This window comes from Polyodon spathula, chromosome 8 (genome assembly GCF_017654505.1).
Source record: "Polyodon spathula isolate WHYD16114869_AA chromosome 8, ASM1765450v1, whole genome shotgun sequence".
Lineage (NCBI taxonomy): Eukaryota > Metazoa > Chordata > Actinopteri > Acipenseriformes > Polyodontidae > Polyodon > Polyodon spathula.
The window spans coordinates 11,821,175-11,887,241 of record NC_054541.1 but is presented as its reverse complement, the minus strand read 5'-3'; the positions used below and the strand labels follow the sequence as shown (position 1 = coordinate 11,887,241).

General features: G+C 42.9%; 4 protein-coding genes and 1 pseudogene across 4 annotated transcripts in view; 3 read left to right on the top strand and 2 right to left on the bottom strand.

The window, feature by feature from the left end:
• Positions 1–17,463: 17,463 nt before the first annotated feature.
• Positions 17,464–29,942, bottom strand: LOC121319401 (annotated as a pseudogene).
• A 4,300-nt stretch (positions 29,943–34,242) lies between these two features.
• On the top strand, positions 34,243–36,479 carry LOC121320194 (androgen-dependent TFPI-regulating protein-like; the record flags this gene model as incomplete). Its single annotated transcript, XM_041258445.1, has 4 exons — positions 34,243–34,321; positions 34,457–34,563; positions 34,782–34,876; positions 36,458–36,479. Coding segments are annotated over 4 exons (303 nt in total), but the record flags the coding sequence as incomplete, so codon positions are not given.
• A 700-nt stretch (positions 36,480–37,179) lies between these two features.
• On the top strand, positions 37,180–40,936 carry LOC121319400 (cleavage stimulation factor subunit 1-like). Its single transcript, XM_041256807.1, has 6 exons — positions 37,180–37,247; positions 38,225–38,417; positions 38,717–38,994; positions 39,384–39,581; positions 39,868–40,258; positions 40,362–40,936. The coding sequence occupies exons 2-6, from the start codon at positions 38,249–38,251 to the stop codon at positions 40,619–40,621; spliced, it is 1,296 nt and encodes a 431-aa protein (XP_041112741.1). The 5' UTR covers positions 37,180–37,247; positions 38,225–38,248; the 3' UTR covers positions 40,622–40,936.
• Positions 40,937–52,111: 11,175 nt separating this feature from the next.
• On the top strand, positions 52,112–63,207 carry LOC121319399 (cas scaffolding protein family member 4-like). Its single transcript, XM_041256806.1, has 6 exons — positions 52,112–53,546; positions 57,234–57,671; positions 59,799–59,891; positions 60,366–60,491; positions 60,798–62,162; positions 62,819–63,207. The coding sequence occupies exons 1-6, from the start codon at positions 53,433–53,435 to the stop codon at positions 63,203–63,205; spliced, it is 2,523 nt and encodes an 840-aa protein (XP_041112740.1). The 5' UTR covers positions 52,112–53,432; the 3' UTR covers positions 63,206–63,207.
• Positions 63,208–64,970: 1,763 nt separating this feature from the next.
• The window catches only part of LOC121320193 (bone morphogenetic protein 7-like), a 23,334-nt gene continuing 22,237 nt past the window's right edge, over positions 64,971–66,067 (bottom strand). Inside the window, exon 5 of the mRNA XM_041258444.1 lies at positions 64,971–65,173. Coding sequence (XP_041114378.1) covers positions 64,971–65,173 — 203 coding nt within the window. The remainder of the gene's footprint in view (positions 65,174–66,067) is intronic.

Below are 66,067 nucleotides of genomic sequence, written 5' to 3'. Positions count from 1 at the left end.
CAGATGGACCCAATTACTGTCATTGTCATCGTGTCAAAATGATACCCTGCGTTTGTATTGTAGGATCTGTGGAACTGTGGGCTGTACAATACCATCAACCACCGTGCGCCTGAGCTTGGAAACCACATGAGTGTTTGAACAATGACCAGCGGCTAGAAGGGGATTCTGGGATTGAAAGGACTTCCCTCAGAACCTCGTCAGATCTTTCTCAAGCTATATATTGACATCTTTGCTTTTCTTCTTCCTGTCCTCATTCTATTCACGAAGACCTTTCTCCATAGCTCACAGACAGAGGGACGTAAAGAGCTCATTTTATTTTATTAACTTTACTGGGTTCTTCTGAATACACGGCTTCAAACCATGTGACAATTTGACCTTTTCAACTCTGTCAGACCCACATGCTTTCTGTCTATAAATCTGAAGCTTGTTACACTTTAAGTACACATCATAATAAGTGTCACAATGGAACACATTAAAAGTGATAAAAACCCTGTTTCTGGGGTGTTATTTTTATAAATCTTTTTATTTCCAACAATGCACTTTTCAACTTTTGGTCCACAAGAAGTCAGGTCACGTTTCTCAGCCATTACAGAAACTAATTTGAATACGTATCTATTTCCTGCCTAGGTCACCCCCATAACTCTGACTTCCAGTCCATGTCAGTGGGTAATGTACAGCCCTGTCCCCCCCCTAACGCCCGTACTAACATCAGAACATTTTATCACTGATGTCCATCTCAGCAGACATTGACGCAGGTGCCAGCAGAATAATAACATTGTAATGGGCAGTGTTGTGTGATACACTGCCGCTATGGATTCTGTCCTGTCATGAGATGAGAGGAGATTAAAAGCTTGCTAGCACTTGCGGTTTGCAGGGTCGCCGCTTCGCTCCCAGCCTCTGTCCTGTTACACAGTGCTAATAAAACACTTATTCTGATGTGGTGGTCTATTATATAACAATCCTTTCTTTGGTTCATGTCAATAAAACGCATCAGGAAAACATCTGTTATAAAATTCCATTAAAAAAAAAAACCTTCATAATGCCGAAGAGCCCTTGAATTAAATTGTTACTGACCTCAACTTTTGTAACTTTTAATGACTGTTTTTCTTGGTTCAAAGCTTCGTGTTCCCCTATGTTTTCAACGAGGACCGTGCCAAGAAGCAACCATTAGGTTCAATGAAAGTCTCTGCTCTCACTCTTGTTATCACTCAAAAAGTGTTTGTGTGTGTGTGTGTGCATGTGTGCATGCCTCTGTGTGTGTGTCAGTGTGTGTGTGTCAGTGTGTGTGTGTGTGTGTGTGTGTGTGTGTGTGTGTGTGCATGTGCCTCTGTGTGTGTGTGTGTGTGTGTGTGTGTATCCAGAAAGTAAACCTGATTATCTTTCAGATCTCAGACCAGTCACAGGCAACCAGACTGTGATAAATGAAGACTTTCTGTTCCACTGACATGCAGAACACTGCAGTGGTTAACCATAAAGGAATTGTAACACTCTGAACTTCAATCCCCTGTGCTTGCTGTAGAACAAGCCTGAGGTTAGCTTGGATCAACAGGGCTTTTCACATCACAACTCAGCATCTACAGAATGGTTTTCCTCATGTTAGCAAGACAAATTTGAAAAGAATCTTGCGTTGTAGCACACTGGCCATGTAATAGTTTACACTAGTAGCATTCTCTTTTATGATCCGCTCAGAGTTAGCAATCATTAACCCTTTCAGTCCTATTTGAACCTCAAGATCCCAGCATACCTTAGCGCTGTATGTTAACGCATGCCATCGGAAATCACGTTAAAAACCTCAGGCGACTCCTAGGTCCCAGACTGAGTTAATGTATAAAGTAATGTAAGGGTTCATAAATACTGATGAAAAAATACAGCTTACTAAATTTTTTCATCTACTGTATTATACTAAAGTAAACTGTTCTGCCCTTTTTTTTTAATTATTACTTTGGTCCAGTTGTTGGTTCTAATTTCAATCGACAAGATGAAGATACTCGAGATCTACTTTCCCCGAGACGTCACCATCTTTACTGTCTTGAACTGAGCGAGAACCTTGGCCCCTGTTCTTGTTCTATTCAGTGACCCTGAGCGCTTCCTTGATGTGCGTATTTGCTCAGCCATCCAGACTAACCGCAGATGAACTGAGGCAAGCCCAAGCTCTCTCTGAGAAGGGAGGTCTCTCTTTACCCAGAAAGAGCATGACCAGTCCCTGTGCCAATTTCCTGACACTGCTATCCAAAGCATGACATGAAATCCACTCCTGCAAGAGTTTCATTAGCTGAACATCACATAGCTGCAGATCTTTTAGAAGCTTGTGCCAAGGGAGTATCACAGGTCTTATGAAGAAAATGACCCGGGACTCTTTGTAATGTAATACTTCCTATTAAACCGAACCAAAGCAATAATATAAGCCCTATAACACTGAACGGTATTAAGCAAGGAACTGTTTGATCCAAATCATGAGCAAGCATCGTTTTCCACTATAGATGCAGCTGCACAACCCTCCCAGCCTCTCCTTGTATTGCAAGCACAGTTCCAGGACAAGTGTACTTTAAAATCCAGAATGGAGCCAGTGCTAGCTAATGCTGATAACCTGGAATGCAACCACTATTAAAGGCAATTATCATTTAATTATCCATTAAACTATACTAACATTGACATGTCCCCACCCCTCCTATGCACCCTGCACACTGTGACGTTTACTGAATCAATGCTTAGAGAAGCCACACTGCCTGTGATTTCCACTTCTCTGTGCAATTATTGGTGACTGGTGAATCCTTCTGAAATTGCTATTGTAAATGTTACCTCTCCTTAGCCACCACTGCTAATCTGAAAGGAAGCACTGTTAGTGGTATGTCTTTGCACACATTGTGCCAGTTTTATACAAGCCAAGTGGTTTTGGAAAGCAGCTCGGCTCCTGGAAACAGGAGGTGGTGGATTAAAAAATGCATTCCTCTCTTAATCTTGCACAGACATAAATCCTGAACCAGCAGCCTCCTCAAAGCAGGTTCAGTAAATCCTACCTACTAAAATAATAAGAAAAGAAACCAAACATCATAATATACAGTAATAAGGCCAAAGAATCCTTTAGGTTGTACAGCGCAAAAGAAAAAACATGCAAGAACTACAGCAGTGTTGGCCTTGGTGTGTTATAGTTTCATCAAGAGCTGAACACGAGGAAGAGGAGTCAGCTATTTACTCTCCCAGAGAGGGGTTCAGTACTGACAGCACTGAAACGCAGTATTAAATGTGCGTAGACTCCACAAAGTCTCCATTTCTAAACCTCCTGGGATACTGCAGAGGTAGGCACTGATGACACAGCACTGTATTTTAAATCCCTTTTGTATAGAAATGACTTTGAGTTGGAGTGCTATGCTGTATAATGTTATTCATTTAGCTTCTGATTTGATTTAATGTCAGTTTAGAGGTATCTTACTGGCTGAGCCTTGCAGCTGTGTGGAGGGAGGGGGTTGGCTAAACATCTTGCTTCATTGCTGGCTTTGGATGGCAATAAGACCTGAGCACATGTCCAGGGATTGTGAGCAACACCTAAACAATTGCAATAATCCATTAATTACGTGTCAGCAGCATTTAACAACTTATTTATTTATTCAGTCACAGTCAGTAAGACGAAATGCAATAACCAGCAAATACACACTGAATGCAGTCAGAGGAGATTAAAAAATTATTCATTTTAAGCTCAGCTCTACAAATATTAACACATAACTAGACGGTTTTGTAAAAAAAAAAAAAAAAAAAAAAACTCCCTCTGGCAGTACTGTATAGTCTTTTTTTTTTTAACAGAGTTTAGTACCTACGATATAGTTTGCGATAGCTCAACTAATCAGTTGTCAGTACCATAAAAGAATAATGGAGTCGCCTTCCACTCACACTAACATCGAGTGCAGCTGAAATGAGTGTGAGAATGCACTATGAGTGCAGCATGTGGGTAATGATACAGGCAGCGAGCTTCCAGTGAAGACAAGCAATCGCAGCTTCATAGCACTCAACACCGGTGATGTCACAGCTCTATCAAACTGTGCAACAATGAAGATGTGCTTAGGCAGATTAAACACACAGTGTCTGAGCAAAGCAAATCTGCAGCCCCCTGATAATCAAGTGGAGTCAATAGCTCAGATGCAAATACAGGAATACCAATTCAATTCACGCATGCAAACTAGTCTGCTGACAATTTGTGATGTGTTTATGTTAAGGTAATCCACATTTACTAAAACAAATGCATTCTCCTTGATAATTAAATAGGGCTGTAGCTCAGTGTTTTTATTAACCCAGAGCAATTCAGTGACTGGTTCTTATTATTATTAGACGTTTTACTTGCATTCTCTCCTCGTCCAAAATCTGTAAATTATGCTTGCAAAACAGACAGTTACTCATGCATTATAATGGAAAGAAATGACTGCTTTTGTTCCTGGATCATTTCGTTTTTTATGTTATAAGCCAAGAAAATACCAAATGTAATATCAGCAGTAGCTTTAACCCTTGCCCATGGATGTGGTGTTGGAGAGAGACAGTGGAGCCAATTGAAAGCAGTCTGGCTGAGTTCCTGTGGTTGTGCGCTTGGAGACAATGGGACTCAGCAGTAATTAATACAAGCTGTGTGGTCTTGTGGTTAGAGGTGAGGGACTGGGAGGCAGTGTGGTCTAGTGGTCAAAGCTGAGGGATTGGGAGGCAGTGTAGTCTAGTGGTCAGAGGTGTGTGGGGTTTACACTGCTCATAGTCAGAGATTGTGTGGCTTCCTGGAGGCTGGCGTTCATTAAAGGTATCATTTATAAGGGGTAGATCTTTGTGTAGGCATCCAGAAAAGGCCCCATATCTTAATAATATCTCAGGCTGTGTATCAGGAAAGTACAGAAAACAGACAGAATTCCAAAGTTTAACCTTACTGTGGAGCACCCCTGGGGAAAACATAGCAAATTTAAGCAGACAAACATTTCAGCTTAACGCTGTTGATGAAGTGATTAAAGTTTCTGAATGAAAGAGCTTATGGGGAAAATGGGGTGACACTGGCAAACTGAGGAAGCTCAGCAGTGCTCTTCAGCATCACCCAGGAGAAAGAGGGTCTTGAGGGTACGGTGTTTGAAGTGTGTGGTTCTGCAGCTTGGTCTGAGGTTTGAGGGGAGGGTGTTTGAAGTGTGTGGTTCTGCAGCTTGGTCTGAGGTTTGAGGGGAGGGTGTTTGAAGTGTGTGGTTCTGCAGCTTGGTCTGAGGTTTGAGGGGAGGGGGTTTGAAGTGTGTGGTTCTGCAGCTTGGTCTGAGGTTTGAGGGGAGGGTGTTTGAAGTGTGTGGTTCTGCAGCTTGGTCTGAGGTTTGAGGGGAGGGGGTTTGAAGTGTGTGGTTCTGCAGCTTGGTCTGAGGTTTGAGGGGAGGGTGTTTGAAGTGTGTGGTTCTGCAGCTTGGTCTGAGGTTTGAGGGGAGGGTGTTTGGAGTGTGTGGTTCTGCAGCTTGGTCTGAGGTTTGAGGGGAGGGTGTTTGGAGTGTGTGGTTCTGCAGCTTGGTCTGAGGTTTGAGGGGAGGGTGTTTGGAGTGTGTGCAGCTTGGTCTGAGGTTTGAGGGGAGGGTGTTTGGAGTGTGTGGTTCTGCAGCTTGGTCTGAGGTTTGAGGGGAGGGTGTTTGGAGTGTGTGGTTCTGTAGCTTAATCTGAGGTTTGAGGGGAGGGGGTTTGGAGTGTGTGGTTCTGTAGATCTGAGGTTTGAGGGGAGGTGGTTTGGAGTGTGTGTTTCTGTAGCTTGATCTGAGATTTGAGGGGAGGGTGTTTGGAGTGTGTGGTTCTGCCAGCTTGGCTCTGAGGTTTGAGGGGAGGGGGTTTGAAGTGTGTGGTTCTCAGCTTGGTCTGAGGTTTGAGGGGAGGGTGTTTGGAGTGTGTGGTTCTGTAGCTTGATCTGAGATTTGAGGGGAGGGTGTTTGGCGAGGCAACAGACGGTCAACCGAAACACCAACGGTTGACGCTTTGGAAGATTACTTACCCGGTCTGCGAAGCCTTCTAATGAACAACTGGGCAGGTTTAATTGACCGATGATTGTGATACAAAATATTAACTGGAACAGAAGTCCTTTAGGGGGAATATATGATATTACATCAGGAAGATACCTGCGGGGAAAACAGTGGTTTCTCTCCCCATTAACATTTGGAACCAAGATGCGTGGTGGAACAAACCATTGTTTTAGCACCACATCGTTTGTAGGTCTATTCATTTAAGTACTTATAGGACATATATCACTAGAAATAATATATATATATATATATATGCTATATATATATATATATATATATATATATATATATATATATATATATAATATATATATATATATATATATATATATATATATGTCTATTGATACTTTCGGTAAGAAAATATGAAAAGCCATGGGATTTACCCCCTCCATAGATGGTCCCTGAACATTTTATCTGAGTAAACAGTACAATTTATAAGGTTTTACAATCCCAGTTAGGTACTGAATCTATTTTTTATGGAGGGAAATCTGCTTAATAAGGTTGAGGAGGAGTGGTATTTATCTGGAGTCAAAAGCCAGCCTGGAAACAAACTCATAAGCATCCAAGAAAACGTGTAAAACAATAAGTGAGCTTTGATGCAGCTCGAGTAGATCAAAGTCATCTTCAACATTAGGACACATTAATCTTCACTTAATAGTCTCCCAGAGTGGACCAGAAAGGCATCATTCAATACACAATCCCGTAAAAAAACAAAAAAAATAAAATGACATTTTTGCTCACGACTTGACTGTAAAAATAATTGGATAGGGTTTGTTTAAGAGCAAGAATAAGGATACAGGTTTGCTTTTATAGTGGGGGTGAGGGAGAGAGAGGGGGTTAGGGTGAGGGAGAGGGTGACGGAGAGGGTGAGGGTGAGGGAGAGGGAGAGGGTGAGGGTGAGGGAGAGGGTTAAGTTGAGGGAAATGCAGAGGGTGAGGGAGAGGGTGAGGGTGAGGGTGAGGGTTAGGGAGAGGGTTAGGGAGAGTGTTAGGGTGAGGGTGATGTTGAGTGTGTGAGGGAGAGGAAGAGGGAGATCTTGAGGGTGAGGGTGGGGGACAAGGTTAGGGTGAGGGTGAGGGTGAGGGTGAGGGTGAGGGTGAGGGTGAGGGAGAGGGTTAGGGTTGTGGTGAGGGTGAGGGAGAGGGTAAGGGAGAGGGAGAGGGTGACGGAGAGGGTGAGGGTGAGGGTGAGGGAGAGGGTTAAGTTGAGGGAAATGCAGAGGGTGAGGTGAGGGTGAGGGTGAGTGTGAGGGTGAGGGTGAGGATGAGGGTTAGGGTGAGGGTGAGGAAGAGGGTGATGGTGAGGGTGAGGGAGATGGTTAGGTTGAGGATGAGAGTGAGGGTGAGGTTGAGGGTGATAGTGAGGGAGAGGGTTAGGTTGAGGATGAAGGAGAGGGTGAGTGAGCGGGACAGGGAGAGGGATAGGTTGAGGGAAAGGGTGAGGTTGAGGGTGAGCAACTGGGTGAAGGTGAGGGTGATGGTGAGGGTGAAGGAGAGGGTTAGGGTTGTGGTGAGGGTGAGGGTATTTCCTTCCTCTTATGTTTATTATACTTTCTCAATACAGAAGAAAAGTTTCCTTCACATATTAGTAGCATTTTATCAGACAATTACTAATAACTGTACATGAGATACATAACTGAATCCTTCTGTACCACTGATTGAATCTTTGCACTGTTAACTTCATTGAGCCCTTTGCTAGGGATTTATTTTCTGTGAAGCTCAGAGTCTGTTTGGAAATCCTTTCAGCTCAGCGGTTCAGTTAAAGATGGGAAGGGTTCGCTATAATCAGGCCTGTCAATTCTAATCCTGCAGGTCCTGCTTTCAATTTCCACAACAAAAACTACCAGAAATAGCTGGAGGAATTATTCCAGTATCAGCCTGTAATTTGCTCTGAAGCATCTGTTAAATAAGGGTTACATTGAACTATAGCAATTTACAACACAGAGGGATTTAAAGAGATGGTGATAGCCAGAGATGACGTAGATTAAGAGCTGTCATTCTGGTCAATCCAGATATGAAGGGTATTATTATAACAGTGATGATATCTATCATGCATTTTTTTAAATGCTTGTTTTCATTTTAATGCACTTAGGTTGTGAGTTTGTTTTTTCATTAACCCTTGTATGCATGATATATTATTTTCAGATACATGAAAAAAATTGTTCTGGACACAATATTAAGATTTATTGGCATTTTTTTCCCCCATTGCTTTATGTGAGGGGAAATTGCATTCTCATATGAGGCTATCATGCATTTGCGTCTTCCTTAGGGACTAGAAGAGAGTTTTTTTTTTAATTTGAAAAGCCAGTCAATGATATCTGGGGTTGCCTATGAACCATTTGTACCTCCTGGAAAGCGTGTATAGTGATCAGTAATGTGGGGCTGGATTTACTTCACCGCAGTCACAATCAGGGACAGTATTTGGTCAGTCCTGAATTCTAGGATAAGAGCGCAGCATAATATCTGTAATGTATGGGCCTGCTTGAGATTAGTGTACTGGTGTTCTGTTTTGAAAGGAGTTCTCTTTCCTGGGCCTGGTCACTGATCTGCAGTGTTGAAAGTGTTAACCAGACACACCTGACAGCAGTTAGACACTTCAAGCATTTATTTTGGAAGACACAAGGGACTGCTCAAACTGCAGTGTAACTGTTTACTTCCCCAGGAAATAGAAGCTCATCGCATTCCGTGCAGCAGCCTCTATCTGAAACCTGCACTTCTAGACTTTAATTGATATGCCCTGTTGCGAAATCAAAGCTGTAACCTTGTAAATGGCCATATAATAAATTTGAAATAGCTACTGGCTCTGGCAAGCACTCTAACCTGTCAGCAGAGAAGACCAATGAAAGAGGGGGATCTCGTGTAGCCCACTCAACAGAACTGCTGAGGAGTTGGATGTCAGACCGTCACTCCCACAGGTCTGTGTTGATGAGGATGCTGCTTTGTCAGGTGCACGGGAACACCTGTAATAACAAGGCTCTCTCTCCCCAGGGCTCATCTCTTTCTGAGGCTGCACTTTTAATTAAGTCAAGATGCAATGTGTTTGGAAATGCCCCTGCATCCTTGCCTTTCATTGTTCCAGCATGGACTCACTTGCAGATCCTGGCAGCAAACACAGATTCTAAAACACAGAAGGAATCCTGCTTTCTCATTTTCACCTTTGCAAAACCTATCCAGTCATTGGCCTTCAATGTGTTTCCTTGTAGAGGGTCATAGGTCAAATCAACCAATATCTGTTCCAGTAGACCGTAGCGGCTGCTATTTTGGTATGATGGATAGTGCTTGGCTTGGGTTACCACCCTGCTTTCATTTCAAGGGATGCTTCACATTTTCACATGTCCTTTCGGCTTGTGTATAGTATTAATCCTGTTATCAATCTCATGCTAAATCCATCTGGTTTAAATCCAAACAAACAGAAATAAATTCTACAGATTTTTATTTTTTTTGTTTTGACTGTTAAGGAGATTATTTAAAAAAACAATATGATGTAATGTAAAAACAAAAAAGGTCCTAGACAAATTGCAAGAACTGGAGAAAGAAAATGTTTTAAATAAAAGGCCTGCTTTCAGTTTAAGATTTGCTAATATAGATGGAGGACTTGAATGATTTGTTTTCCTTCCTAAAGCTCGATTGTATTATTTCCTGTCCAGCAAGGTCCACTCTCATCTTATCATTATATGTTTCATTTCCATTCCTGTGCTTATTTTTGTATTTATAAGGTAACCATTTACATTAGTGAATACATGTGTACTTAATTACAATGTTATTATGCATAGTTACAGTGAACTTAATGTGTAAATCTTTTTGCACGATATAACCGTAACCCTATCTCTTTTCTGCTACAATTGTGTGCTTGCATATATTGTGCAAAAAGATTTACACATTAAGTTCACTGTAACTATGCATAATAACATTGTAATTATGTGTAAGTGCACTTGTCTTTACTAAGTAGCTACTATGTGAATGCACAGTAATTAGAGACACTTAATTTAAGTGTTACCATTTTGTGCCTGTAAAATGATCACTACATTATTCCCAATGCTGGCTGATGTCTCTTCTGTAGTATTCACAGCGTCTGGACTGTCAAAGAGATCTGCTGTCTTGCCTATTGTGACTAAAATTTGCAACAGGGAGATGCAGTTCTGTTAAAGAATCCAGGGATCTTTGCTTACCAATGGAATCAGTCATGCAAAGGACTACCCATTTGCACAAAAAAATGCAGTCAGCATCCTATTTTTTTGTATATCACACAACTACATTTGATAATAAACATAGAGTTCTTTGCGTTTTTGTTATTGGCCTAGATAGTGTGGGCTAAAATCTGTATTCCCCCCACATCTTGTAGTGTTTGTGCTATGAGGAATGTACTGTGATGCATGTTGAATCTCACCAAGCTACTTAGTCTCCACAAATAAACAAATGCGGGAGAGAGCAAACCCTGCTGAATGTGCAATATTTATTACTGTGGATACACCCTAACCCTAACCATGCAGCATCCAAGCAGCACCCCTTTCTGATGTTAAAGACCTACCCAAGCATTGCTACGAGAAGGGCTCCTATCCACGATGGACATAAGGCTTTTGATAAAACAAATCAAATGTATTTGTCAGTTTAGAAAAGTTTCAGGCAAGCCAAACTTAATGCATTTGATCACAACAGATTATTTAAATGATTAATTACAGCTTTGTTAATAGGGTTCACAGTTTTTTGGGGGTGCGTATGTATAGCCAATATGGTTTTGCACAGATCACAGATCAAGGCGGGTGAAACCATCTTAAAAACCATGTGTTGATAATATGATAGATTTATGGCCTTGAAAACTCTTATTAGCCATATTTATTTTTTTAGCCAGATGGTTTTCCTTCCAACATGCAGAATCTTAAATAAATTATCTTAAATGCATTTTGAAATCCATGCTAACATATTTTACATTTCCACAGCTGCAGAAACTTTGCGTCTAATGGTAACCACGTTTTGGCTTTTTAAAATTGAACCTTAGCATGCTCTGTATGTCTACTGAGGCTGAACCTATCTTGCCCTTGTCTGTGGATAGTTAGAATGCACTTAACGTGCAAATATTTTTGCATGCTATATGAAAGTGCACAATTGTATCAAAAAGGGTTGGGTTTAGAGTTAGGGTTAGAGTTAGGATTAGTAACTGCTAGGTAAATGCAGAGTAATTAGAGAGCGTAATGTAAAGTGTTACCAGAATCTCAAACCTTGGATAAGTGGTAATTTGAAACATCTGTAACAGATCATCCTGTCGATGACCCTTACCCGTCTCAAGAGACTCAGAGTACCATAACACCTGCTTAGTATGATCCAGCTGAGGCGTACTCACGTTCCTCTAAATAAATACTAAAAGTAACTAATCCCCCCCTTTCCTATTTAGCATTAGTATTGGTTATCCAAGACAGCAAATTTTTGCTGTTAATTATGGTCACACAAGCAACTGTTGTGAAGACAGTGTCTTCCAGCATTTCATCCAAACTGGCAACAGTGTGTCGTCCTGATAAATGGTCACGTGGAGGAATAATTTAGGACTCCCAGCCAGCCAATCAGAAATCAAGCCCAGGACAATGCTGCTGCTGCAATGCGCTCCGTTATATTTGTGGAAAGCTGGCTCACCAGCCATGTGGTTTTCTTTACAGATTTGCTAAAATTTTTTTTTTTTTGTAGGAGCTGTAGCTGCATGTATTAAAAGGTTGCAACTGTTGTCTAACATTTTATGCTTGTCCTTGAGCTTCTGGTTAGCACATTATGTATGGTGTGATACTAACCCAGCAGGAGTTGAGGCGCTTGTAATGCAGAGTATCTGCAACAACTTCACACAGTGAGAAGTCAATGGTTTGTACTCCTCGCTCCTTGTGGGTCAGAAAGAGTCCAAGGAGCTGCCTCGTTTTACAGGAGAGAGGCCAGAAAGGGCTGAGGAGGGAATAAGCTTGTGTGCCTGTACTAGTTGAAGGTGAAAGCAAGCAAACTTTAAAGCCAGCAAGATTTTCAATGCCGGAGCGTACACCGAATAGTAAACTATTAAAAAAAAAGCATACATTTCTTATAACCAAAGCTTTTTAGATTTATGTTTAAGGTTTTTTTTATTATTTTTTTTATTTAAACTGCAGTAAACAACATGTGCTCGTAATTGTTCTGTGGTTCTGGTTTAAAAATAAGAAAATGCCATTTTACTAATAAGAGGAGCCACCATGCTCATCTGGTGAAATCAGTCTCCTGCAGTTCTGTGCAGTGAAAAAGTGGCACAGTAGCTGTGAACTCCAATGTAATACACCTTCACTAAAGTTTAAGCGCAGTTGTGAAAACAGAGAGTTGGTTGATGGGAAGAGGCAGGTAGGGTTGGCTCTGTATAGTCAGTGTCTTGAGTGCTTTAGTGATCTGAAGGGCCTCCTGTGGATTAGGCAATGATAGACAGGTTGTTTCCTTCATTGTGAAATGGACAAACATCCAGAGATATGCAGGCTTGGCAGCTTCGACTGTGCGCTTTATGTATTTCAGAGAATAAACCCTGGAGCGTCTTGGTAGAGACATGTGAACTTGTCAACCTCCCAAGGCAGAAATAGGATTGTGGTTTGGGTTTTGAAGAGGGCTATAAAGAATGAGAATAATTAGTAGCGACATGAGGGGGACTTAAAATATTTGTGGTATCAAAAATTGCACCCCACATAAACAAATACCATGAGAATTTTTAGCAGTGGCCAGAATGCTGTATATAGGTGCTGTATAGAATAATAGAATGTATTAGAGGGAATGCTAGTGCTTTGCTCCCGACAATATTTGTTTTATATAGTGAAAGCTATGACTGACAAGAGCATATATGAGATATTGAACACCCTTCTCCCTGAAAGAAAACTTAATAGAGTGAAAACAACCTTTTAAACATTTTAATACCTGCAATGGATCAGAGTCACTTTCACCTTTCTACTCCAAATGCTGCTAACAAAGCACAGATGTTGTGAGTGTGGATTCGGCTGGCAGTTTTTTTCATTTGTTTCAAAGTCAATTTTCTTGACCAAAGTAAATCAGGAGTTGAGACATACAGTCTTGTCTCATCACACAGCTAGAATAATCAAGCCCGTTTTTTGGGGGGGAGGCAGGCTGTCTTTGTCAAGGTAACCCTTGCTCGTTGCATGTGTAATTATACAATAATAATTTTCTATCTATGCTATACTTTACAATGTATGTGTTTTATCTCATAAATGAATGAATCATATGCAGGGGTTATAACTTGAGAAATGAGAACATCTGGCTGCCTGGAAAATACAATGTTAATCATATACAGGGCTCATATTCCATCATATACAGGGCTTTCAGCACCCCCACTTCAAAAATCTTTCCAGTGCCACTGCTGCAGGCGCCCAGCCAGTCTACGTAACTCACAGGGATCGCTGGTGCAAGGTGGGCTGAGAACAGCCTAGCCAACCTCTCAATGAATATGCTGATTGCAGAGTATTTTTAAATTTCCTGCCTGGTAGAATTTGCTGTGCTTAGAAACAGATAGTACTACATATCTGCAGAGGAGTTCAATGTCTTTGTTGAGGATTATCAGAAGTCTGCATGCTGATGTTTTTAATATTGACTCTTCCAGCTTTTTAATGCACTTGTGATGGTCCTAACTTCTTTGTTGTTCATAATGTACCCTTGCCCTTGGCTCAGTGCTTTCCTGCTTCTTCAGTCGATTATCTTCCTGGCTATGACCGCTGCATTGGGCAAAGCTAATAACAGAAGCTAGACGTGAGGATTTATATTGTCATTGGACAAATTAAAACAATATGGATGTATCAAAAATCTAAAATTGTGACCGAAGGGGATATAAAAACATGAACAAGTTTGAAGCATTAAATATGGAAGCACTAGAATAAGGAATGTAGAATAAGGGATTGTGTCCTGTCCTAGCAGTGAGATGAGAGGAGGCGAAACGCTCTAGAACCACGGATGCAGCCGAGCCCAGCTCTTTTGTATTGTGGTTAAGACGCTTGATTGCGGTGCGCGGGGTCGTCAGTTCACGCTCAGCCTCTGCCCTGTTACATCAACGGAAATCATTGCCTTCATTTAAAGGTCACGGTGTAGTGTAAAAACTGCAATAACAATTCGAAATGAGTAAGAAACTCATTAAGAGTCCTGTTTATTTCTGGTTTGGTAATGTAAAGCGCTTTGAGAATCTATGTGATTTAGATTCACAGCATTGAAACCCCTTTTAAATCACTCAATAGCTGCTGGTAGTGAGTAAGATAACAGTAACAAACCCAAACGCCTTATAGACCCTCTTTGTACATTTTTTGAGCTGCTGGTTCTGAAGAGGCAGATGTGCTTTCAATTTGTCTTTTCACTTTTTGCTTTGCTTGCAAACGTAGGAGGCCTGAAGTAAATATTTTTCTTGGCTTTCGACAGAAAGCATACACTTTGATTGTGTTAGAAATACAACAACACAGCACAAAGCACATCAGTTCATCAAAGGTGCATAACAAACAACATGTTATTTTTCCTTGATTCTATAAGCCTCTAGTCTACAATGTTAAAGGAAATAGCAAGGAAGGGACTTCAGTTGACCTCCATCTACTATTCTCATGCCAAGAAATTCCAAGCGTGCTTTTTGAATATAAACATATAGAGTTGTCTTAACCATTCATGCTGTTGTGACACACACCTTGAGGGAGGATATACCAAAGTCAATTACGTGATTTATTAGATTACATTGCCGCTGTCTTTATTGTTGTGCAGAACGGGCTGAATGCTATCTCACAGTACTGCTGAGGAGATGAATGACTGCAAAATAATGTCCTCAAGGAAGAGATAAGGGAGATAGGGGAGATAAGAGAGGTAGGGGAGGGTGGAGATGTTTGGGCAAGTGTGAAGATGGTGTTTTTTTTGGCCATCTTTGAAGACACTGACAAATGATGGGAGCAGACAGAAAAATAAATAAAAGGAAAATACTAAATCTGAGAGATCAGATCATAACTTAATGCAAGGGATCAGATGGATACAGAGGTTAAACACCACAGAGACTTAAAAAAAAAAAGAATCTCCAGGCTAAGACTGCTGTTGAAGAGTTATGAGTTACATGAAAATAATATTTAAAAAAGAAGGGAGTCTTTTCCAGGTCAGGTCACATATGCTTCACAGGGTAGGCAGTGCTGGTATGCATGTGCACATGCTTCAGCCTTTGACATTGCATTTAATACATGCTTCTTTCCATCTGATCGGCAAAATCAGTCAAACCTTGATCCAGTTTCAATGTGTTCCCTGGAGTGGACTGCAATTGATCTAAGTGTGTATCATTGCTGTAGAGACAAGGTTAGAGAAACCAACATCTATAACAGTGAAGTCTTAAGAGTATTTCTCTCTTAAAATAATATGTAAAAAAAAAACATACAAAGAAAATGGGTAGGGACCTGTTTTAATGATTTAAAAAGACAGTTCAGAGGTAAAGTATTTTGACCCTTGTAAGTGTTTGCCACAGTAAAAGCACGGAAAAGTGTAAAAAAGAACAGTGGATGCACAGTAAAGCATGGATAGGCATTTTAAAGAATTGCGAGGTATGGTAAAGCATATTAATAAATGTGGCAAACCAGGTTAAACTGTACTATATAGAGTATAAGCATGGGGAAAAAACATGACAGAACTGCAAAAATACTGGGTGAGCTTTTCTAAGGGGAGGTCCTTCACCAACTGCTAGATATCGTTTCTGTGTTGAACTTTCTATAGCAAAAAGATCAGCTGTATGTGCATTCATGTGGACATTGGATGCACCACCATCATCTATATAAGGGGTGTGTGTGCAACTATTCAGCAACGGTCATGGCAAAGCAGAAAGATCTCAGTAACTGCACAGTGTGCATGGTAGCGGGTGCAACCATCTCGTCCACCAAGGCAGTGTCTACATTGAACAATGTGTCCACTGAGACGAGTGTCTCTCGGGTATTTGAACAATGTGTCCACCGAGACGAGTGTCTCTCGGGTATTTGAACAATGTGTCCACCGAGACGAGTGTCTCTCGGGTATTTGAACAATGTGTCCACCGAGACGAGTGTCTCTCGGGTATTTGAACAATGTGTCCACCGAGACGAGTGTCTCTCGGTATTTGCTGGTATGGTAATGTCTGCAGAAAACCATGACCAAGAGTCAATGGCAAGCAACAGACATGCTACAGTGGTCCAAACCACTTAAAACTTTCCCACTGAAGATGCATCTAATTCCATTCAAACAAGGTCCTGCACCTATGGGGTCCTATAAGGCAAATCTCTATTTTTTGTAATATGAATAGAACCTGTTTATTTATCACTGTATCACAGGGAAGAAACAGCAAGAGAGAAAGATGCTATGTGCCATGTTATTATTGACAACAGAAAAAAAAACAGAATATCATAACATACTTTATTAAACAGCTGAAGAAAACAGCTTGCACGACCAATGGCAAATACAATGGTCACTAATCCACCCTGATTAACAGAAATAAAATCTGACATTACAAATATAATCTGAAGTAACACTGTCTGTTGTCAGTTCTAGCATTAGTTCATGCCTCCTCTCAGTCCACTGTGGACCCTGTTTCCAAAGTTAACTTATTTAGTAAAGAGACATCAGTCTAGAGAGAGCCACACATATCTAATACTAACTCCCTCACAAGCCTTTAAAAAAATCTTAAAGATATGCCCACTTCAGAGTTCAATGACAAGCTTTCCTTCGTCGTCACTGCTGCTTGTGTCCACCTCCTCTAGGTTAGCCTGGGCAGCTCTGTGAAGAGCCTGCAAGGTCTTCGGAAGACCTGACCCAGCATTGCTCACCTCCTCCTTGTTCAAGCAGGAATCTGCAGGAATCCAATTCAAACATTCCTCTCCATCTCCATTCACACTGGAATCCCCGAACAACGGATTCCCACTCAAACTGAAGCCGGCTGGGTTCAGATCTCCTTTTGAAGACCACTGTGTAATGTTTTTATCCCCCACTCCAAAGACTTGGACCGGCAGGAGAGTGTCAACCTTTGCCTTGTTATCTATGTTCTGTGATGGACCCTCTCTGTACCCTACATTACTGGTGGGTCGTTCTTCCTGCAGCGAGAGGCCTTGTGTTGTTTTCAAAGACCCTGAGTTTCTCTGTAGTTCAGCCTCCTCCTGACCCATAGCAGCACACTCGCTGTCCAATAAGAGGGCACCCCTGGAGAGTGGGCGGGCTTTGTGAGGCACAGAAAGGAATCTGACTATAGAGGGAGAAAGATAGGATCCTTCCCTCGGCCCTGGAGGATGGGAGAAACCAGAGGCCAGACTCAAAGTCACGTGGCCCCCCATGTGGGAGAAGGTACTGGGCAGGGAGTTGGTATGAGCTGGTAGCTGGGAGAGATGAAGAGGTGGAGGGTGAGGACTCTCCTCGCTCGCATTTGGTTTCTGGGATGCGTCCAGCTCCTGTGAGGAAACAAAATAATAGATTATAGTAAGCCTCACAGACCCCAGTCTTTACTTGGTACTTCTTCTTCCTCTAGAGGAATTCAGACTGTATAAAATAATTAGATGGTCTATGCTTGCACGCCAGTGAGGTGCGGTTAAAAGCTATATAACTGCTATTGCGTGGTTGGGATGCTTGCTTGCTTGCGTTGTGGATGATCACAAGTCCTCTCCGCAGATGGATAGCTGGTAGACAGAAAGGATCGTTACCATTTATTTTGATACCCATCTTAAGTTCATTTGCACAGTGGTTTTAAAATATGAGCTGGCTGCATGTTTTTTGATATCTGCTCAGGAACGTGCTAAAAGGCTCCACTCCCTGCTGCCAGACTATGAACAGACATACCAGTGTAACGCACTTCACAGCAAAGAAGTGCTCTTGGCATCCCCTCAGTCAAGAATGTATCCCTCTGGTGTCTGAATAAAGGGTTTAGTGAAGTACCTGGATTGAAACAGGCACTGTAGAACAAGAATGACGACAGCCCAGTGGGGAAACTGGGAACTTTGAGGATCTATCAGAAGAAATGGCTAGCTAGAAGGGCTCTGCTTTCCACTGCATGCTAATTACACTATAAGCAGAAAGCGAGATCAATACGGCCCAATCTAGCAACTGAATGTCACTAGCGTTTAGAGTACCATTCATTTAATGGTGGTATTGATATTGCCCCCTATTAACACTGAAAGCACAGTAAATTCATGAATGGGTGTATTTCACACCAATCAATGTAATTTAAAACACACCAAGCATTATTGCTGAGTGGCATATATGGCTCAAGGTTTTCCACCAGATGGTTTTCGTGCATGGATATTATGCTGAGTTAGGACTGTGGAGTCTGCTACCCCGTGTTTAGCACCAGTGACTGTCCTGTGGTATTGCTCTGAATCCTCTTTGGATTGAGGAGTCACTCACGTCTGGTTCTGTGGTTATTACCGCCTGCACAGCAGCTGCTGTCTGCAGTTCAGAGTCAGAGCACCTCTCTGCTGCCTTCCCTGGGACCCTTCTGCAGATGCTCCCTGCTGCCCCCTCTGGCTGGAATCCGGAAGTACCATCAGAAGACCGCTGCTTCTCTTTGCTACCTGTAGGGCAGAAACCCGGCCCCCCCAAAATCTTGTGTTATTACCCTGTTAATCTTGCTCACAAGAGACTGTCGTTGACTGCTGCCTCCTGCTCTGTGTCAAAACACAGGCTTAAGGTCTAATTCAATTAGCTTTTTAAAGCTGGCAAAATGGATTTGGGGAAATTGGGTAATTCAATAAACTTGGCAGTATTTCCACTGTTCGAATTGAATTTACATAGCGTAAGTGGGGAGGTAGTAGGTTAGAGTATATAAACTGAATAAAAGTCAGTATTGCTCCACATTCTGTTAACTTTGAATTTCCTAGAGCACTTTCTCACAGCTAAAAAGGTCCCGAGGGATGTCCTCCTGTTTGCTTACACAGTATTCATGGATTCCTGGAACAGCTTACTGTACCGGAGCATCAGAAACTTAGCTCATATATCTTTGTACATGATAAATGTTTCGTGCCACGCTACTGCTGTACATGTTGGTTCTAATTATATGCCATCATTCTAAAGATATGTTGTTTAAATATATTTTAATGAAACTGCGTAAGCTGCTGTATTGATAACAGGCCAATGCTGAAAACGGCATGCTTCATCTCAACCCTCTATGGAAGAGGCGACCGTGCCTCACATCTGATACATGATACCTGTAGAATTACAGCAACGCTTCATTTGATCAACAGTAATGGTCAGGCTTGTGCCTCATGTAAATGTGTATTTCTGTGTTAATGTGAAGTTTGGCCCCTGGGTCTGACAGCTTTCAAACATCTCTACCAGACACTTGTACTGTAATTCAAGGCTCAAAATGATACATCAATGTTAAAAAATAAATAAATAAAAGAGCAAAAAAGACCAAGCTATCACCCCAGAGATAAAGCAAATACCCAATTGGAGTTCAATCACTTTGTTTATGAAAAGAGGTCATCTCAATAACACCCTGCCTGGTAAACAAAAGTCACAGAACCTTGCTATGGAACCCTGAAGACCTGCATTCTGTCACAGAATCTCTTGCTATGGAACCCTGATGACCTGCATTCTGTCACGGAATCTCTTGCTATGGAACCCTGATGACCCGTATTCTGTCACGGAATCTCTTGCTATGGAACCCTGATGACCTGCATTCTGTCACGGAATCTCTTGCTATGGAACCCTGATGACCTGCATTCTGTCACGGAATCTCTTGCTATGGAACCCTGATGACCTGCATTCTGTCACAGAATCTCTTGCCGCGGAACCTTGCTAATGCTCTGTTTTGACTGACTCTGCAGCTTGGATTAGACCTGCCGTCTGATGGCCTGCCGTCGAGGACTCTGGAGCCTCCTTGTTTACAGGGAGAATAAACAGTCATTACCTCCAGCTTGCTTTGACTCTGGATCCCCTCCAGGAGGCCGTCCCTGCAGCTCCAATGTGAGAATCTCTTTAAATGTGTGCAAAAAAAGAGGATTTGCCGCCGCCCATAAAATTGGAGATGCTGTATCTGTTAATAAATCATTACTGGTAGGAGGATGCCCAAGTTTCAGGCTCTGTCAGGTCCTAGGGCAGTGGCATATAGTTTCAGCATGATACAAGTAAAGAAGGATGCCTTTTTCTTTCAATAAATGACCCGTCACAGTTGTAACTATCATGTGCAATACGGCTGTGTGTTATTTCATCTGTTTGTATTATAATGCAGGGTTAAGGAGTTGCTTTTCATGTGTTCTACTTGCATACCAGTATTTATGCAACAGCAGTCCCAGGGGATGAAGCATGCCAGAAGTTATATTTCTTTGCTCTGGAAATATTCCTTTGCTTTGGAAGGGGGATTCAGGTGATACAACAAGAGTTAGGTAAAGAAAGAAAATTCAGCAAAACACCGCTTTCAGCATAAAACGAAAAACATTCAGAACCTGTTACCTGTTTATCTTGTGGGATTTTTTGTACATGTTAAGGCATGGAATGGTACAGGCTATCAGAACTTGGCAGATACAGACACCAACACCTTGTCAAAATACTGAAATATTTTCTGCTGCGGGCAAAGCAGCCTTTCCCAGTGTTCTCTGTTTATCCTGTTTGTGCAGCAGCTTTCTTAATAAACGTTTTGCATTTAGTGAATGAATAAATCTGTGTCATATTATTAAACATACCCTTTGGAGATTACTAACTGAAGATAAGACCCACAGGTTGCCAGCACCCTTATCATGTAACCATGGTGATATGCCACCAAACCAGCACATACAATGTCACGTTACTATGGGCCCTGTTCAGAGAACCGATTTAAGAAATGTATTTTTGAGGAGTGCTTTTATACATTTTCATTGAATAATGAGAATAAACTAATAAACCCTCACTATGAAGATGTTAGCTCGTAAGCCATCAAGCAGTACAGATGGTGGCCAGTCCTCGCACAGGAACATGGAGAGATGTGGCAAGCTGCATCTAATGTGTTTCAGTTTGAGATCGTCTTGTTTGTTTATCTCTCAGCTATGGCTGAAATTCCTCCTGGATTTTCACTCTCTGTATCTATTTCCGGTGGCCTCAATTTTCACAGCGGTGCGTGCAAGCTTTTAGGAATTCCATGAGCTTGCAACGTGTGTACAAGCCTTTGTTCTTGTGGGAAACAATAGGGTCTCATCTTATCTGACCCCTGTATCTTGATGTAGCCTTTGACCTTTTCTTGGTTTGTCACTGTATCTTCTGTCTGTGACCTTTGACCTGTGGGTGATACCTCGCTGGGGTTTTGCGGATTATTGGCAAACCAGCTCTGGACTCTTCTACCTCACCACTGTCTAGATCAAACCGTCTTCAGCCCGTGGGGAACTGCGCACTTTGTTGTTTTAAAATCCTAGTGCCCCACACTGAAACCGCAACACACAATCCTCCTCTATCTTAAAGTGAATTGAGAGTTAAGATCGCTTCTCCTCCATTGCCCTGCTTCACTGATTCCTATGTGGCACTGTATTGTTAGCACTGACCTTTAACACTGCTGGAAAAGTAATATTCACAAAAAGAGGGAAAATAACCCAGATAACACAGAAGCTTGTTTATCCTGGCATGAGAATTTAACAAAAGCAGGGCTCTGTTAGTTTTTCCTTTGTGAAAAACTAACCAAGTGTCTTTCAGATAAGAACGGCCTGTTAACCTACTTCCAGATTCAATGGGAAACGCTTAACCCCAACTCCTGCACAAATTCTCCAATAAACCTATGAAAGGATCTTAAAACCAACTGGAGCTCCCGCACTGTTTGTGCCCATAGCTCCTTCTTAGAAAGGTTAGGGGTTACAATATTACTGTATTGGATGTCTGTAAAGAATTTAATGCAGCTTATAATGTTTTTTTTTTTTTTTTGTGGTGTCTTCTACTGGACAGTGTCTCATGCCATAATAAAATGTCAGCCCTAATTTAATTGCAAAGGGAAACATAGGCATGTACCACCTTCATAGTTTCAAAATATTGCTTATTGACTCCATATAATCACATGACACAGTAATTTTGCAGCATACTATGTTGCACCCATGCTTATAGTAAGTGTGGCTGGAGAAGCATCACAGACAAACTGATTTAGCCAGTAATGCAATTCATTGTTCTTATGGTTAGAGCTGAGCAAAGGGTATACTGATTGTGAATCTCGGTTAAACTCCATGACATCATCAGAAAGATTTACCTGGATTACATTAAATAGCCTGCTGATGCTATGAAAACCTCCATTGCATAAACTCCTCCACTCTAAATGCAGATATAAGTTATGTAGGCAGGTGTAATATGATCCTATTACTCCCCCTTGTGGGTATATATAGTGCATCAAATACATGTTTCCTCTATGACTTACTGTGATATTAGTCTACAAAGCCCCTGCTTAGAAATAATAACTGTGCTTTAATGAGAACACTACCTTCTCCTATTGAACAGTAACTTACCTGAGGTTAGTGTTTGGAGAAGTCCCCTGACCGGTTTATGTTTTCTGGTTGGTTCCTCTTCATCTGCCATCTGGGTACTGCGACACAGGGGGGTTTGCAGAGCTTCCTGGAGAGAGGATTTTTGCAAAACTGTTTCCAGCAAAGCCAGCTTTGCTTGCGGACCCCATTTCATTACACGTGAAAGCACGCCCGAGTCATCCTTACCCTGTGCTAGGGAGAGCAACAGGTTCTGATTGAAACTTCGGTCCAGTTGTGGTTTGCCCACCCCTTCTTGAACATCAGTATTGGCCTGGGAGCCCCACTGGGCTGAGACTGTCTGACTGATTCTTTGGAAGGTTTCAGATGAGGTGGAAGCTTCCAGCAATACAGCCCTTGCTTTGTTTTCCAGCTGTGGCACACAGGACTGGGGACTATGATATTCAGTGTGAGGCGGGTGTTCCTGTAAGATGTATTCGGCAGCGCTGCCCTTCTGGGAGACGGAGGGGGGGGCCACCTGTTTGAATCCTGTCATGGTCCGCGGTGTTGAAAGGGGTAAGTGCAGAGTTTGATGGAGTCTCTTGAAAAGTTCATTTTGGCAAAAAGCTTTGGAGTTCAACTCATTTCCAGGGTTGTTTTCCAGTTCTGTGGTGCTGGGTGACAGCCTGTTATTTATTACTTTGTGCTGGCTAAGAGCGTCTGGTACAATACATCCTGGATTGCTTGCTCTTTGTTCTGTATCAGACAAACGCGAACGGCTGACTGCCTGGATGAGTTTGTGTTGGCCTGAAGGCTCCTGTAAAACATTATCAGTGTGGCTGTCTGAAATAGCTACAGAGGGAGATGTCTCACTGAGCTCCTGACAAGATTTGTGTCTTCCAATTGAAGCCGTCAGTAAAACTAATTTTGTATTACTGGCCTGTTCTCCTGTGTTTATAAGGAGAGAATTAGCCATAATTGAAGCTTTCTGTGGAACAATGTCAGCATGTGAATTCTGTATGGATTTACAGGATGAGAGCGTTTGACCATTTGGGAGTGTTAGGAAGCTGAAGATATGACAGGAAACAGGCTCTGCATCGTATTCTGGGCAACTTGTCCGAGCTGTAGCTTCCGAATTTGATTCCTGAAATGGCGTGTGTTGGGAAGAAGTATCTTCTGAAATAGCATCCTCAGCATGGTTGTTTTTACCTAAATATTGATGTGAAACATCTTCCGTATGTCTGTGCTGTGGGTTTTTATCAGATGAAGAAGTCTGTTTCTGTTCCTCGAAAGATTTGTTGCTGCTGGTGGAGTCTGGTGAGACGGGTGTATCACTGGCATAGAGTTGGTCTGTGTTAGATGCGTCATATTTACTGGATACATCATTTTTCTGTTCAGTAAAATCCTCATGTGAAACAGTGTTTGTATGAGTGTCTGGTTGAGCCTCACAAATTTGCTTTTTACAACAGCCCCCCACTTCAGCTTGCTTAAAGCTCTCTTGTTGCGTGTTCCAGGATAAGGGTGTATGTTTCAGGCAATTTAATATTTCTTTGTGATTAGAAGTTAGTCCCAGGAGTTGCTGAGAACGATCCTCGTTTACATGAATATTATAGGGAAAGGATTCCTGAGTTTGTATTTGAAGTAGCTTGTTTTGTTTACAAATCTGATTTTTGTTGTCACCAGTGAATTGCTGTGTAAGTTGGGATTGGGTAAAAGTTCCTTTCGTAAAATGTTCTGCTAGTTGGTATTCAAAATAGGCAAAAATTTGATTAGAAGACTGAATGAGAAGGTTTTGAATGGGAGTTTCTAGGCAAACAGTTTTTGATTCACTTCCCAGTTGACTCAGACCCTGAAAAGGTTCACATTGCCCAGGAGCTTCCAGTAACTGCATTTCTTCAGTGTGGCTGGCTCTTTGTATTGTAGACATTGAGACTTTCTCAGTGTGCTCATCCTGTTGGACTGCATGTAACATTTGATTCTGCTCTTGGAATAGAGTGTTCCAGCTATCTGTGTTGCAATCCCTTGGAGCTGTGCAGGATAGGAGAGTCTGACTCAGCCCCTCTATGTGTTTGTGGTGTGTGGAATCCTTTTGTGTAAAGCATTCTCCATTGCCCTCGTGTTGGTTTCTGTGTGGCGAGAGCACCTGAAATTGTAAAGGTTGGAGTTGACTTGCTGATTGCTGTAATGCGGTTTCTGTGTGGGCTGTCGAGTGGGAGGGAGTTTGACTGAGTATCTCTGCAGGCTGCTGCTGTTCCAGACCATCCTGTAATGGAGTCCCTGCACAGACTTCCAGTGAATGAGCAAGAGTTAGTGGAGCATCGTAGACAAAGGGAGTCGCCACCTTCTGATAAAAACGTTTTCGTAAAACACACCCTGTATGGCTGTCCTCATGGATTCTACTTGCCCATTGAGGTTTGTCTGATAAAGCTGCCTGATGGAAACCCTTTACGGACTTGCCAGGACCATCTTGTGACACAGATCCTGCTTCTCCTGGCTTGTTGGTGTCTGGCAGTTTTGTCTTGCTCGCCCCCTGCTCTGCCTCAACAACATGGGCAGGCATGTTTAGCCCTTTCACACAAACATGGGGAAGTGTGGCACACAATAAAGAGTCTTCTTTTTCTTGTTTTAGGAACAGAGGGTTATCACATCTACTTTTGTTAGGAACCAAGTTGCTGAAAGATGTTACAGGAAGGTTCAAACAGGTTGTAGTGGCTGTGAGGGTAAAGCACTGTAATGTGTCTTCTGTGGATCTGGGGAAAGCAATTGAATGTGTTTTTTGACTGCTCTCTTGAGGCAGTTTGAGTTGATACATTGGGAGAAAGCTAGGCTTCTTAGTTGGGAGAGGTACAGATGCTTCTATCTTCATCACAGTGTCTTGTGCAGGGCTGGTCTCCTTGTGTTGAGCTGAACCTGGGTGAAAATGATGGCCAATGAGGCCCTGATAGCTTGTTGGTTCATTTTCTACCCCTTCCATGGACACTCCCTCATTCTTTGTATCACATGGTATTCCTAAGGAGAACAGTATTTTATTCTGTCTACTTTCTGTCTTGCTGTTCAGCCACTTCAGACTAGAGCAGCTCTGCGTCCCATCCATACAGCCACTCACTTCTGCCGGAAGACCTCCAGTGGTAATTATCCCATCTGTCTTCTTCTTCTTCTTCCTGTCTGATGGAAGGTGACTCAAAGACTGACAAGATGTATTCTTCCTGCTTTGATCCACCTCTTTAATGGTGCAAACATCTTTAGGTGCTCATGAGCCCTTGATATTACTGAGCTCTGGGAGCAGAAGGCTGCATTGCCTGACTAGACGTTGGTGCTGTGAGTTTGCAATCCCCTTCTGCTGTGGTTTCTGGAAACATACAATGGACTCGCCACTTCCTGTGTCTCGAACAGAAGACATTTCATTGCTCGGGAGAGCAGATTTTTCTCTTTCACTTTGATTGCATGGTTCTGCTGATGTTTTATAGCGATGCAAAGACACATCAGAATCTGTTTTGTGCAGGGTGGGCAATCCCTGTTCAGTTTCAAAGCCAGGCACTTTAGCTGTTAGGTCAGGTGGCTGGTATATAAGGTTATCTTGATGTGTTGATGCTCCGTTGACCCCCCCTGAAATAGCTGGTCCTTGAGCTGCCGGGGTTTCCATGCATTTGTATTCTTCTAAGCTGTTGCTGGCTTCTGCTCTACCCAAGCTTTTTCTCACCCTGCAGCCACCACCAGAGAGTTCAGCATTCCTCCCCTTCTCCATCTGGTATAGTTTCCTGAAAGTCCCATCTCCATACATGTACCACTTGTTGTAGGAGAACTTTGGGGTTTTCTTGCGGCGACCCTTGCCCCCACTTGACTCTTTGATTAAGCCTGCAGGCTCCTTCTCAGGTCCAAGGCTGCTCTGACTGGCTTCTTGTAGGGGGGCGGTAGGACAGGTAACCTCGGCCGCTGGTACGCAGTCCACAGCCACCTGCCTCACTAGTGACCTTGGGTTCGAGGCTTGTAAATCAACAGACCTTGCAGCAAAGTCTCCGGCATGTAAATGACCAGAGTTGTCCTTCCCTCCTGAACAACCCTCTTGGTGATAAAAGCTTTGCTTGATGGCTCTTTCCAAACCCAAGCAGCTCCCACTGAAGGGCAGGGAGCTGCTCCTCGTAACGGGTACGCGGTCCAGGCTGGTGGAACATTGTGTGGGCACAGAGCTAAAGAGCCCCGGCTTGGGTCTGCTCGTGGGCCTGTTCCAGCTTCCGCAAGTGTTGGTCACCTTGCTGGCTTTCATGTCAAAGTGAAAGGAGTCTTTGTAGGTGTAAGGCATGGGGAGGTCGATGCTGCCTTGCTTAGAGAGCACTGTCTTTCTGGGCCGCACATTCGCCAGATGTTTGTCGTCCACAACGGCGTCATTGTCGGAGAGCAGGTTTGAGATGCGCTTTTCTATTTGCTTCTTCTCCAGCACTGACGGTTTGTTACGGGTGCAGCCTCGACAGGGCAGTTCATAGCAGCAGAGGGTGATGTTTCTGCCTGGGACTCCATGGTGGTCTCTGGCAGGGACTCCATGCTGTGTTCACACACGCTGCTGTTAGAACAGGAGCCCCAGGATTGCTGCTCAGTGCTTTCTGAGTGGGATAGGTACCCAGAGTCTGTACTGTCGTGGCTCTGCGATTTCCCAGTACAGGCTCTTGAGTCCCACTGTTTTGAAAAAAACGTGGCTTCCTGCCTCTGGAGCGGAACGTGGCGGTTTGGCATTTGGGTTGACTGTCCTTCTCTCTCTGCCCTGGAGTCGTTCATGGTGCCTAGCATACTCTGTTTTCCGGGCAGTAGTCCACACTCCTGAGCTATGTTCTCCTGGTTTCCATTAACAGGGGCGAGTATAACTCCAACCAGGGCAGTCTGATGCAAAGCCCAGCCTCTACATGACTCGACCTTGCCCTCTTCAGCCAACTCAAGTTGGGTTGAAGTTTTGAAGATGGGCGCTGCATCACAAATAGCAGTTTTTTTCTCAAGGGTCCCAGAGCCTTTGCTATTCCCTCCTTTGTAAACTCCAGGAAAAGGACTTTATAAACTCATCTCATTTGAACCCTGAGCACTGCCTCTGCTGCCCCTATGTGGTTCGGAGCAGAGACGGGCGTGAGCTTGAGTGCGCTTGTGCTTGTAGAGGTTGCTCTGTGTCTTGAAGGCAATGCCGCAGGTGGCACAAGGATAGGGCCGTTCACCTGTGTGGCATCGGAGGTGCTTCTCCAAAACACTGGGCTTCAGACATTCCCTGCCACAGTGCTTGCAGACGTGCTTTCCTGTCGACTTGGGCTTCCCTGAAGGTATGCTTACCAACCTTTGACTATGCACAATCGGAAGCCCATTGACTAGGCTCAGGGTCAGGGTCGGCAGGAGCTGTTTGTGCTCTGCTTGACCCATCCTTTCAGGCAGCTGGGGGACTGAGAGGTGGATGGATAGGGTCTCCTGGCTGCATGCAGGCTGAAACTGCTGGTACAGGGGCAGGCTGGTGGTGTTCAGGTAGACTGTTTCCAGGGGCTTCTGTTTACTCTGCATTCCGTCTTCAGCAAGAGCCGTCGATGAGCTGCTGCCGGGCTGAGACAGGCAATCCTGCACTGAAGGCTCAACGGAGGCTGGAGTACATAAACGATTCTGCTTGCTTGTCTCCATGGTAACCAGTTTCTTGTGATGTTATTAGACCAGAGCACCAATTATCTGTGGAAGAAGCACACTTCTGTTAATTGCGATCTGTTGGACTATTTCTTTTGCATGAACGGTTCATATCATTAGTTACAATTCCCCAGCATATTGTTATCCCATATTTATATTGTAAGTTATTTATGTACATTTGTTTTGGACTGATGTATTATATGTAATAAGGTTGGAAGGCCTGGTGGTTAGACTGCACGGACCTGGGGGCAGGAGAGGATCCACGTTACTGCAGTTTCCACGTGTACCCAGCATGACTCTGCTACTGTACCTGCTGCATGAAACACAAGGGCACATCGATTCGAATCAGGCATGGCTGTTTACATCTCTGATACAAAACATTACTGAGTAGGATGCTATTCAAATCAACATGAAAGGATCTGCAGAAAAGAGCAAGCTCATTGCTTCTGCTCGAGTGGTCCTCACCCGAAAGCCTATTCTATGGAAACTGAGATGATATCGGCACACCCATCTGTTCTGTGGTTAGGCAGTGCTCACTGCTGTGAGTAAGCAGAAAGATCAGAAACCGAAGTCCTGTTAAAGATAATAAACCCACATTGTGCCCTTTGTAGAATCTAGATCCCCTCACAAAGGAGCAATGGTTCAGATTTAATAAGCTATCCAGTGCAAAGTCTGCACCATTTTCTAACAAACTGGTTAGTGTTACATACACCAGGAAATAGCTGTATTATTATTATTATTATTATTATTATTATTATTATTATTATTATTATTATTATTATTATTAAAAACTATTTTAATTATCTTAAAATCTTGACCAATGTCTCATATAGTTATTTTGGTGAACAAATAAAATAGGGCTAGTGAACTGTGTTACTGTGAAATGCACTAAAACTCTGAAGCAACATCCCCACAGTTCAGAATAACAATCACAAGCAACGTTATCCTGTACCGAAGCCACATAAACAAGCTACATGAAAGAGACTGCAGAATATTAGCAAAGTGCAGATTAACTGTAAGTGCTCTGTAAACTCTTTCTGCATTGTAACCACATTACAGTGTAGCTCTGTAATATAGTTACATGCTTCGTACACTGACTTGCATGAATAATATATAGCTTATGTATAACTGAAGAAGTGCAAACAACTTTACTGAGTTAAAGTGTGCAAACAACTTTACTGATGCTTATTGTCTCCTGCAAGCATGCATCACACGGGTGACCTACTTTGTGAAATATATAAACGAGAGAAACGTTTCTGCAATCTTAATGATATTCTTCCATGCAAGTTGTTGAGAGTGTCAGAATTTGCACATTGTAAATATTCATGTTTGGAAGAGATTTCCAAGGTGATCAGGCAGAGAGGGGATTATCAAACGAGTCCCTGTTGCGAAGATGTGATCCCTCATTGTGCTCCAGCTCTTCATACAATATCTCTAATCACCAAATGGCTGCACAGGACAGTGTTGCCAGCCATCAAAGATAAGAGCTTTCTTGGGCATAACAAAATAATAGCAATCAGCAGAATTTTAAATGAACAAAGCTTCCCATCTGTCTGATCAGAGCACCTACTTAAAAAAGATACCTTACCATGATCCCTTGGCTAAATCCCATACAGTTTGCAAAGAAATCTCCTAAAACCTGCATAAAACAGGGACTCTTTGAAAATCTATAAGAAAGTCAAGTAGACAAAAGGCTTTTTGCCTAGTGTGCCTTCATCAGAGAGATCTATGCAAATACCAGATCAAACTTTCATCAGTGTGTACAGGATAGGGTTTGTTATCACAGTAAAAGATGAAGTTCTCTGAAGTTCTCTGAGACTGTTTATAAAAAAAATTCCTATACTCACCCCGAGTCAAAGCATAACTGCAGGCAGCAGCAGCAGCAGAGAGCTAAGGTTTGTTTGCTGTTTCTTTTCTGTTTCTTTCTTGTTTAAGGGAACTGTTGCTGATCTGAGATGAAGAACATTGTCACATCCTCTACGCAAATCAAAGAGAGAGAGAGAGAGAGAGAGAGAGAGAGAGAGAGAGAGAGAGAGAGAGAGAGAGAGAGACTGTGGAGAGGAAGAGGGCGAGAGAGATTGAGAGACTTCTGCAAGTGTTACCCTGAAACAAAAGCATTTTTGTTGCTTTTACAGAGAAAAAAGCAGAAGGGAAACAAGTGTGACCACAGCACAGAACAGAAAGGGGAAGGAGCAGACAGGCGGGCATACCTTTAATCTCACAGCACAGAACAGAAAGGGGAAGGAGCAGACAGGCGGGCATACCTTTAATCTCACAGCACAGAACAGAAAGGGGAAGGAGCAGACAGGTGGGCATACCTTTAATCTCACAGCACAGAACAGAAAGGGGAAGGAGCAGACAGGCAGGCATACCTTTAATCTCACAGCACAGAACAGAAAGGGGAAGGAGCAGACAGGCAGGCATACCTTTAATCTCACAGCACTCGCAGTCAAGCAGACACCCTGTGCATCTAACAAGTGAATCAGTGGCTGGTTCCTTGCTACAGGGGTGCATGTGTGCGTGCGTGCGTGGGTGTGTATATTGCCTGGTGTGGGCAGGTACATCTCAGAGTTTTGTTTTTTTTACAGCTAAAATGTTAACCTCTGAATTCAGAAGTGGTTTGTTGGCAGGGAAAGTGGATTGAATATTGCGATGGTCTTTAACCTGCCGTGCACTTCAACTAGGATTCATAAACAAGATGGGATGGGCCAGTGGCAACTCAGTCCAGGAGGGGGGGAGTCCTGTTGGTTCTCTGGCCGCCTCTACCCTGGCTCAGGAGCATGGTTTGAGGGACAGGAGTGGGCTGACAGGGGGTGGCCATGGCCTGTGGCAGTGTGGGAAGTGATTTAGCGACAGAGGGAAAAAATTAATGTTTTTTTTTTTTTAATTACATTTTATTTTCCTACTCGGTGACTGCTTCAATGCGTAGGTGTTCAGAAGTAATGAGTTTAGGACAGCAAGACCCAGAGGGAAAAAAAAATAATGCATTCAAAAATAATATTGCAAATAAAATAAAATGAAAGCAATCTCAGAGCTTAGTTACATCATGTATATGTTCTCCATTGTATATGCTTGCTTTTATGCAGTCAATGTCATTAGTATAAAATGTATATATTTAGCAAAAGATCTGCAGCAGCCTGTGACTTGTGAATGCAAAGAAGGCTCACTCAGTCTGCTGGAAAAAACAACACAGAAGTCTGTCAATTGATTAAACTACCAGTGAAATATTGAAGGTACATAAAATCTTTTTTTTAAATGAGAGATTTATATCTTGGCTGTCATGCCGATGAAAACGTTTTTAAAAATTAGGTTATTGCTCCCTTTGCCGATGAAAATAACAACAACAACAACAACAACAATAACCCATACTTAACAAAAGTAGCTTTATTATATTTATTCATCTTCTTTAATAAATCTTCACTCTGCCCCATACCTGCACAGTGAAAGTCTGGAATCTACAGTGCTTTAATCATATACCCAGCAACTGAATAGTCTCAAATAGGACAACTAAGCCAATACAATTAAAAACCCACATGTGCTCCTCCATTGTTTTCAAACTGTATCCCAATAAATCTTGACTCCAGCTAGTGTTGCTGATTGTCGATGTATTATTTGTTTAAGCACTGCATGTATCGTTTAACTGGGTCGGTCTGTGTTTGGCAGGATGGCCTTGGAAATAAGGTCTTGTTCTCAAAGGGAATGACCTGGGTAAATAACAAGGATACATAATACATTAAAAACAACTCCACATTTCTCTCAGGACTAATGGCTAGGTGGAACTAATCTTTTGTCCCGGAGGATCCTTCATGATGCTTTTCAATCCTGCCACTTGGACAATAGTTTACAATGGAATACGGTTTCCAACCCATAGAAACTCAACTGTTTCCTTGTTATTATATAGAGGATTTAATTAACTTGGGAACAACCAGTGGTTTCACAAAGTTAACACATCTGTGGCTTCAATAAATCTCTTAGAAGGATGCCTACCCTGCAGGTAACTCTTCTAAATCAGTTACTGCTCCTGCAGCACCAATGGGTGAAGTACAGCTGAAAGAATGACTGCATAGAATGTGCTACTTCTAACATCCACTAGGGGCAGAATGCTGCTGGGCGAAAGGGATTGAGGTCCTGTTGCTTTCTCATACTTGTTGCTGAATAGTTGCACTCAACAGAAGGTACATTGCAGACTGTTTTTGTAACTTTTGTTCCTTAATTTTGGTGTGTTCCCTGCAGCAGCATGGCTTATCAATGCCATATGTAGGCCCTGTTTTAGCTCAGGCAACCAAAAAGATATGTATTATGGTTCTGCTCCTCCAAAACTCCATAGGCTGAACAGCATGTAGGAAAATCTTCACCAGAAGATTTTCCTACCAGTTGCTATGGAACTCTTCACCAGTTCCATAGCAACTAGAAACTCAGTTTCTCAGATCGAATATTTAGCTGGTTTTTTTTTTGGTTTTTTTTGCTGGACTAAGTTCCTGCTTGCCAATGCCCATGGGACTGTCCTGTACGGGAAGTGGTTTGAAACCAGGAAGCATCTGTGTCTTTTAATCTATAACCTTCTCTTTGAAATATCTGACATATTGAAAATTATATTACGCATGAAAAGACTGGATTCTGTTCAAGTAAACACCCAAGAATGTAGTAGTGCTGATATAAGAGGTTAGATTACAAGGGGATTTAAAAGTCTTGTTATATCACTTTTAAAGGGGGTGACATGATGTTAGGTCTGGTCATTCTTTGGAGATTCCATCTGCAGGATGATGCCCCCTGTAGGGTGATGTCCAGTTTGAGACTAAACGGGAAAGAAGATTAGAAGATTGTCAGATTCATAAATTATTTCAATTCAAACTGCATTCCGTAATGAATCCAAACGTTTTCATTCTGTTACTCCTAAAGCATCCTAGAGATGCAAAATATACATGCAAAAAAAATTATTCGGAATAATTTCTAAAATATTCAACTAATTTGCAAATACAGTTTAAGTCAATTTGGAAAATGTCAAGCATGAAGCACAAAAGTAAAGTTTTTTTGCATATCAAAAGCATTACAGCACCATATCGATTTTACCTGAGTAGAAGCCATTTTAATGAGAGATTACATGCAAATCAATCGGAATTGTTATACAAAGATGAGCTTCAAGACATAACATGACAGGTACAGATGGTAGCCTGGTATACCTGGGCGTGCTCATGTACTTTCACAATGATGTCCCTTTGCCAGTGAAACACAACACTGCACCCTGTCAATGACATTAGTGTAAAACAAACACACTAGCTACACAACTCGTGGGTGTTCAGAACTTCGGCTTAGTCAATTTGTATAACGTTATTAACTTTTTTTTTGAAGCAACTATCATCTCCAAGCAATCTATTTATTTATTTTAAACATACCGTATTTTTTTTTTCTTCCTTTGTTAAAAAAATAGATAATGAATTGTAAAGATGTTGGTATATTCGATCTGACAGAAGAAAGATGGCGGTGGTGAATTTGGGGTGTAGAGCCTCAGGCGTCATTCATTTTGTGATATTTTCCCGGTAGTTTTCACGGTGTGGCACAACCTTTCTGTCACAGCCTCAGGTAGGCACCCTGGGACACAGTCATACGGCGGTAGATGGAAGTATCTGACGTTTCTTGATCTGGTTGGTGATATATGATTTGGTGCTTGATGTTAAATGTTATTGAGTTTACAGTCTGATCTGAGGGTCTCTACAGGTTACTGTGTCTCGTAGTAATACATGTAGGAGGCATTGATGTTTTTTAGTCCTGTGCGAGCTTTGATTTCCTGTCCAGCCTGAGAACAGATCGAAGTGGTAGCAGAATTTCATCTTTTCTGAGCTAGCAGAATATAACGGAGTGTGGTGAGGAATTATTAACGAACTCCCTTAGAAGTACTTAAAAAAAATAAATAAATAAAAGTTTTGTGTATGTGGCTCAATTGACCTTTCTTCTCCGTACAGCGTAGTCTTGTCATGTTGAAAAAGGCCCTTTGCTTTCTGATGGAATGGCCTGCAGGTACAATACAGGAAGACTTCCATGACATATGAGACCATGTTAAGTGCTTTTTCTTTTGTTCCTGGTGTCTGAGATAAATGAGTCGTTCTTATCAACGGGTACTATTCTGGTTAAGTAAGACTATTTTAAACGTATGTTGCTCTCTGCTGCCACCTACAGTTCCTGCAGTGTTCTTTGGTCTCTGCTTCCTGACTGATGTGACCCGTCTCTTCTTTCAAAATTGGTCCGTCCTCTGTCCTCTTTCCTCACCGATTTGCGGGACACCATCCTGGCAGTGCTGGCATTCCCAGTGGGATCCGTGAGTATTAGCTAACCCATTCCCTGCGCCTGTGAGTGTGTTAGTAATACACCCAGAAAAAAAACAGCCTGATTTGATGTGTGAAGAGCCCAGTTACAAGCTTCTAACATGTTGTTGCTGTGTTCTGGTTGGCAGTTTGTGGTCCTGTCCTGTCCTTCTGGCTGCTCTATGCCCATGACCGGGAGCTGGTTTATCCCAAACCCCTTGACGACATCATCCCGCAGTGGTTAAATCATGCCATGGTAAGTAGAACTGTAGTACCCGAACATGCGCTTCAATTACAGGTAATGTGCTCGCCAAAACATTCCAGTCACAAATGAAGAGAGGTGTTCACCTGTCGATCTGCTTTAAAATGTCTTCTCAGGAGTGTAGAAGGTGTATTAAAAACAGCTTGAACAGGTTTTTTTGATTACGCTGATTAAAGACTGACTCTCTCTCTCTCTCTGTCCCACTCCTCCAGCACACTGGAATCCTGCCCTTGCTCCTTGTAGAGCTCTACATCATACCTCATCACTTCACTAGCCAGAGGAATGGCATCCTGGGACTGACCTTGTTGTCTGGACTCTGTATGGCCTGGTATTCATTTTCTTTTAATCTATTTAAATTGTTTCTCCTGCAGGGCTAGTGTTCTGTGTTGCAAAATCATTATTACAATAAAAAAAACCTGAAGAAATATGAAGACATTGTATCTGAGGCCATGCATTTGTAACCCTTCCTCTCTCTCTCTCTCTCTCTCTCTCTCTCTCTCTCTCTCATTCTGGCCGTCCCACAAGGCTGTTTGGTTCACCAGGTCTCTGGAGTTGGGTGGTATCACCATCTTGGATTCTCTAAGCCCACTGACCGATTAGGATCCTGGCAGCCGCCTCCCTAATGGCTTCATGATGGCCCCTTCCCTGGAGAGTCCTAAGCATGCTTCCTGGGAGAGAAACTCAACAGGCTGCTATGGGGTAGGTGAACGCTAGTCCAGGATGGAAATAAGACTCCTACTGCATAGTTGCTTCACCCATTCCAGGTTTTACTGCAAGCTTGATTAGCCCCAGTGTTAGGGAGCAAGCTCAGGTGTGTCTTAATAAACTCTTAGTGAAAGCAACAATGCAATGGGGGCTGTATTTCCAGCCTAGCTAGTGGTGGTTCTGCACTTGGAGCAGGTTGCTCAGATCAGCTGGTATTGTATTTGTGTATATCACTAACAACTAAAGCAGGGTAATGATATTCTGTGCACGTTTCATGTGTATGTGAACACACAGTGGATATAGGTTGTAATCATCACCTTGTTCAGGTCTAACTGTGAACTTGTAGCCCTGGCTGGGGATGAATGTTACTAACATGGCTGCTTCTTCTGCCAATAGGAGAGCTGAAGAAGAAGAAAAAGAAGTAAGGCTGTTTCTTTGTCCCAGAACAAAGGCTAACAAGACTGTGAATCCTTGCATGAACTGAGGAAGAGAACACGCATTCTAACTGTCATCATAACTGCAATTAATAACAGAACGAACATCAGCCAATGAATAGGATGCGTTCAAAACACTAGCTTTACTACAAATTCAAAACCCTGAAGATGATTGGTTTTAATTATTGTTAATCAGTCAGTCAATCTTTATTTTATAAAGCACCTTTCATAATGGACCACCATCACAAAGCATTTTACAAGATGCAGTAAAAACAAGAAAATCCATAATACTTTAAATACAGAAAAATGCAGAATACATGACGTAGTGGCAGCTAATGTCAGATATCAGGCTTAAAGAGCATGGGAAGCAAGAGAGAAAGGTGGGCCCATTTTAATATCAGCTGGATTTATATCAGGACCATTAGGATGTATTGCATTGTAACATGAAGGGATTTATTTGGGGGGGGAGCACCTTCCAGCAGATGCAAAGGCATAGGTTTGTTTTATTTTTTTACCTTGGTTAGGGTAGTCATGAATTAGTGCTAATCGGGGTCTGTGACGTCAGTCCCTGTCTATCCCTCTTTTCTTGAATTGACACTTGTTGTGTATGTGTTCTACCCTCCAAGGTTGTGATCTAGACATCAGTAAAGTGCCCTGCATATGAAATATAATTGAAGAAGAATAATGTAATTTAAAATAAAACACTGTGATATTGTTTACTAACCTGTATCTCTGTGTTTTCTGTTCAGAAAGACCCTGTTGTCCTATTAGACTATTGAGACAACTGGTGGTTCTTTCGGTGCCGTACCTTTCTATGTGATGCACCAAAAAATATTCAATGTTCTTATTTAACCAATAGCATCTTGGGATTAACAGTGTTTAGAATAACCCCAAAACTATGTGGGTGTTTTCAAAACCTGTCAAAAGTGTACAATTTAAAATAAATAAACAAATAAATAAAGGAAATAACATTTAAGCAGTTAAAACAAAGTAGGGACTGTGTGTGCCGTGTTTCAGTGCCATCTTGTGTTCGTAATATGACATAACTCCATGGCAATTTAATCCTCTATCAAATTTTAATAAGCGCCAGCCTCAAATTCTGAATCCAGTACTACAAGTGAATCCATGTTAAAGACGGGAACAATATTACACCTACGTTCATTCGTCTTTTTGTTTTGGTAATACGGTAACGTGCACTTTATGGGGCACGGATTAACCGTATAATTGCCAGTCCTCGCTGCTATGTACTTTTTGCCCCAAGCTAAGATGGCGCGGTTATCCCGAAAGGTTTACTAGTAACATGCACATTATATTATATTTATATAAACGCAGATGTTAATAATGCATCGTGGCTATTAACCAAACAATATTATTCTTTACGGCGCATTAAAATTAAATTAATTACTAGCTAGTCAAAACAAGGGGATACGCAAGCTGTGTAAGTAGTAGGCTACGTGTGCGTGCATGTGTACGTACGCACGCTGGTGAGGGACGTCTGGCGCCTGGAGAGGAGTTGCAGTCAGCGATTTCAACGATTGGGTTTGTTGTGTTTTTGTTATATCGTGTTTTCGGTTCTTTCTAAACATGTTGTACTTGTTTATACTAGTGAGGACAAACAGCGTGCGGAAACTATGGATGTAGGGATCGAGTTGCAAAGTTGTGAATGCATGTTATTCAGCTTGGAGAACTGAAAGTATGGATACAAAAAACAAAGACACAAGACAACACACATCTGCTTGGCTTTTAAGTTCAGGATTGGATAAGCAAACCAGATCAGTCTGAGTAAATCCACAGTAGACCTCAGCTATATCCACGCTTTGCGTTAACTGTGTACAGTTAACATTCGCTGTTAATAACAGCCAGTTATCAGTAAGCAACATTGTAATACTACCCCACAACGATGTGTGGATTCACTCGGTCTAAGTTAAACGTGTAATGAAATATATTGTGTATATTAAAATGCATACAAAGTGAAGCTGTTTTGTCTAGGGGTGTGTTTTATTATTGTTTGTGAACTCTGTTGTCTGAGCTGCATTTCCCTGTGAAAGCAGGGTTCGTGCACAGGGCTGTTCACAGGCGTTGTTGCCCCTGTAACGATAATGTGGTGAACCCGCTTACACTTGTGTGCGTTTATTTAATAGATGCTTTCCTGTTTGAATCAGTTTACCCGTGGGAAAGTGTGGGCTATTTATTGTAACACATTCTGGTTGTTTGCTGGAGTTTCTTGATTAATGCACAAAAGTGCATTGATTCAAACGACGTATTTTTTTCCATGAGGCTGCTACCAATGCAGCATGTTACAAACACCTCAGTATCAGAATTATAGAGAATTGTGAGGGTTTGAAAAAACTTGCAATTACAGTAGAAGCACCATTGTTTTACTGTGGTGTTCCGTGTGATAAGTATAATACAGTTCAATAACTGGTGGCATTTTGCTTTGTACATTTTGTAACATGTCTTTTAGAACAAACTGTACTAGAATGATCCATTTTAAGATTAAGTATTTCTTTTCAGAGACAGTGACACTGTGTTTGGGAGCCATGTACCGACCAAAGGCCACGCTCAGAGACCGGCAGCATCTCTACAGACTCATAATCAGCCAGCTGCTATACGATGGCTACACCAACATTGCCAACTGCCTCATCGGAGAGGTGAAGCCCCCAACTGTGGTCTCGCCATCTGAGCAGCTGCTGCAACTCGCCAAACTGGGTATGCAGAGCACAGACACTGCTCGAGACCTCCACTCACTTCCTTTACTCGCTTTGATCAGCTGGTGATTTCCAGGGTGGCACTAGTCATGGACTAAATGTTAAGCTAGTTTAGGGGTACAGGACAGGAAAGCCAACCCATTGACTGAAGCAGCCTGTTTCTGTTCTGTAACTTATTTCCACTTTCTTCCAAAATACATTGTATACAAGCAAAGTATACATGCACTTTTTTTTTCGTGTTAGTTACACAGCTTTGCATTGAAAGTTTATGTATGCTGTAATCGTCCTGTGTGTTTTCAGGGATGGAAAACGACGACACCGCGGTGCAGTATGCAATCGGGCGCTCGGACACAGTGGCTCCCGGTACTGGGATTGACCTGGAATATGACGCTGATATGCAGACCATGTCCCCTGAAGCCTCGGAGTATGAGACCTGCTACGTCACCTCCCACAAGGGGCCCTGCCGCGTGGCAACCTACAGCCGAGATGGGCAGCTCATTGCCACCGGCTCAGCAGACGCCTCCATCAAAATCCTGGACACGGAGCGCATGCTGGCCAAGAGTGCTATGCCCATTGAGGTAAAGCTCTGTCTTAGGAGAAGGAAAGGGTTTGAAAAGAGTGGGTTCCTATATGAGAAAATTTAAAGCAGTGGGACGGTATATTAACAGGCATGTCAGTGATGTAGATCAGACTTCACTGGCAGTAGCAAAAATAACTAATATATAAGTAAAGATATTGAATCCCAGCTGCATGCCATCCAGTTCTGCAAGTAAAATGACACTAGCTGTGTGTTTAGAACTGAAGACTGTGAGCAAAGAGATCCCAGGTTCAAACCTCAGCTTTGCCACATGACCCCTAGAGGAGGGACTGTATCCCCCAGAAAGAATGTGACTATGATTAAGGTAGATCCTTGATGGGAATGACATTTGTGTTGCACCTTGTCTGATTTTTCTAAACGCTCATTCAGGTTATGATGAATGAGACTGCCCAGCAGAACATGGAGAACCATCCTGTCATCCGCACGCTGTACGATCACGTGGACGAGGTCACCTGCCTGGCTTTCCACCCCACTGAGCAGATCCTGGCATCAGGGTCCCGCGACTACACACTCAAACTCTTCGACTACTCCAAGCCCTCTGCCAAGAGAGCCTTTAAATACGTACAGGTACCCCGCTGTCTCCCATTGCCAGTGTTTCCAGCTACTGTGTCGGTCCTCTCTGGAACATCTAGCTACTTGTTCCAGGGTTTGAGCAGTTTTTGGTTTCCTGTGATCATCATTATCATGTTATCTTCGTGTGATTGACCCCTTCCAAAATGATACCAAAATTAAACCACCTGCTGTTTTTTATACAGTAGACTAATGCAGGCACTTGCTGAAATGTTTGTTTACTTGACTTGGTTTCTACTGTTTAAGAAAGTAACATTTTAATTTAACACTTGTGTCCCCACAGGAAGCAGAAATGCTGCGTTCCATCTCCTTCCACCCTTCGGGGGACTTCTTGCTGGTGGGCACGCAGCATCCGACCCTTCGCCTGTACGACGTCAACACCTTCCAGTGCTACGTGTCATGCAACCCTCGCGACCAGCACACCGACACCATCTCGGGCGTCAGCTACAACCCGAGTGCCAACAGCTACGTCACCTGCAGCAAGGATGGCAGCATCAAGCTGTGGGATGGCGTGTCGAACCGCTGCGTGGTCACCTTCGACAAGGCGCATGACGGGGCAGAGGTCTGCTCGGCTGTCTTCTCCAAGAACTCCAAGTACATCCTGTCCAGCGGCAAGGACTCCGTGGCCAAGCTGTGGGAGATCTCCACGGGCCGCCCTCTCGTCAAGTACACGGGTGAGGACCCGCTCCTTCTCAGCAACAGGGGTTCTGATGTGCTTTCAAGATCACCAGCAGTTTAATAACCAGCTATGTGTATTATTCTCTCCTCCCTTTGCAGGCGCTGGTTTGAGCGGTCGGCAGATGCACCGCACCCAGGCGGTGTTTAACCACACTGAGGATTACGTGCTGCTGCCGGACGAGAGAACCATCAGTCTTTGCTGCTGGGAGTCTCGTTCGGCTGAGAGGAAGAACCTTCTCTCCCTGGGACACAACAACATTGTGCGATGCATCGTCCACTCGCCCACCAACCCCGGCTTCATGACCTGCAGTGACGACTTCCGTGCGCGCTTCTGGTACCGCAGGACCACCACGGACTGAGGGGCAAGGGGGTGGATGGACTTGGCAGGGTTGGGTATGGCACAGGTTCCAGGGGGGGAGTAGTGAGTCTGAACTGAGGAAGAAAGAGGAATCCTTTTTCCCTCTACCCAGCAGCTCACCTTTTAACTTTCACAAGATTCAGTTAGTTTATCGAAATCAATTGTTCCGACACTTTTATTTTTGACCTGGAAGGCGTAATGTTTTGTTTTTTTTAATCCTTAGTTATTACCCCTTTAAGCAGCTGGAACACATGTGTCAGTTTATTGCTTCAGTGTACTGTGTAAATTCTGTTTTTATTAAAGAATTCACTTTTTACAACATAGCTGGTACGTCATTGTCAGTTTAGGGATAACAGGTGTGTCATGGCTCTACTTTTGTTGTGATAGAATGACAGGTACAACAACTGGGAGTAGAAGAATGGTAAGTCTGGTGAGAAGTGGATGTAAACTAATATATACCTTTAATTTACAATAATTTAAAATTAATAATAATAATAAAAATAATAATAATTTGAGTGACTTGGTTTTCTGGATTGGAATGAGGATGGCTTGTTTTTGACACTGGGTTGAATAGAAAGATCATTAGGTCCTAGCAGCACATGCGCCATGGTGGCAAAGTGGTGAGTGGATACAGGTGACTGCAGTGCAAAGCGGCTATAAATCATACGTACAACTACTTTCGGGTGCAAGGGTGTTTACTGAAATAATTACAAATGTCCCAAGCCTTATAGCAAACACCTGTAAGTAATAATGTTGGAGTGATACAGCGGTGTGTATCACTTGGTAATTGTAATCCCCGGTTTTGACCCGTAACCAAAAGTCCAGTTTTACACGTACACCCACACTAAACTAATACAGTGGATGTACGTGTAAAACTGGACTTTTGGGTTACGGGTCAAACCCGTATAAAATATAGTATAATCGTAAATCTCGAAAAACTACTCGCTTCTAAATCTTTTGTAGTCATTTTTGTATTACTTTAGTATAAATACATGTTAATTTGGATTCATATGTTGTTTTTTTCTGACTTTATGTGAATGAAAAGACACAAAAGCTACCGTTTTCCCATTGGAAATAGTGATATTTTGAAATATCACTGTCCTGGTCACAAAAGCAAAGTTTGTGGGGAATATTAGCCATTTTCTATACTTTTGAGGCATAAGCAATTAGGAAATAACACTTACTACCCAGGAACAAAAATTGTGTTAAATAGTGTTAACTGTGAATGCAGGGGTGAAAGTTGCTGGCTTGCTCACAGCTCCGGATCGTGTTACTGGTAGTACAGTTAAGTACAGACAAGTTACAAAAAACACGAGACAAACACATTTTTCAGCAAATAACATAGTCTCCTTTTAGGTTGTATCTAACAGTTTACAAAGGATTACTTTGCTGCGCCCCTATTTTATACCTTCATGACCCCTTGGTTAACAAGCGCATCTGCTTCTCCAATCCGTGGATGCCACGCAGTTTCCTGTTCAGGTACCATAGCTCCGCCCCTTTTCCAGCCGGCCGACTTCCACCTACCCACGGGAGTAAGGTGTCATGCCTTTTACTCCAGGGTACTCTGTTCCCTTTACCTAGTGCCCTCTCAGGTCGGGAGGGTGATCTAACACCAAGCGTCATTCAATCTAAATGCATTTCAAGTATATTAAAAAAAAAAAAAAAAAAATGATTGATGTAGAAACAAGTTATACTGTTTTGGGGCAAATGTGAGAAGTATAATCTGAGTTTGCAAATAAAACTCCCTTGTCACTGCATTCTATCTGGGACTTGAGGCCTGTGGTTACTTTGTCTTCCACAGTGTGGTTATTTTTAATGTGATCTCTCGGTATGAGAGAGCAGGGGGCTGCAGGGGAAGTTGACACGTGTGTGTGTGTGTATCCTGATAGTTTTTCTCTGGTTGGAAAAGAAGTGTTCATGGGATGAGCTTGGTTGGTTTTTTTCTCCTTAATTAAAATGAAAATTAAAGTGAAATGGTATAATGATGGTCCACTAGTTATTCCAGTAGCCTCACAGAAGTGCTTGCTCATGGGTAGTGTGTCTGTAAAGAACTAGAAAACGATTCCAAAACATGAGTAGAAGATTCTTCTGCGAATGCTTTGGTACATCTACTCTCAGACCGCATCCTTCAAATCAGGATTCCATTATGTTAGAAGTTATCTTGTATAAGTTAGTTATCATACTTGAAGTACCTTCCGAGCAGTACTGATGGTACCAGAAACTCCTTTTGCAATAACAGTTCATCAGAAACTTGACCTGTGGTTTGGAATAAGGGGATTTGCCAAGTCTGAGGCTCAGCTCCTTTCTTTAAAATGAATGGGAGCTTCTTGTTTATTGCTTTCTCACACGACGCAGACTGCGTTTAGCAACAGGTCAGGCTTTCTTATGAACTGTGATGCTTACATAAAGTTTTAAAGCAAGTGTGGTAGGGTAGTGTCACAGCCAAGGCTGGTACTGGCAGGAAGGAGACCCAGAGACAGAAGCTACAAGTTTAAACACGCTTTTGCACTCTTTAACTAGGATTGCACAGGAAAGTATAAATTAGAATCTGTGTCTTTGAGGAGATTTCCCATATTCATTAAGCATCATGAGTTTTTATTGTGGTCCACAGAACTGGAGTGAAATCACAAGAGGAAATACCTGTGTCTTATAGGTGAGCTCTTCTCATGAATAACAAGAACCGATTTTAAAGAAATTTCAGCACATTTTCTCGTGCATAAACCACCCCTAATGACGACATCCTTACGGCACAAGAATCAACCGTCACACCAACATGCACCCTGCTAATCACTCTTCGAGGTGGGAAGGGGGCTGAGGAGCTGTCAGTAATGGCATGATGCTCTTGCTGGTGTCAGGCTTGCTGAGCTGATAGCAGTGGGTAGATCATTGTGGTCTCACTATGATGATGACCACAAGCTCATCAATAGGTCAGTGACTCTATTTTATATATCCTGCCTCTTCACTTTGTTTCTTCACATCAGAAATGGAATTAACCCTTTGTTGCCCTGTTTCCTGACATTTTTACACAACACTTGTTAAAGATAACAGGCTACACACCATGTTTAATAAAAAAAAAAATCCTATTAGAATTAAATATGGTTTTGTAAACAGGAGATACAAACAAATCTATCAGTCATATAGACAGAACATTTTTTATACCTACTTCCCAAAAACTTCAGCAAGATTGAATACAATCTCATCAAAAGGCATAGTTTTAGCATTCTCACCCAACGACAGATTAAGCATAAAGTGATATGAATACTTTTGGTGCCACGATGCCTTTTTACTGGTTATCTAACTTCTAATGAACACCTGTGCTGTGCCCTCCAGGTATTGCCTGAGAATAACTGATTACAATAGGCCAGCAACATTCCTCCCAATCCTCCCTCTTCGTTGGGCTCATCCTGCATTCCCTGACTGCTTCCCACATTGCACAGCTGGTAACTGCTTCGCCTCATTGCCAGCCATCTAACTGGAATTGTTCAGCAGAGCTAACGACACCGACAGGCCAGAAGTTCACAAAGAACCATGCTAAAAAAGAGTTTGTCTTGTCCTGTGTGGTTTGTATGGATTGGGCCACCATCCACCATCCATCGCTTGTGACCGGAGTTGTGCTTTCTGGTGGCGGGCTTCTGCAAACGCTGCCATCCCAGGAGCACCTGGGAAACTGCTTTCCCCATTCGTGTTCCTGAAAAGATGCACACATCTCCAACCCGTCTGGCTTAGCTTCCAAATACTGTTAAAGCAGCAGGCAGATATTTGCGCATTTAATCCCTAAATCAAGAGCTTAGTGGCCAAGGGAGCCCTGTTGGACACCAACAAAAACAACATGGATCTCCTGCCTGCCTCCTTGCTTCCCTGTCTCCCTCTGCCTGCCTCCCTGCACCACATATCTGGTACACAGGAGGGTGGATAGTAACACCTTGTCATACATGTGTTGTAAAATGTGACTGTTCTCTATAGAAACAACTTCATCAATACATTTTAAATATCTTTGTTGTTCTTTCAAGCTCGGATTGATAGGAAAATGAGTGAAAGAAGCAAAGCTCCCGAATGAGAAGTGTAGAGCTGTGACTAATCCAGCGCTGAGCGTGGGGAAGTCCTGCCGACTATTAATACTGTACACACACCAGCCAGCTTTCCACACTGTCCCTGTGCCTGTGAAGAGCTGGAGCAGGGGAATTCCTGACCATCACCCATGAGAACATATTAAAAAGTTAGTCCTGATCAGATTTATTTATTTACATCTGAAGATTCAATATGTGAGGTCTTGAAAGCCAGTGTTTGCATAGAACAGTTAGCACTGAATAAACAGGATCTACTCTTCTACTCATTTTTGCAACTCAACATTTTGTTGGTTTTGCACTGAATCCTTGCTAAATAATTGGGACTCTTGTCAACCTCCATCTGTAAGTCAAATCCATGCTCTCTTGCTGATGGCAGTATTCAGTTGCTGCCAACTATATTCTGATTCTTGAGTGTTAGAGGTACTATCTCTTAACATTGAGATTTCAAAATAACAACCAGGAATTGTCTATCATCAACTCTTTCATTCTTTAATAAGTCTTATCCTTACTGTAGAGGAGTAACAAAGGTTTTGATACGTACACCAGCAGACACCCAAACACAAAACCATAGTTTAAAAAGATATATTAACTACTGCCTTGCGTCTTCTAAAGACAGCCAATGTGTTGTAATGAGAGAAAACAGTTTGTGGTATTGTATATGTGCTGTAGCACACAGCCCAGTGTGTGGGAGTGCAGAGGGCGTCTTTACAGATGTGTAGTTGTGCATGTGCACAACTAGCAGCCAATCAGAACAGTGCAACAGCTCATTTCTTATTCAGCAGGCTGGCTGTAAACTCCGAGACCCCAGTGTGAGTTTTGAAGGAGAGAGACAAGGAGAACTGCTCTGTGATAACATTGTTCTGCTACCGCAAGTCATGTAAGAGAATGCGAAGGGTTTGCAGAAGACGCCCAGTACTTGATCAAGGAATACTGTCGGATGTTTGCAAACAAACCTGAAGACTGGAAGACATGGAGGTGAGTGAGGCTTTAAAATAGGGATAGGGGGGTGTTAAGTAGTTCTCTTTTTTGTCTGACATTCCTAATTAATAAGCATAGGAAAACCAGTACTGCAGTACTGCTGTGCAAATTAATTTAACATGGCAAACTTTTACAAAAGACAGCTGTGTCCTGAAGATTTCTTGTGAGTGTATTGATACTGGAAGATACCCGATTGGGAGATGAAGTCCTTTATTGATTGACTGAGTGGGATACAGCATGGCTACAGGATCCTAACACACCCACTCTGCCAGTTTAATACGGGACTTGAGATACCTAAGAGCAGAAATGGACACTCTAATATTCATTAATGCCCAGCGCTGGTGATGAGCTGAGAATGTGGGGTCTGATCTTTCAGGGATAAGAAGGATGAGTTTTTGGGGGATTGCAGATGTGCAGATCATGCACCACTGGGAGGCTGAGAAATGGGTGTTATAGTGGTGGCCATTAATGCTGATGAGGCTTTGAGGAAGGGGCGCTACAGTGACAGTGATCAGTGATGTGCAAGGCAACAGGAGTGATATTGGTGCTGGAGAGCTGAAGACTGAACACTCTGCCTGCGCACTAACAAAGCATTGCGGACTGAATGAGATACTAGCCTCTTTATGCACAAACAAACCTACAAACACATTCTTTTCAACGTTGTATAAATGCAGTTTTTCCAGAGTTGGTTTACCATCCAGTTTGGGGCACATTCAGTCCCATGTGTTTCTGTTTTGTGTTCTCAATGATTTCTTGACGATATTGCAGCTTGCAGTGAGGATGGTGTAGCACACTTCTTTTCTTTTTTAACAATGGCACTGACTGTATTCCCCTGCCTTGATGGTTTTCTCAGTACCAGCTGGATTAGCTCCACGTTCAGTTATGATATCACTGCAGTTTAATGTAATGAGGCTGCCAGCTGGTTGGACTGCTGTAGGAAGGGTGCTGGCAGTGAGGAGGCAGTTCTAGGGTTATATTTGCTTTGCAGGAATCTAGACTTTCTATATTGGGTCATGTAGGGGGGCCAGGCAAATACACTTTATATTCTAATTATTAATACATTCAATCATTAGTATTCATAGGTTTATCAATCCCTCGTGATGTCATCCTCTGAAATAGTAATATCAAGCAATATTACTTCCAGTCATCTTTGATAACTGTAATACCAACAGGTGTTCAAGTACTTGTCACACCACCGTTTATGGCACATTTTGTTTACAAAAGCACTTTATTTGACCTGCAAAATACTGACTAACAGCCATAAATTCTTTGCATTACATTCGGTAGATGTTGCACAATAATATAAATAACAAATTCAAATGAGTGTTGTATGGTGCTGTCTGTTTAATGTACTGTAGTGCTAAACAGGTTCACTCACCAGCTTTACACCATCCCTCAGGCAGTTGTTGATAAGATTTTATGGCTATCATGTTGGGGAGACTCTTACTTTTTCACCTGAATACTCTTTTACCCAATTAGTATCCAAATATAAGGCAATGCCTAGCGGAAGAAACACCAGAACTAAGCTGAGTCTCAGCTACATTAATAGTGTTTTATATCCCCTTCAGTCACTATATGATTAATTGGATCATGTTAAGTTTCCTATCTATCTATCTATTTTATAATGCATAATGTTTTTTTTTTTTTTGTTGTTTTTTTTTTAAGTTATGGCAAGGCAACTTTTCAAACGCCATAGAGTTTACACAATGTTTTCAAATTTGTAAAATGGAACTAAAAACTTGTGACCAAAGTGGGTGCAATTCTCGTGTGAAACACAATGTCTAATACTCCCACCTCGCCCCTTCATCCCAGCACACTAAGCTGGTGACTCCTCTCATACTCAGCATTGAAAAGCCTGTTCCTCTCTTCACAAACCGCTCCCAAATCTGTGATGCAAAACATCCAAACACACACTGTTTGAGTTTTGGAGAATTTCGCCCAAAGCTGAAAGGAATCTTCTATTTATCCATGGTAATTTGGTTATGACCAGATTTGGAATTGGAATTCTATTTGTTGATTTAAAAAAAAAATATATATATTAAAGTTCAGAATACAGGGATGGAAATAAGACTCCTATTGCATAACAGTTTCACCCGTTCCAGGTTTTAATACAAGATTGATTAGCTACAGTTGTTTAGGTAACAAGCTCAGGTGTGTCTTATTAAACACATATTAAAACCAGGAATGGATCAAACTGCTATGCATTATTATTTCCATCCCTAGAATAGCTGCACTGGATGCGATATGTGCTTGGATGGAGCAATAAAAAAAGCAATTTTCTTTCTACATTATCTTTTTTTTTAAACTTACTAGTAATAAGTTATCCTTTAAATAGTGTAGGACAGTGCACTGTAAAAGCACCATGTGCCATGCATAATGACCTTTGTGCAGAATGCAGTGGCGCTGAGCAGAAGCAGCACAGCGGAGATTAGGATGGTGGTTGAATGATTGGGTAGTTGATCTCAGGATGGTGTTCTACACTCACGATCGCAGGAACTAAAACCTGTAAAGCATCTGCTCTAGAAGCAACCACTTCAACAGTGCATGCTGTCCTGGGAGCTGGCATTGGCTCAAGCTGGTCTGCAAGCTTTCCAGACTAGCTTTGTGTGCCATATTACCCTTAGAAAAATGTCCCATAGGAAAAGCACAGCAAAGTGCAATAAACCATAGTGAACGCCTGGGTACCCACTGTAAAGCACAGAGAGGCATGGTAAAGCACATTTAAAAAAAAACATTGCAAACCATAGTAAACCAAGGTAAATGCATGGTATAAATATGGGAAAAAGCTTAGGAAAACTGCAAAATCACTGTGGTAGTGATCTCTTGAGTTATTTACAGGACACATTGCTACTTATTTATCTGTTTTAGACTTTTTCTGTTTTTAAAGAAGGCAACCTGTGAACAGCGTCTCTGGTGTTGCTGCCGCTGAGCTAAACTTGAGGAAATGTACAAAGAGTTCAGCTTTGAGGTCTATCACAGGTCTCGGAGAAAGCACAAACTGCAAACATTTATTTTCTGTGAAGTTCTAATAAACCTTGCATCCTGTTTCCAAAAGGGCCGTGTCCTATGTCTCCCCCCCTTGAAAATTCATGCCGCTTGGTTCCCTTCAGCAGCGTGGGGAACGTGTTCATTTCATGCATTTTTAAAATGCTTTTTTGTTTGTTTTTGGTTTAAATACTTTGCCCTCTGTTTGCTATTGCAGGCAGCAACAAAGTAATAAATCAAACCGATCAGGAAACCCGTGAGTGCAGTTCAGGGCAGTTTACTGGAAGTTTCATCATTGATTTGTCTTTCTTTCTGTTCGTTTCCAAGCTGAAATATTTCATTTTATGGATTCTGAGGCAAATATGTTTCTAATTTTATTTATTTTTTATTTATGTAATACAATAATATCATATCAGTCAGCAATAATCCTTGGAAATGTACCACTGGTGTTGCATTACTACACTGAAAGTGTGTAACAGCGGCACAGAGGCACAGACAGGGGTGGAAGAGTACATTAGGGTAGGACTAGAAAATAAGTCATTTGTATTAGTTACACTGTATTTAAGATATGTGTCTACACCTTTAGATTACAGGTTTGAATTCATGCACTTTTGCATTTGGATTATTAAGGTTCCTGTATATTGATCACAATAATTTGATCAGAAGGTTCCTATGTAAGTTGCTGAGCAGTATGGCATGCTTACAGGCATTTCATGTTTTTAATGATTGCAATGTGCTGTGCATGTAAAGAATCTTTGAAAATTGAAAAATCGTTTTTATTAACAGTCGCTGTTGCAATCAATGCAATACCATGTGTTATATTTGGAGTTAGACAGAAAACAGGCTGATCTACTTTTCTTTCAATGCTTATTCCACGTCAACTCACTATCACTTTGGCTCAGTCCATTCAATGCGATATTAAAAGGAACAGCTGTAGTTGATAGACATGTTAAGGACAAGAATTATAGAAAAAAACAAAGGTACTTCACACCAGAACCACAGAATTTGACTAGTGTGACACGCAAGCTTAAAACAAGAGTGGGGACCTATTATTAGGCCAATGTGCAAGCTGAACATTTTTAAAACCTCCCTTTCAAATCTAGTTCCACTTGATGGACGGAGTGGTGTGGTTTCTCTCGTTGTTTTGGCCCGCATTGCTGTGTGAAGCGTTTAGAAAGTCTGGGCTATGTAAAGTCAATGATAGGTGGAGGCAGAAGGTTTCTGTTGCAGTGGTGGATGTCTTTGTAGATGATTTTGCTTCATTAAGTACTCAGTACAGTGTAAGAATGGGGAAACCACATGTGTTCAGCAAGGTTCTCTAAAGTAGTAAATATGATCAAGTCACTATAGACAATCTTCTACAACAAGAGCTCCTTTGGTTAACTCCATTGGTTTTCATTTTTTGAATCCCACAGTGGAAATGATATGAAAGGGAAATTAATAATCTGAATTTTCTGCCCTGCCAGCACTCTCACAGAAACCTTGACTTCTCTGTGCTCTTTTCAAAAGCATGCGTCTGCATTGTTCAAAGCGCTGGATACCATAGCTGTGGCTGTGTGAGTTCCTTGGTTTGGTTTTATCACTTGATGTAGTCTGATTGATGGGAAATACCCTGATCTCAAGGCCAGCTCCTGGGGCAGTGACTATGAGGAAGTTTGACTTCTCGACACTGGGTGACCATAGGCTTCCTGTGCACACTAACACACAAACACAACCCATCCAAATATATCATTTGCAGGGGAATCTCTGGCTCGCCGGCCTGTCAGATTGCCACCACAGTGAATATTTGTGTTTACAGTGTAAAATCTGCAGTTCAGAAAGCCGTTACCAATTAAACTGTCCTGCAGCAGCAGCAGTCTGAGTGCACCTTGTTCTTTAATTTAAATGATTTCTATTTCATGAGTTAAAGCATGCATGAATGAACCCAGCAACAGCCTAAAACAGTGTTGTGAATATCAGATGTTGTAAAGCCATGAAACCTACTTAATTTTTTTTTGTATTAAAAATAATTAAATAAAGCTTTATGGATAGGTCCATGTTGCTTATTGTCGCAGTCTGTTGTGCACCAAAAGTTTGTGTTTTTAAACAATGAATCTTTGTAAATTAAGGGTAACGCATTAATTGTTCCCAGGATTCTTTGAATTCTCTGAATGTGCTTTTGAAGTGAATTGTAACCAGTGCAATCTGACCTGAAGTTGAAAGTGTGCTGCCCAGAGGTGAAGGGTTCATTTCATCCCTATGAAGCAGACTGTGTTGCTCTCTCTTTCTGTCCTGTCACTTGCTTGTCAGTCTGCAGGTTGAAGGTTCAGCGGTGCAGGTTTTGTTCCCAGGGACCTGTCCCAGTTGCTACCGGCACTCCAGTCTTCTGATCAGTGTCGGAAAGGACTGAATACGTCGATAAAAGTCAGAGGTGCTTCCTGTTAGGAATCCCAGCTACGGTCCGGTCGGGTTTTGAAGCTCAGGGTGGCGCTGGATTCTATGGTGCCTCATTAACCCTTTCAGTCCTGAATTATTGAGCTGAAGAATGCGAAATTGAGTTATAATATTCAAAAAGGAATTTTTGAGTATACATGAGTTCAGGACAAACCCCCTTTTTTTCACATATATTTTGGTAAATGGGACTTTAAAGTCCTGTCAGTGCTTTAGGAATGCTTAGCCCCACATGTTGAAAAATAACTTGCTTGGCCTCAAACGCCAATGCATGTCTGTACTCATTTGTATAACAATACAGCTGATCTAATGTTTTGATACGTGCCTTTTATCACTACAATACAGAAACCTGGGTCGCTTCGCAGCATCTCTTTTCAGCATATGTTATCATACAGCGCCAAGAGAAGGACTGAAAGGATAAAGGACAGTGGAGAAAAAAAAAGAAATATGTTATGTCACGATCGCAACGTTAATTTTCAGGATGTAGACATAACACATTTTTATTTAAATTTTTTTCCCCATGTCCTCAATGAGCCAGCCACCATGGGACTGTGATCCTGGTTATACTGGTTAGTCTTCTTACTGTAGAATCCTACACTGGTGTCCATGTATTCATGCATTGTGTTCCTATGTGGAGTTCTAATAAAGCAGCTGGGTAATACAGCCAATAATAAACCAATAAATGAGCACTATGGTAACGGTCGCCGTCAATAAGAGTCCCTGAATTTTCAGGAGTGCTGTGTTGTGAGACAGAAAGAGATGAGGGGGGTGGGGCAGCTGTTGGCTGAACCAGCTGTCTGGCTGGCTGGCCTTGCTACACAAGCAGACATGTGCTGGAATTCCAGAGCTCTCTCAGCCTCCTAACCCCACCCCCACTCCCACCGACCCATCTCCAACACCAGCCCACCCCCACAAACACCAAAATATACACTCGGACCAAACACCCTGCCTTCTATCAGAGGGGGCTGCAGGAGCTGTCATCAGCCGATATAATAAAAAATATCCGGAGCATTACCACACTTTACCTACCCAAATGCAGCTTCAGTTTCGGATCCCATACAGAATAATGCGTAGCTTCAATTTCACTTAAAAGGAGCAATTCACTTAGTGCCTGAGTTAGTCTGGTCAAGCTGCAGAGGACCTGCTTATGGTATAAATCATCTTCACAGCACTTTGGGTGGGCAAGAGAACCACAAAAGAACAGCTCTGTCACCCAAAGTGGAAGTAAGAAGGGCAGCCTTTGAGACAAGCTGCACGGTTCACTTGTTCTAAACGTATTTTCTTTTAAACAATGGGCTCTATTCGATAGATCTTGAACGTGTTGCCGATTCCTGTAGACATCTTGAATCTGTGATCCTTCTAATGGTTTAAGTTGCTGTCGGAATTACCTTGGCTTGAATTAGTCATAGATGTCTGCCAACGTAACAGGAACTCAAAAAAAAAAAAATCAGACGATGGTTACAAAGATGTGTTTTGATTGCGCTGATGTTTGTTTTTCACAGGAGGGTTTGAAATCTTGGACTGTGGCTACACTCCAAGAACAACCATGGATGTGTTCAGTATAACCAGGCAATGTGTTCAATTAGGAAAACAGCAGCCAGCTACACAAGGGCTGTGCTCTGCCTAATCAGACACACAGTACAGAACAGGCGGGGAACAATTCTGCTCCTGGAGGGCCGCTCCACACCAGGTTTTATAGGTACAATGGATTACAGGAAGGAGGTTGAATCGGTTCATTTAAACAACATGTAACAGGGCTGGAGCAAAGACCTGGACTGGAAAGGCTAATCATGCTCGCACCATAGTTGTTTTTTTTTTTTTTTTTTTTTTGTGAATCCGAGTCTGTTCTAAATTTGGGAAACAAAACAGAAAAGGAGATGTGAACCTGCAAACCAAGCAAGAGGTCTATTGGTGGAGCAGAGGGTCATGTAGGGTCACACGGGGTCAGGCCGCCACTCCTGACACTGGTCAGCCTGGAGTGGGGTGGAGACGAGGGGGAAGCACTTTTGACTAGGACTGAAGTCGGTTGTTTATTTGGAATTGGGGAATGCTGGATGGATGACTGCAGCGGACTTTGTAGAAGGAAAGGATTGCAGGCCTGCTGCTGCTTACAGTGTGCTGTCCCTTGTTTAGCCGAGTGTGGACAGGTGCAGTGGGGGGAGAGAGGCCGCTGTGTGAAAGGGGCTCTTTGTTCAGGAGGACTGCCCGCGCCATGTAAGGCAGGGCCAGCAGCTCGGGGTTATCAGCTGGGACAGCACGAACTGCTCACGCACGTTCCATTAAACACCAGAACAGCTGAGGAGAGCCAGAGAGCCACGGAGAGGGGGACAGCAGCCTGCCTCTCCCACACTGATGTTAGGGGATTGTCCGAGGAGCCTGGAGCACAGGCTGGGAGACCCAGCAATCATGTTCAAACCCATTGCATGGGAAACCTTATTGGAGACTTTCTTTACCAAGAGGATCAAGGTACAGGAATGCATTCGTGATTTTCGTGTGTGAGCTGGTGTAGAGTTTGGGCTGTCATTTGTGTGGTTGTGGGGTGGGGGATAGGGGGATAGGGGGTGGGGGTAGGGGAGGGGATAATGGGGGTGGTCCTTTAATCAATTATTCAAATGTTTATTTAATTAATCATCCAGAAAGTGGAGATGAAAAGCTGTGGCTTTCACCAATATCAAGGGTATTAATGCAAGCAGATGCTCCACTTCGTGAATGGAGGTGTTGGATGTAGGATTTGTATCAGTTAGATCATCATATTTTTTTGCTTTTTCTGTGAAAAGAGGAATTGTGTTTCCAGTACAGATTAACTAAAGAATGTCCTTGTGATCACGTATGCCTCTTACTACAAGTGGGCTCAAGTGACTAATCTTTAGTAACTGCGCAAAATCTGTCACAAAAGTGTTTCATGTTTTTCAAGGACAATCGCCCAAGTAAACTGTGCCCACTTTCACAAACTTGCAAACCTGAAACCATGCCGTCTATGGCTGTGTTTCAGTGAAGGTTGGGGCAGTGACATTTCCTGTCAGGGTTTGTAATGGAACTCGTACGCTGCCAACAAGAGTTGTGACTGTGTGGTGCGGTCGCCAGCTGCTGTCCAGTGTTGTTTATCACATTTAAAGGGCCAGAGTTTGGGGCACATTGGCATAGAATTTAGAACTTTTCATTTTAGTCTTTCTGAAGACTGGTTGTTATTATTATTATTATATTTTCTTTTTTTTTTTACTGGATCACATTTTTTTATACATTCTCCTAGATGTGCTGGGTTATATTATGAACTCTGTACACCACATCTGTAAGACTGCAGTGTAACTGGTCTGGTATCTCTTTAAGATGTGACTTTACCGGTCGACAGTGCACTAGAGTCCAGTCTAAATTAGCTGTTCATGTGCTGTGTGTGCTACTAATTACAGAAAAATTCAGCACCTTTGTCTTAAAATTGGGTTGTAGTGTTTTAACCCCTTCTAAACACTGCTTGCCCAGTGAAGGGTTACAAACACTGGGGGGTGGGGGCACTTTATTCATGAACTGCTTTTGTTTTTTTGTTGTTTTTAATAAGCAGCATTCCAGTTATAGCAACCATCCCCGTACCACCCACTTTTAACAGGGCTTTGGTATTTTCAGTCTTGCTCACGCAAGTGAGTGCTTGTGTGTGGGTGAATGCACGGAGCACTCACACAGGGCTTCATTTTCAAAGAGAAGCATGATGGAAACACAGAGACATGTGTGAGAATCCTCCAGTCCAGTGGGTATTGGATGTCTGTTTGTGCCATGCATGAGTGTCTGTGCCACGCTATTTGTTTTTCATTTTCTCATAGCTGCTTCGAGAAGGCAAATGTATTGCTTTTAGCTGTTCTGTGAAAGGATTCGTTTTGTATTAGAAGCATTTTTAAAAAATTGAAATACGCTTGTGATGTGTAGCAAACACTTTGCAAATGTGAGGAGTCCCTTGAGTGACTGATTTAATACATTCTGCATTTGATCCCTGACATATTTATATACAAAAAGTGCATCTCCCTGTTGCAAATGACTCAACGCCCAGCTCTCGCTGGCTTCAGTCAAATCACGTGAAACTCGTTTTTTGTTTTTTTTAACCGATGGAATAATAATAATAATAATAACAATAATAATAAATAATAATAATCTGGTGAATATGTGCCTGTGCAGGGGTTGCACGAACTCCAACCTGTCGGGGAATCGTGTGCATGCCTTTCCAGGGGGAACAGAGGTCGTATTTCGCTCCAGGGTGCGGTTTGTACAAGTCCAAAGACGGGACTTCACTGCGAAATCCGGTCACCAAAAGAACTGTGGCGTTTGTGGCGTGCACTTTCTCGACCGTGATTATCTGGACAGCCACTTATTTGAATATAGCATGGGATTTAGAAGCAAATAACGAATCTGGTTGAAGTCAGATGCGGCAGCTTCAGTGCACGTCAGATGTTTTTTTTTTTTTTTTTTTTTTTTTTTTTTTTAAATATATAATTGAGGTTTTATAGGAAACCACCATGAACACACACACTGGTGTGTGTGTGTGTATATATATATATATATATATATATATATATATATATAGCTAAATAGCAAGATTTTTTTTATGAAAATAAGATTGGAAAGATACAACTCGTCTTGTCAAGTCAAGGCTGTTGCCAAAGTGGGTATTGAGTACAGACAGTAATGAAAATGGATAACACTGCAGTGATCATGTGGGAAAGAGTGGATTGAAAAGGGGTCACGTAGCAAAGGGATTACGAAGAAGTTATGATGTAATTTTTAAGACCGTGGTTATCAGAAAAGTTGATTCATCCAGCAATTATCCTGCTAGTGAAAAATTCCTGTTACCTAAATGGACACAGGCAAGTTACAGTATTCCAGTTACATTACTATTTTTGACAGAAACCTACGGTCATAAAATCGGCACTCACTTTTAAAATGTTATAGAGCCTTTAATTATTGTGTGTGCATCATCAGGACACAAAACATGTAAATAGTGGTTATGGCATTACCATATTGGAATATAAACCTGTGTTTCGGGATTACGAACAACTATCCAAACTTCACTGCATCAGAACATTTGTACCACTAATAATGGTGAGTAAAGAAACGTTTATTTTTCCATTTTCATTGCTGAAACTTCTGCTTCATGTAGGGCCACCTTAGCAAGCCTTAGCCTACTGTACATTATTGTAGTGTCAGTAATTTATTGTCATTGAAAATACTTCACAGTGTCCCTGTCAATGGTCTGCTGTTCTGTGACAGTCTGTGATTACAGACAAAACATGACAAAAATTGGTATTATAGGCCATAACACTAGACAATCGCTAAACTAATATTAACTAATCACAGAGTATAGATGCTCAAGCGTATATTATTGGTAATCAAACACATTACAGTTTTGGATATCACACTCACCATGCAGTGTTGCCGTTCCACCAGGACGTTTTGCAAGGTCCACAATTTTATTTCTTATGGCTCCCCATTTAGCTGCGGACATTGTTCACTAAATTAATTGTACCTTCGACTTCAACTTCTATGTTTTCCGCGGCAGTCACCATGTGTGCTTACCGTTTCGTACGTAACTTCCGGTTTCATTCCGTCCTGCACGATTTTTGAGTGGGTGTGGCCAAACACCACAGAAAATCCGTCATGTCTTTGTTGTTTAATGTTTTTGTAACCGCATGGAAACTATTCAGAAATGTAGTGGTGTGTTTGACCTGCAAGATACACTTTAAACTCCCTACCAAGCGACCGATTGCCTTCTTATTGATCATACACTGCTTAATTGGCACTGTGACGTGTTTTTTTTTTTTTTACCTATAACTAAAATTCCAGAAAATTGACATTTTTGTTGCATACACAAATACACCCAAACATGCAAGCTATCTAACGTTGTGATTACTAATGCTCATATTGCAATGTGCTCCAATGATCAACAGCAGGGGATGTTGAAATCGTGGGGAGTGTCTAATTAGGGTAACTTGTGGTCCAAACACTCTCTACTTCCTCAGAGGAGTGGAGGTTCTTTATGGAAGTAGAATTAAAAAATCCTAATTAGGAGCCCAGACCGGTGTGTGGTTTCAGTGCTCTCTCAGTTAGGTTGTTCATTCACTCATGCACACTGTTGGAATCTTCCTAAAATTCTGCCTTGTTCTTCCACTCTAGAACCTTCTGGCCAAAGCCCTGTATGACAACAAGGCAGAGTGTTCTGATGAGCTGGCCTTCCGCAAGGGGGACATCCTGACGGTGATCGAGCAGAATGTGGCGGGCAGCGAGGGCTGGTGGAAGTGCTCCCTCTACGGACGCCAGGGGCTAGCACCAGCCAACCGGCTGCACCTGCTGTCCTCCTCGCAGCTGGACACCCTGTCATCGCGGGGCCCCGAGGTAGGGTGCTTGAGCTTCTGCACCATGGAGAACCCCCCGTCCTTCCCTGCGCTGGAGTCCTCCTCCAGGACCAACCAGCAAAACATCTACCAGATTCCGTCTGTGTCGCGGCCGTCAGGGCCCGCCTACGAGGACATGAACCCCGTCTACAAGGTGCCTTCCCTGGCCCAGATGGCCCCCAGGAACCCCTCTCCCTCCCTCAGGGAGCCCTCCAGCATGGTAATGCAACTCAGGAGTGTGTGATTGACTCTCTTAAAGGAGCGGTAGCCAAGGTTTAAAATATGCTTTTTTTCCTCAAGTACCAGCAAGCAGCAGCAACTTTGCCTGTAGCGTTGTCTTAGAAATATCTGCGTACGCCAAAATGAAGTGCAAAAGACAAGCAAAGGCTATTCAACAGCAGAAATGGGGACCAGTGGTAATATTGCTACTAGTGCTGATAAGATGGAAACTAAAATGTTGTATAACCCTGGATAGCACCCCTTTAACCAAGCTGATGGAGTGGAATAGAATCTTGTAATACACACTGTGCAGTGGTGTTTGAGGTGCATGGGTGAGGGGATTAGCAAGGCCACACCTCCATTGAAGTGGAGCCGGGACCCTGCTTTCAGTGGTCTGGGATCTTCCCTCCTTGGTTAACATCTCATTCAGCAGGAGTGACCTGCCTGTAACACTACGCTCAGGTTTCAGTTCTGCTTTCCACTGTGCCACAACCAAGAGCACAGCTGGTGTCCTTGGAGGCCACTGTAGTCATCATGACAAGACCTAACCCTTCTTATAATGTAAGTCACTGTTAGTCATCATGACAACGTAGTGTTAATTAAGACAGCTATGTGCGCATCACAATCACAGCTCATGATATACACCACAAACGACGCTAAATTGCAGTTCTGTGCGATTAACATACCTGATAATGTCAGATATCTATATATATATATATATATATATATATATATATATATATATATATATATATATATATATATATATATAGACACACACACGCACACACACACATGCCACTTGCTGGAAAACCAATGCATAAGCAGCTCACTGAAATGAATGGCATCCACAGACTGTGGCGAGGACATTGCTTTTCTGTTATCCTCAGGCATTTCATTACAGTGTTTGAACAGTGATTAGAGGGTGTATGAGAGGCTGCTCTGCTGTAGCCCAGGGATATCTCTGCTGTCTGCAGATGGCGCCGGGCGCTCTCCTGTGGGACTGGCATGTACTGCTGCATCTTTACGAGGCTGTAACTCTGTTTAAAGACGTGGATCAGACACCGCTAACTGCAAACAGGGCCAGCGCTGCCTCAGCACCACAGGGGTCCACTGCAGCCCTATTAACACAGTCTGCTTCATCCTCCACAGAGAAGAAGCTCATTTCCTGTTTACAGCAGCTACTGACTTCATTTAGAGCCGTGGTCTGGTTCACATTAAACACACACCTGCTTTGCTTCAACTCAAGCTCAATCGATATGACGTGAAAAAAATACAAAGCTTTCACACTACTGCCAGTATCTTTTCATGCAGATTGTGTGAGTTGCTCCATTTTTTCAAAGAGACCCTCAGTAGATTCCAAAGCTGAAGTTTATAATGCGTATAATGTGCTTCTGAGTCTGAAGTACGTGAATGTATTCGCCCTAGTAAAAATCAAAGGAGTTTTGCTGGAACCCCATGTGGCAGTACTATGTAAAGTACTCATTATCCAACAGAAATTTAAATACAGGCATGCAGCATATTATTATTCAACAGCATCCAGATTCATCTCTATTTTTCTCCATATAACTAGAGAATGAATCATTTTAGCAGAGGTCATCAATGATGCAATCCTCTGAAACTAATTCTAAATAATAAATAATTCTGACCTCTCGCACCTCCGTGGGACAGGTTCCTTTCTTCACAAGTTTCATTTATGACAGAGTTCACTGAGCGAGCGGCCCGATTTCATATGTGTCTTGTCTGCTGCTGCGAGGCAATGAAGGCATTGAAAATCTGAGACAAGAGGTTGTCCTGAGCCTTTCTCTCTGAAAATATTAATTCTCTCCCATTCACCCCCTCCTCTCCTCGTCCATCCTCCCCACCAGCACAAAAAGGCTTGTTTTCCTCTCTCTAGTAAAAGGGTAATAATATAATAACCCATCCACAGTGATTCTTTAGTTGATAACCCATGTTCAAAGGGAGAGCCCATTGTTTTTTTCTGCACCAAAGACCCAAACAGTCAAGCAGATAAATGTTTCATATAGAACTTTGATTTCATCTAGGCTATAAAGGCTGGGGTTAATACCAGTGTTCAATGTTCTGAATAGGCCTCGGATGACTGAGTGCTCTTTCTCTTCTTTTCCAGGCTCTTCAGTTTTCCAGGGGTTCGGCAGGGTCCAGCCCCCAGAAAGAGGTGTACGATGTCCCCACGCTGCAGCTGCGAGCCTCCCTCACCACGGTCAGTCAGCCTTCCACTCTTGGATCACCTGTGTCTGCACCTTTCTTTCTTTCTGCATTGCAGCCCATATATAAAAACAACACAAGTAGCAAGCATGTTCAATCAGGATTATAAACCCATGCCATGGCATGCTGCATACTGCAATGATACAAAGAGAATGATCAAATACTCCAATTCATTTCCAAACTTCTTACACCAGGCTGATGTTCATTCCAACCTCCACAAAACTAGAAGCTACAAGCAATGCAATTAGCTCGTTAACATGGAATGTTCTCCTTTTATAGATGTAACATAACACATGTTCCCTTCTGAAGTCAAAGATGTCTTTCCTTCTTCCTCTTTTCAACTGAATGTGAGATGTCAGAGATGCATGTCATCTCTTCATTTACAGTATGGTGCAGAGTGAGTTATGATTCCATGTGTACTGGTGAGATCTGAAAGAGTAAACACTGCCCCCCCCCCCCCCTCTCCCAGGTCTCAGCATTCCAGCACAACACCAACAAGAACTCCATGTTTGTCTCTGCCAGTGAGCGGGAGAAGCTGGAACAGTGCTACGAGATTCCCGGGAGCGCAGAGTCCAGTATCACCAGCCAGGGAAATGTGAGTAACAAACCCCCAGCCGGGAGCATTCATCATGGAGGAGGATTGAACAGCACCTGCCCCTTCTGCTGTGGAGCCCGGGGGTGCAGTGGAGATGTCATTGACCTTTGAGGTTTCGGGTCTAAGCCTGAGCAATTCTAGCTTCTAAAAGCTTTTGCCACAACAAACTATTGTATTTAAAACAAGTACTGTAATGTGAAATAGATTTGAATTTAGAGAAGCATTGAAAGCATCTCATAATCAAGAGTAAACAGCTTGTGCATTATCAATAGAGGCTCTGGTTTTAACTGTGATATCCTTTCCAAGGTTTATGCCGTCCCCCCTGTGGTTTGCACGGACTCCAGTTACGATATCCCCGTCTCATCCATGGTGGAGGCACAGAAGCGTTTGAATGGGGGCTACAGCACCCTGCCAAACCCACGCAAGTCTGAGTGGATCTACGACATTCCCGTCTCCCCGGAGAAACAGAGCTGGAAGGGCTTGGGTCAGGGCTCCTACGAGACAATGCCTGCCAAGGGGGGCGTGTCTGGGAGGCAGCAAACCCCCAGCGCAGCACAGACATTACTCTACGACATCCCCACACCCAGCACAGACCCCAGGATGAGGAGCGCGCACCAGGACAGCGGAACTTCTTCTAATGTGGACTCAAGAACTTCCAGGGCAAACCTGTATGACACCCCCCCTGCAGGGAAACGGCACAGCATCCCACAGTCGTGTCCCTATGATGTACCTCCCTCCGCCCTGGAGCAGGTCTCCCACAGACGGGCCAGCAACCGTGCAGTCGTCCCTGCTGGCACTGCCCCTTCCTCCTTCCCTGTCCTGCACAGGGGGGCTCCCTGCCCTATGTACGACCTGCCGCGGGGCTCCCTGGGGAGAGAGGACAGCCTGGCAGGAGGTCCAGGGCGACGCCCTGTCTACGACATCCCTCCTCCCAGAGACTGCCTCCTGGAGAGCGGGGAGGAGGAGGAGGGCACCAACAGCCAGTGCAGCAGCAACGCCTCCAGCTCTTCAAGCGGCTCCTCCTGCGACCCCCTGCCTCCACCGCCACTCTCCTCCCCGGAGCCCCATAGAGCGGTGACCCTCAGCCAGGAGGAGGCTGTCCGGAGGTTGTCTCTGCTGCAGGAGGGGGTGTGCCAGGCCGTGTCCCGGCTCATGGTGTTTGTCAGCAGCCGGTGGCGGGCCCGAGAGCACCTGACCTGTCACCTGGAAGAGGTCCACTCCTCAGTGGAGGCCATCGCCGGCTCGCTCAGCTCTTTCCTGGATTTCGTCAGGGATATGAGGGGAAATGCCAGCCGTCTGCGAGACTGCAACCTCCAGGCACGGCTCCAAAAGCAGCTGGCCATCGTTGAGGACTCGGGGGTGATCCTGCGGGAGGCAAAGGCGGCGCTGGCACAGGCTGGGTGGGAGCTGGACTCCCTGGCTCAGGACCCCAGCCAGGCCCCGCCGTCGGACAGCCTGGACCGTTTCGTGATGGTGGCCCGCACTGTGCCCGAGGACGTCAAGCGCCTGGTGTCCATCCTCAACGCCAACAGCAAGCTGCTCTTCAGGCTGACGTCCCCCGTCCCTGCCCCAGCCCCTGTCTGGACAAAGAGGGAGGAGTCTCGAGCAGGGAAGAAGAACGGTCCCCAGGGCAACAGCCCCTCAGAGGACAGCGACTACGTCCTGCTACAGGTAACTGACTGACAGGCTGGCTGCTTGCTTGCTTGCTTGTTGATTACATTATAATTGATAATTTTCTCAAAGTATAGAATCAAATAAATATATTTTATAGTGTGTGTTCTTCATTTGTTTTTGGTTGGGAAGGGATTCGAACAGGGATCCAGACCCTATTTTTTGTAAAAGAAAAAAAGAAAATGAAATAAAAAATATTAAAACAAACATTGTAATTGTAACTTCTACTGACGACAATGTTCACACTCCATTCACACAGCGCCACCAAGTGTCCAAACAATTTCATTAGGGTTTATTTTCATAAGGTTTTTTTTTTGTTTTTTTGTTTTTTTTTTGCCAGAACACACACATTCAGTCTTAACTTTAACCCTTTCATGCATGGCAATCTCATTTGGGGACGTAATACAAAACTCTCTTTATGTGGGGGCATATGGAAGACGCAAATGCATGATGACCTCATATGAGGCTGCCCCCATATAAAACAATGGAAGAAAAATATTATGCGTCCAAAACTATTTTCAATATTTCATGCACGAAAGGGTTAAGCATAAAACCCGAAAAAAAAAATGAGAGCAACTGATGTGTTGAGATGGTAACACTCTACAGTGTTACACGTCTAATAATAACCGTGTGTGTGTGTGTGTGTGTGTGTGCAGGCTAAGGAGAAAGCTGCATCCTCAGCCGTGAATCTCAAGCAGCACTGCAAGCTGTACTTCGGGGCGCTGCAGAAAGCCATCGTGGTCTTCATCACCAGCCTCGTGGAGGGCCAGCCCCCGGAGAAGTTCATCACCCACAGCAAGCTGGTGATCATGGTAGGACAGAAGCTGGTGGACACCCTGTGCAAAGAGGCGCACAGCCGCGGGGAGAGCCTGGACCTGCTCTGCAAAAGCAATCTGCTGTGCGCCCTCCTCAAGCAGCTCGCTGTGACAACCAAGAAGGCAGCCGTGCACTTCCCTGACACGGCGGCGCTGCTGGAGGCACAGGACTTCGCCAGGGAGCTGGCACAGAGGGCACAGCACTTTCGGACGCTGATAGACCTCTGAAACGCACACAGGAAGGGGCGGGGGCAGGCGGCCGTTGCAAAGCCTTTTGCTCCAGGACAGTTGCCGAGGGTTATAGTGATTTAATAATGATTTGAACTGTAGGCAAGAAGCACGTCATTATTTTGTGCGAACGGCATGAAGCGATGTCCTGTGTATGAATTGATGTCCATGCTGATTCTGTAGAACCCTGTCCTTTTTGCACTGAAGCAAAATGCTTTGAAAAACAACCTGACATTTTGTATATGTAAACTTGTCTACACTGGGTGAAATGCATTCTCCAATCATCAAATTACAGTAACCCATTTAACATTTGCTTTGACAGGTTGCACAGTTCCTCAATGCATCATCCCACTGTTCATATTCCAGGTGTCCAGACAGATCCTTGATGAATTCAATTGAAGCCAATGTGTGTCTCTTCCACAGTCTCTCTGGTCAACCTGTTCATTTTACAGAAAATCAAATCCTCCTTTTTTTTTTTTTTTTAACAATGCCATGGTTTATATTTTCTTCTATTTCATTATTTATTTGCCTTATTCTGTTTTTTGATGTGTTGTTATTATGATTAGAGTTGTTTTTACATATATTTGGATGCCCCAAGGCATTGCATTTGTGTTCAGATGGTTATATTCAGTTTTTTTTTTTTTTAAAGATCTTAATTGTTTTATTTTCAATAAAGGTACTTTGGTTAGATCTCTCGTGTGTCTGCGGTACTCATTCATGGCGTTTCAGAACTTGTTGTTGAGGTGCAGAGAGCACTGGGCAGCTGAGAATGGAGTGCTGTAGTAGGGCTGGAGTAATGACAATAGAATGGATCGGAATACTATACAGAACGTGATAGTGTAACATACCATTCAGTTCGGTACAATACCACTCTACACCGCCAGGGGGAACTACAGCTCAATATATATTTTTTGCTTTTACCCTTGTTCAACTAGGAGGTTCTGTTGATATTACAAGCTCCATGGCAACACACACACACACACACACACACACACACACACACAATACCAACTGCAGCACAGACACACAGATACACACACACACACATTTCTTTCAATAATGTTTAATAAATATATAGTATATATAACCAATAGCAGCCACTCCTGCACAAACAAAAGGAAAGCGTTAAGAGCGCTCACTTCACTCACACAATAGAGCAAGGTTATTTCCCTGCTTTGGTCAGCAACGCCCGAGTGGTTGCTGGTAATGCTAAGGCATGCTGACAGCTAACAGCGGAGCTATTTAGGAAGGATTGGCGCTCCTGTTGCTTCAGCAGTAATAATGAATTATAAGTGGAGATAGCACAGTAGAAAGGGGATGAAAGTTTACACTATAATGGATTGGCAAGCAAAACATCTAACTTTTACTGTTTCAACACTAAGAAACATTGACAAAAAACACCCCTGCTAGAAGAGGGCTTATTTCTGCTGCTCTGAAGCTTCAGATTTCACAGCTTGGCCAGGGGCACAATATACAAACCACATTTTCTCCTGCAAGCCAGCACGGTTATTATATGTTAATGCTTATAATTCATATACAAGGTTAGTCTGTTTGACTGCACAAGGAGACATGTGGTTCACTGGGTTAATTCACTAGCGTAGTGGGCTGGTCCTTCTTGCGGTATGGGTTCCTATCCAGCTCATACCTGCCTTTGTCAGAGAATTGGACATCACCATTGGATAAAGGAGTTCATTTCCATGGATGTGACATGGCACAGTGGGTTAATTCACCAGCATACTGTGTTGTTCTCCATAGAACACTGGGTTCAGATCCAGGTGGTTCCTTCTTTTATTTTCAAAGAATTTACGCGATAATCCGGGTTAAACACTGCTTTCCTGTAGGAGCTGGTGGTGCAGTGGGCTAATCCCATGGCCTTCTCTCTCTGAAGACGGTGGTTTGAATCCAGTTCCCGCAGGTAAGTAATGATGTTGGTTGTGTTTTCACAGATGGAGGAGGAGAAGACCTGCCCTGAGGAGAGGAGAGGATAGAAAGGGGGGACCTGGGATAAGTCATGAATCTCAATTTAATTTCATTTGTGACTTGAACTGAATTCAAATCCAAACCTTATAGGTCTATATGGTAAATTAAACATTATTTTTGAAACCAAGGGATTAACCGACTACCCTGCAAATCAGAGACCAATATTCTACTAAATGTGAAAATCTATTGGACTCGCTGAATTTAGGCCCTCTTAATTTTATTTAATGCAACTCTTTTTATAATCCTTATATAGAATTCTTATATCTATGAATTCGCAACCTTCCATCATTTCTTTTTCAGGTTTACTGAAACAGGATAGTGTAAAGACATTAGACTGCAGCCCTTCAGTTTCAGAAATGACCACTGGGGGGCAGCAGTGGACTAGTAGAAAGAAGTTAAACCGTACATCCCACACTGCATATTAACGCAAAGATTGTGTTAATGAAGAAACGTACAGAGTTCCTCATATTGTTATTGACTGACTGTCTCCACAATGTGCAAGGCCTGTGAGTTTTTCAGACTCTGTGAAGGGCAGCTCATGCGAAAAACTGGAAAACAGTGCAGCAGCTACAGAGGAGCGGCAGATAACAGAGATCAGCTCCTCCCTGTATTGCAGTGATAGCTGCTTTGCTTGTCTGTTTGCAAGGTGGGCACAAGTTTAGATCTGGATAATTCTGGCAGTGCACAAGGGGCCTTGGTACAGTGACAGGCTGGGACGGGACCGCACGGGGATGTTGGATTCCCCCAGACCTCTTTCTGGAGGAAGTGAGTAGCGGACTTGCTCAACAACAGCCTGCTTCCTGCCCCAGTGCACTCTGGGAGGTCACAGGCAAGTCTGGGCAGGCTCAGTTCCTCAAGCAGAACAAAAGAGAACGAAGCATT

Coding starts and splice junctions, on each gene's coding strand:
- LOC121319400 (XM_041256807.1), top strand. CDS start 38,249: ATGTACCGACCAAAGGCCACGCTCAGAGACCGGCAGCATCTCTACAGA. Junction 38,418..38,716: donor GCTGCAACTCGCCAAACTGG/GTATGCAGAGCA, acceptor GTGTGTTTTCAG/GGATGGAAAACGACGACACC. Junction 38,995..39,383: donor AGAGTGCTATGCCCATTGAG/GTAAAGCTCTGT, acceptor ACGCTCATTCAG/GTTATGATGAATGAGACTGC.
- LOC121319399 (XM_041256806.1), top strand. CDS start 53,433: ATGTTAGGGGATTGTCCGAGGAGCCTGGAGCACAGGCTGGGAGACCCA. Junction 53,547..57,233: donor TCTTTACCAAGAGGATCAAG/GTACAGGAATGC, acceptor CTTCCACTCTAG/AACCTTCTGGCCAAAGCCCT. Junction 60,492..60,797: donor GTATCACCAGCCAGGGAAAT/GTGAGTAACAAA, acceptor ATCCTTTCCAAG/GTTTATGCCGTCCCCCCTGT.